Below are 56,815 nucleotides of genomic sequence, written 5' to 3'. Positions count from 1 at the left end.
ATACTTACCCTTGCAAAACTGGTAACCTGTTCTTGCTCAATTAGAAGAAGCTGCTGATAACGTGTTGTGGTAAAATTGTAGAGACAAATAATGACAAATGGCTGAATTTCATTGATCTCAAGGTTATATATATATATATATATATATATATATATATATATATATATATATATATATATATATATATATATATATATATATATATATATAGGGAGATTACAAGGTCACTAATTTCAGGAATTAGTGTAACCCATTCATGCACTGTGTAACAGCAGTAATTAAATTGATCTATGGTCATGAACCATGGCTGTTACTCTGGCCTTAATTCCATAGCTGTTGCAATTTGCCTTAACTCCATGGCTGCAGTATTCCATTGTCTCTACAATTTTACCACAACACGACTAAACGCTGCACTGCAGATATATCTGGGGTTGGCGGGGGAAGAGAGTTACGGCTGTTTCTTCAAAAAAAAAACCAGAGAGAGAGAGAGAGAGAGAGAGAGAGAGAGAGAGAGAGAGAGAGAGAGAGAGAGAGAGAGAGGAGAGAGAGAGAGAGAGAGAGAGAGAGAGAGAGAGAGAGAGAGAGAGAGAGAGAGAGAGAGTTACGGCTCTTTCTAATTTCTCCTGCGCCTTCACTAGAAGCTATTGGCTTTTGGCTGCCGGCACCAAAGCCACCGTCTTGCTTGCTCGAGGCCTGGAGCTCAGAATAATTGTTAGAACGTTGAAGGTGGTGTGGGATCAGACCCACATTGTCATCCATCAAGAGATGGGTGGCCTCAGCAGAAAACTACTTCAACCAGGATACAAAAACAATTGCAATCAGGATATGCTGAGAATATGTAAATCCATATCGCCGAACCAAACCGAGGCCTACGAGAGCCTCTGCTCCATTTATCCTATGGGGAAGTGACGCATGCAAGTGTGCGTTAGCAGTACGCCGTTCATTCATTGGTGCCCACGTGTCTTGCGCGCAGCAGGTCGCGTTTTTCCTACGCGGCAGGTCTGCACGTCGTCCTTGCCACGCGAACATTTCCGTGTCACATGTTGCGGCGGTGTTGGCTGCCCCTGCCCCTGCCCCTGCCTCACCGTCTCCCCATCGCTTCCCGTGTGCGCCGCCCTTCTCCCCATTCCCTTCCGCGCTGGTGCCGGCCTCCTCCAAGCTGCTGCTCCAGCTCAAACCCACACCCGTTGCGCTGCTCTAGCAGGCCAACCTGGGTGCCTAAGAGCCTCGGACCACCGCGTGCGAGGCTGCTCGTGCAGGCCTGGGCACTCGACCCTATGAAAGCCAATCTTGAGCAGAGCTGACGCATATCCTCTAATTGCTTAGGGACCCCGGTAGTTTCAACATCCAACACATAGGTACAAGTACACTCATATGATTGTCCTTCCTCAGGCTATCTCACTGATGTCTAAATTTCCTATTCCAATAGATCATATCACTAAATTAATCTCATTACTACTGCATATCAACATAGGAGAATTCCATCTATGTGCTCACGATTTGATTGCCAAGTTGCGCCCATCTTGAATGCATGTTTCTATTTTGAAAATTAAGATCTGTTGATTGTTTTCCTTTTAATCCATGTCCGCAGAAGGTAGGCATTTAAACGGAGATGAGATTATAATAAGTTGAAGTTGCTTTGTTGCAAATATGAGAGCATAATCTATTCTGAACTTCTCCCTCACTGGCTCATATATGTATTTTTCCACTCTCCTGTTTTATACATCTTAAAATAGTTGCTATAATTGCACATTTGAAATAGACTGGTACATGCACTTGCTTATCGCTTTATTATATACCCTGCTATCCTAAACCCAAGTGATCAACCAGGCAGTTGAATAACATGGTTCTACATCTCGGTCATTCAGTTGCAAACTTCACCTAGGGCACTGACATGGTGATCTTGACGTATTAGTATCCTAAAAAAATAATGTTGTACTCAGCAGGCGTGGCGTACCTTTGTTGGGAATTCCAAAAGACATTATTCAAGGTGCCTTTTCAAATCATGATTAATGTTGGTCAAATTATCCTTGATTGTACGGTGCAATTGAATTTCTTTATGTTATACCATTGTTTTCCCTACAACCTACTATGTCCTCTCAAGGCCCTCTATCCAATTCCAGTATCCCACCTATATCAATTTCTTTGTTTTCACCGAACTCTCTGGCTCTCTGCCATTCTTGCAAAGCACGCTGCCTCTAAAAATTTCTAAATGTCATTTTCAATCTGACAATATGGAAATGTCATTTCCAGATTGGTATTGTTTCCCATCTCACGTGCTACTTGAGCAAGGTCCATCTGCCTCCTTGCGCTCATTTCCAGCTTGTGATGGAATTCTTTTCTGCAAATGCTTTACAGTATGAGGAGCAATACACTCATAGAATTGATGACACACATTATGTTTCATTTTTTCCCCCTAGAATTATGTCTAGAAAACCATTTATTTTCCTCTCTAATTTTAGTTTCCAATTATCACTTTGATTCAGTGCCTGTAGTTGTGAACAAGTGCACAACCAAAAGGTGCAGAGTTATATTTGTGGTGCTAGCGGTAAAGCACTGAGAACAGTTTCCTTAGTAAACGGGATAATATAGATGCTTCATGTCATTTGCATCAGGATATCTGGCACTTCAAACTCCTGATTCCCATTCAAATTGTTCATACGGATCATCAAACACACATGCAATCTTACCACCCCTAGGCGCTAGCACTGTCGTTTGCCATGGCCCTAGAAATCCATCATCCATGCAACACCAACATGAACCAAATGACCATATCAATGCTAACCAAAAGCCCACCAAAGAAACCAGCAACACATCACGCATCCTCTACATGCGCAGCGTAGCGCGCCAATCTTTCTAGTATATATGTGTTCCATTCAAAAGCATTTCAGGAAAGTTATTTAATCACAAAAGGTTGCAGAGCTGAATGGAGTGCCGGTTGATTATTTTTTGAACGTAAAGTGCCGGTTGATTATCAGAGAATCAAAAGAAAAGAAACAGCAACAGTGTGTAGCCGAAATGATAAGCCACCATCCCTAGCCCTTCCCACTTCTGAATTCAAAGTCCAAAAGTAGCTAGGCCATTGTTCAAGTATCTTGGCTTCCACTGTTCCACAGGAATCTCATACTACCTCTGTCCCAAAATATAAGTATTTGTTGACTTCTCCTGATTATATTTGATCATTCGTCTTATTCAAAAAATTTGAGAAAAAATAAAAATAATTAAGATATACTTCAAGTATATACGATGATAAAATATGTCATAACAAAATAAATAATATTTTCATAAATTTTTTGAATAAGATGGAACAGAAGTCAACGAATATTTATATTTTAGAACGGAGGTAGTAGTTCCCAAGCAACCGCCATTGAAGCGCGTACGAGAGAACTAGCACAACGAGCCAGCGAGTCGATGACCACCCAGCCAGGAGCCCGTCTCCTCTCGTCTATAAATAAATCTGCACGTGCCTCTGATCGAGCAGCGGCAGCCCATCGACATCCATCATCTATTCATCTCGATCCATGACGAAGCTGAGCGTCGCCGCCCACTCCGGCGGCGGCCTTCCCGCAAGTGTCCGCCACGCGTTCCATGAGCCCCACAGCATGAAGCTCGTCCCCGGCGACGACGGCGTGCAATTTCGATGCGACGCCTGCAAGCAGCCTGGCTCCGGCGCGAGCGCGAGGTACGAGTGCGGGCGCGGAGGCGGCGTGGCCAGCTGCAACCTGGACCTCCACACCGGCTGCGCGCTGGCCCCTGACGCGCGGGAGATCGGGGGCTTCCGGTTCCTGCTCCGGTGCGAGCCCGAGGTCCCCCGGTCCTGCGACGCGTGCGGCGTCGGCGCGCGCGGGCTCGCCTACCACTGCCCCGAGCTCGACCACGACGTCGGTCCACCCCTGCTGCGCAGGCCTGCCGGAGAGCTTGAAGCTGGCCGGCCTCTCCTTCGAGCTGTGCATTGAGAACCGGAACCCCTGTAACACCCAAGAAAACTCCGGATGGTCCGCTCTGGAGCGACGGACGGTCTGCCCAGGTAACACCTAGATATTTCACCTGCTTATGGGACTCGGCTGTCATCTCCTCTTCTCCTCACATCGACCAATGACGAGCTCCGCTCGTCCGCTCGCTCCACTGTCGCCCCCTTCCTTTGATCTCCCTCCTCTAGCTACCATACCTCGATTCCTTGCGCGAGCATCTTCCCTAGCACCTCCTCCATCTTTCCCAACCCCCAGCCCAGGTTCTCCCCGCCGGAATCGCCCCGCCACCGCCGGTCAGCATTGGAGCCCGCTTGAAGCTTTGCTCCACCGTCGATCCGCTTCTCCGGTCATCCTCCGTCCGAACCGACCGCAAGAATGGATTCATGGTGAGTTATTTGTGCTCCCCGGCCTTTTTTCCCCTTCCGGTGTGCGCCGCCGGCGCCGGTGAACGGCCGCCACCGCCGCCGCCGCGCTTGCTGCCGCCTGTCGTGCGATGTTAAAAAGACGAACCGCGGACGGTCCGCTTAGGGGGCCGGACAGTCCGCAAGTTAAGTTAGAATTTGTCCAGAGGCGTTGGGTTTCTGGTGGTCTCACGTAAATGAACCGCAGACGGTCCGCCAAAAAGGGCCGGACGGTCCGCCGGTAAGATTAGAAGTTTGTCCAGAGACGTCGTTGTCTCTGGTGGGTTGGCAGAGTGAATTGCGGACGGTCCGCTAATGGGGAGCGGACAGTCCACCGTAGAGCTTGAATTTCGTCCAGAGATGTTGTTGGTTCTGGTGAGTTTGCAAGGATGTACTGCCGACAGCCCGCTACCGGATCGCGGACAGTCAGCGGTATAGTTGTAAGTTTATCCAGAGCCGTTGGTAGTTCTGGTAGGTCGGTAAGGTTGAGTTGCGGACAGTCCGCTGCCGCATAGCGTACAGTCCGCCAGCTAGTTCATTTTGAGTATGGTTCTTTTGTAAGTTGGGAATTTTAGCTACACTAGTTTATATCATATGCATGTGCATTAATTGGTATTTCATATATATATATATATATATATATATATATATATATATATATATATATTCATGCATATGCATTATTGCACCTCATTTAGGTACGCTAGATGTATGCGTGTGGACGTGAAGCACGCGGTGTTGGAGTCGACCCACAAGACGGTGTTCGACGGATATCGCCAGAAGATGGAAGTACCCGCTGAAGCAACCAAAGACCCGGCCCAAGGTCGGAAGGGCCCAAGGCCTTAATAGCATTAACACTGACTTAGTGTTACCCCCAGACAAGCCCCGGTGCATAACCTACTATTTTTACATTATGAATTATATATATATATATATATATATATATATATATATATATATATATATATATATATATTACTTGTGCATTACGTTTAAAGGAATTGTCTGGAACCTTAGTTGCATGATCCCTAGGTTCCCTTGGTCTTATACTAGTATGTGTAGGTCGATAGCACTGCTATGCTCAATAGATTGCGGTAGAAGTCGAGTGATTCCTTGTCACTCGCGAGCTATAGGATAGAAGTCGAGTAATCCCCTGTTACTCGTGAGATATAGGATATCTTTATATTTTGGTATATGAGCTATTGGAATAATAATTGAACGATGGAAAATTGAGACCGGATGGGGAGTGATGATGAGATGTAGGTATGGCAACAAGACAGAGTTCCTGGTTGTCCTAGCTCCTGTCTGTGTCGATTGAGGACCGTACCGTTGTTGGCCCTGGTGATCATGTTGAATTGTACTAACCGCATGCCGGGAGTATGAGGTAGTCGAAACCGGTAAGCCTAGTACTGCCTTGATTCGAAAGTACAGAACTTCTACCTACCCCTTAGAGCGAGTCGGGTAGTCGTGGAGAATTGGGATGCATGTATTTACTTTTGGTGTCTCTCGTTGAGCCCGGCTGACTATATGCAGGTGGGGCGGTTCTGTAGTTCGAACCGGGGAGGGGAATGGTTGGCTCGTATAGTCCGACGGGGCAAATGCGTGCCGTGTTGGTTAGGTCCACCTTGCAAGGTTAAATCGGATCGATTCGCCGTCAATCGCTCTCGGATATGAGCACCTTGATCAATTGCGTCACATCGTAGTAATATGATATGGAACATGGATTATATTATATATTTTGATATCTATTTTAAATTGTGATTAATATTCTACCATGTTTGCTTTAGTTGGTTTATGCAAATATTAGATCATGGTTAGTCTATATAGAACTTGGAGCTAAAATATTGAAAATAAAAATTCACTTTTTGACGCTTTTCTGTAAAATAAACCACCAGCCAGAAAGCTTTTCATGTCTAGATATGTGGGCTAAGTATACCCAATAGTCGGGTAAGTCTTGCTGAGTATTAGTATACTCAGGGTTTGTTGTTTACCCTATTTCAGGTATAGGAGCTAACCCGGATTCACATCGGTGGGTTCGATGTGACGTCCTCGCGTCTTCGTAGTTATCATTGTATTTTATTTCATTTCATTTGGTTTCTAATGAAAATTTTCCACAGGATAAACTCTCTTCCGCTGCTATCATTTATTATGTGAACTTTAGTTTGAAAAAGTCATTTTTGTAAATACCTTAATATTATTTACTATTTTTGTAAGATTATATCATGTTGGTACTTTCTGCGCTCGCCTTCGTGCGAGACTTTTGGTGTGTTTCGATTGGCATGTGGGTTGCAAACAGCCTGTCAAATTATATTTAATTAAACTAATGCGTCTGATATGTTCAAATGATGACGGTTATATTTAATTAAGCGTTTTAACCTGGCGGGTCTGTCACACCCCCGCAGCGATGCGTCCTCTGCTGCGCGGAGGAGAAGAAGAGGAAGCAGGGCCTTCCCAAGCTCTGGTCCTACCGCTGCGACGTCGGCGAGGGCGGCGAGGCGGTGTCCCTGCACGTGGCGTGCGCCAGGGGCCTGCTGGCTTCCGAGAGCTTCGTCAACGTAAAGGCCGCCTCAGCCTCCGACGATAGCATCACCGACGACGACTTGAAGCCAACCGCCTTCGTCCGCATCTACGACGGCGAGGAGCTCGAGGTTGTCCCGCTGAGCGCCTCGGCTCTGAGGGCGCTGCTGCTGCAGGGGAGGGGCGGCGCCGCCAGGAGCCGCGGCGGAGCGTTGCAGAGCTCCCTCAGGGTCCTCGGCTAGCTTCGTCGTGCGCGTCGTGATCGGCATCATCTTTGGGAACCCGACAGCCACGATCGTGGATGTCGCCGGGATTTTCTTTCCCCGGTCCAGCGGGTAGCACGTGCCGACCGACCGGGTTCATACAATGTACTTATTGGGAAATTAAGGGGAAAAAACTAGCAGTCCACTGCTGCGTCTTGCGTGGTCATCTCGTCGGTCAGAATGTATAGCATTGGCTTTAGCTTGGCACGATGCATGCCGTGTGTCATAACGGGGACTGCGTTTTTCAAAAAGAAAAGAAAAGAAAAGAAAAGGGAACATGAAGTATGACTCTGCATTAGCAGTTACATTATATTTAGTCGTAGTATGTGATAGAAAGTTCGTTGAGTTGGACCGTACGAAAATTCTAGCTAGGGATAAGACTCTGGATCGTTTCAGAGACATATAACAGTCATCAATTAGCTAATCTTAACAAATCAAAACAATCAGAGGTGTACACCAGTGATCGGAAGAACAAGGATGAGCTTGCATTGCATCGTGCCTAGCAGGCATGCAGTCAGGTGGAGCCAGGAATTTGCAGCTAGGTATGCCAAATTTTAAAAAAAATCGAATCTAATACACAATATAATGGACAATTAAGTTATCACGGCCATAACAAATCCATAATAATAACCAGGGGCGGATCCAAAGGGGGGGCTGGGGGGCTCCAGCCCCCCTACTGCGGATCCAAAGGGGGGGCTGGGGGGCTCCAGCCCCCCTACTGCTGGTGCATCAATGGAAATATGGGGAGGGTGAGGGAGAAGAAGAGGTGGAAGAAAGAAGAAAAAATGGAGAGATGGTGGAAGAAGAAGAGATCAGCCCCCCCTTCGATTCTATTCTGCATCCGCCACTGATAATAACCAATGGCAGCCTCCTTCGTGCTGGTGCTGGTGCTGGGGCGCTGGCACTGGGGCGGCGAGGCGCTTGCAGTCTGCCACTGCCGGAGTTGCTGTTGCTGAGATGGGGAGGTCGGGAGGAGGGAGCCAAACTGTCGAACGCAAGTTTGGGGTACAGGCGGAGGGCCGAGGGCCGGAGGCGCACTGGAGCGGACGCGGAGCCGAGGGATGGGGGCACAGGGCGACCCGCAAGCAAAGAGACGGAGAGAGCAATTCTTTTGCATTTTGGGCTCTCTTGCTGGACTTTGTTGAATTGGGACCATAAGTTGTATATGATACTCTCTCCGTCCCAAAATAAGTGTAGTTTTTGGCTTTCAAATTTTGTCCCACAAAGAGTATAATTTTAGCTGGTTATGAGATCCATCTAATTAAAGCAATACCAAGTACCAAGAAAGCATAGGAAAACATATAGAGCCAATCAAATATTCAGTAGATATTCATTTTCTAGTTCCAATATGTCTGCATTCATTGAGGATCTAGAAAACTAAATAAATAATACGATTTTCAATCACAATTGGTAGAAGTAATTAGGGGTAACAAAGTCATTTATTCGAATGGGTAATGTGTTTGAAATTTTCTAAAACTACACTCTTTGTAGGATGAAAAAAGTAGTAGTATACATCTATGAATATGTATTAGTATTTTTCCTCAAATCTTGGGTATGCCTAGGCATAAGGGGCATACCCCTGGCGCCACCAGTGACAGTCAGTCGAGCAGCAGGTAGATCATCATCAGATGGCTTTGCACCGACTTTCAGGTCAGTGCACGACTGATTGGCGTGCAGCTACGCATGCACTGATCGACGAGAGGACATAAGCATGGCCCGATGGCCGGCCGGCCTTCACGCACGCACGCACGCACGCACGACAGGCACTGGCTGCTGCAGCACGCGTCCAGCACTCCGGCCCGGCAGGCCTCTGTCTACCGGGGACCGGCCGGGGCCAGCTCCGCCCATCAGATCATCGATCGATCGGGGTCTGCTCTCTCTCACCTCGCGGCCGTCGCGTCTCGCATGAAGCGTCGTGTCGCTCATCATTTGCATTGGTTTGACATAAAGTTGTCGAGGGGCCTCCAACACACAACGTATCATCCATAGCAGCAGTGCAGTGCATAGCAGGTGCTAGTGTGCTTTGCTTGGAAGACGAAGCTCGCTGCTGCACATTCTGTGCTGCTACCGCGCGGATCTCCGATCAAAAAGAAAAATCCTACAGCAGTCAGTCCAAAAACACTCGCCGTTCGCCAAAACAGAATCACTCGGAAAATGTTGTAGCGCGTCTAGGTACGGAAGAGATGGAAACCAATCGTATCCCCCCGCTATATATATAAACGAAAAGTTCGAATTACACTCTCGAACTATCGCAGAAGTTCGATTTTCAACCTTCAACTACAAAACCGGATAACATAGGTCATCCAACTATCGAAACCGGACAAATTTGGATGTTGGGGTGGTTTCCAAGGTGGTTTTGTATTTTTTAAAAAAGTTTTAAAAAAAATCTAATTAGATCTAAAAAATAAAATCTAATTCATTTTAAATTAAAAAAATATGAAACTAGTACCAAATTTTTTCTAAAAATGTGACCCATCTATTATTGCTCTATTTGAAGCTTAGTTATTAAAAAATAATAGACATAACTACAAGCAGCTAAATATTATGAAAATAAAAAATTGATCTGAATTACTAAAATGTATCATGCCAATAGATAGGTTACATTTTTAGAAAATCTCTGATACCCCTTTTGTATTTTTTTATCTAAAATGAATTATTTATGAATTTTTTAGTTTAAATTTGAATATTGTTAATTCTCACAAAATACAAAACCACCTTGGAAACCACCCCAAGGTCCAAATTTGCACGGTTTTGACAGTTAGATGGTTTATGTTATCCGATTCTGTAGTTAAAGGTTGAAAATTAATTAGACTTATGCGATAGTTCGAAGGTATAAAGTGAACTTTTCTCTGTCGTCTTCCCTGGCGCCGGTAGCTATATGAATATGAATTGTCGGAGTCTATGGTGGAGCATGGGACAGGCTCCAAGATACATACACTGTAGTCAGTACACCTATAGTAGATTACATGATAGTGAAATCTGAGCAACTACAGTACACACAGAGCCAATGCATGGTGTTGGCGCCAATCTAGGGCCAACACACGAACGCGCTTGATCGCGCAGCAAGCGACGGCACAATTTGCAGCGCCGATGCTAGAACCGGTCAGACCGGTCGGGGTAACCGGTCAGACCGGTTCGCCGGTGCAGAACGGTGAGATCCGACGAACGCTCGCCCGGGAGGGATCCCGTCAGGGCAAGCGCGCGTAGGGTTGTTCTAGGATCGGCATGCTACCTAGAACGCCTTCAGACGTCGCGGAGACGAAGGAAGAACAGCAGAAAAGGGTTGGAAGGAGCTAGGGTTTAGAGACAAAGTAAAGGCAATAAACATAAAGAAAAGTAATGTATTGATGTATTTTGATCGATTGGATGTCTCAATCGGCCGTGGCCCTTTATATTTATAGGGTGGGTGGACTTGTCCCACAAGAAATCCTATTACAAGATCTAAATCTATGAAAATCTCTAGTTGTACTCGGACTCTGCTTGGACCGGTCAGACCGGTCAGACCTACCAGTCAGACCGGTCGGCTCCTGCCGAATCGGCTACATCGTCAAAGACCGGTCAGACCGGTTGGTCTAGTCTGCTGCCAATTTTGATCGTCAACATATGCCCCCCTGTTCTTTGGCAAAGCTTGCGTGCCAAAGAACATTCTTCTGGGCCAAAGAACATTCTTCTGGACCAAAATTATCTAAAGGCGATTATCAATGATACATCGGCCATTTTTTGTACTAAGGGCGATAAAAAATATCGGCCATGTCTTGCTTTCCTTCAAGTTGATGATGAATCAATTTGCTTCGGTCTCCAAACTTTCTTCATGACTATTGGCTTTGTTGGCTTGACCTCCACTTCTTGCCCCATCGTTTCTTGCTTGCGTAAACGTTGCAATCTTCGCTTTTGAGTGTGAGATAAACCAGAGGGACACCACCTCGGCTGTAAGTATTTTGAATCTTTCTTCACATCCTTCTCACGCTCTTTGCTGCAATTAAGCTCCTTTTCGACCAGATTATTGCTAATCGGTCTTTATGGAATACAATTTGGATATATAGAAGGATATTGAATATAATAGGGCTGCATATACATCCTACTATAATCCAAAGGTGTATAATAACAAGGATACGACCAGAACCATGGAGCGATCGGCTCAAAATTTGGCATAACAACACAATTACCTTGATGTATGCGAGAATCCGATTGCTCACTGGATGTTGACGTTAACTTGGTAACCTTGGCTTCATCTGGCCGTTTCTTGTGTCTCTGAACAATTCCATCCTTCTCATACTTGGCCAGGAGCTTTTTGAAGCTCGACCTTGTTCTAAATGTGGTCGAGGAGGAATTTCCAGAATCATTGGGAGTACCGGTCAGACCGGTCTGGGGACCGGTCAGACCGCCCTGTGGACCGGTCAGACCGTTCGACGCACCGGTCTGACCGGTTAGATTGCTGCCGGTCTTATTTTCTTTGCGTTGCCCCCCGAGTGTTGATGTCCTTGTTGAAGCTCGAGGAGTCTTGCTCTGCAGCACCCTTTTCTCATGCCTTTCCTCACCAACCACCACATTTTTCCCTTTAGTCGATTCGGCTTGATGCGGCCGAATCAATACTTTTGGATTTGACAACTCAAGTGTATGAACGGGAAAAGGATTTTGATCAATTTGCATCGCATAAATAACCAATTGTCCTTCATTTATAGCCGATTGTATTTGTCTACGAAGAACATTGCAATCATTAGTGGCATGAGAAAAAGTATTGTGTAACTTACAATATGCACGCCGCTTCAATTCCTCCGCTGATGGAATAGTGTGAGAGAACTTAATCTTCCCAAGCTTTGTCAATTCATCAAAAATTCTATCACACTTTGTCACATCAAAGGTGAATTTAATCTCATCTTGCCGATTTTTAGAAATCGGCTTTAAAGAAGTACAAGTGCTGGGCTTATCACTAGATGACCATACAAATTCAGCAGCATATACTTCATTACCCTCATCGTCTGAAGATTCTCCTTGTAGCATATGCATACTAAGACGATCGGGTTTAAACTTAGACTCTTTGCTTCGGCTTTCTTGAGCCAAAGCCCTCTGCAACACTTGATTAACAGTTAGAAACTCATATCCTTCTAATTTTTCTTTAATATGAGACCTCAAACCATTAAGAGCTAATTCGGCAAGATCCTTTTCAGAAATAACCAAACTATAACATCGGTTTTTTGTATCTCTAAATCTTCTAATAAATTCAGCAACAGACTCATCATGCTTTTGCTTAACCGATGTTAAATGACATAGCCTCAACTCATTTTCACCATTATAAAAATGATCATGAAATTTACGCTCTAATTGAGACCATGTTTGCACAGAATTAGGAGCTAATGCCGAAAACCATGAAAAAGCAGTGCCAGATAAAGACAAAGGGAACATTCTAATTTTCAAATGATCAAGACTCCCATAAATTCCCATTTGTGCATTAAACTGACTAACATGCTCCCATGTAGTTCTACTATCCTCCCCAGTAAATTTAATAAATTCTGGTACTCTAAAATTCTGAGGATAAGGAATAGAATCAAAACTCTCAGGATACGGCTTTTGACAGACTAGAGTTTTGTCCTTCAATTCTACGCCAAAAGTTTCTTTGAACATAACAGCCAAATCTTTCTTATGTTTCTCAAGTATTTGATTAAAATAAGAATTATTTGGCCTCTGAACATTGGCGCTAGAACTATTCGGCATTTGTGGTGCATGATTCGGCTGTGTATATGGTGTTTGCTGCGAATAACCATGGTTTGGCATTGCACCATATGAATAGCCCGAACTTTGGGGAGGCATAGTATACGGATTATAAGTCATAGTGGCGTATGGAGGAACACCATAACTAATATACCCATTTGTTCGGCTAAAATCAGCCTGAACATGAGGCATACTAGTAATAGGTTCAGGAGACGACTGATACGCCACCAGAGCACCAGGACCGGTCTGACCGGTCGGGAAACCGGTCTGACCGGTTGGGACCGGCCCACCGAGACCGGTCTGACCAGTTTGTGCAACCGGTCTGACCGTTCCATTCGCATTGCACTGCTCTGGAGGTTTCTGACCATCATAAAAATTCATCGGCATGCCGTACTGTGGTGCAGGTATTGCCGATGATTCAGGATGCATAATATTATGATAAAAAGTGCCATCCATATTAGGTCTAGGAGTACCACTATCATCAATCAAAGGTTGCTTGCCTAATGATTTATCAATCATATTTTGAACAGTAGCAAGAATCTTTTCTTGACCATTAATCACCAATTGAGTAATTTGCTCTAAAGTAGGTGGTGTTGTAGCACTTACAGTAGCACTTGATTTGGCTTGCTCATCTTCATCCGAAAGAACGACCACCTCCTTGTCCTTAGAGATATCACCCTTCCGATTCTTGGAGAAGTGAGACAAGAACCACCGACGCTTTTCTTCAAGTTCTTTTTCCTTGCGCCGCTTGTTCTCCTCTTCACACTCCTTTATGAATGCTTCATAAGCTTGACGATCCTCAGGCGGCAATTCATCAACAGACGGTCTGCTGATGTTATCGGGATCGATCTCACCAGGATTCGACAGCTTCACCATGGTAGTAGATGGAGTAGATTAGATCGGTTTTACAACCAAGATCTTTCTTCCCCAGCGGAGTCGCCAAAATATGTTGGCGCCAATCTAGGGCCAACACACGAACGCGCTTGATCGCGCAGCAAGCGACGGCACAATTTGCAGCGCCGATGCTCAGACCGGTCAGACCGGTCGGGGTAACCGGTCAGACCGGTTCGCCGGTGCAGAACGGTGAGATCCGACGAACGCTCGCCCGGGAGGGACCCCGTCAGGGCAAGCGCGCGTAGGGTTGTTCTAGGATCGGCAGGCCACCTAGAATGCCTTCAGACGTCGCGGAGACGAAGGAAGAATAGCAGAAAAGGGTTGGAAGGAGCTAGGGTTTAGAGACAAAAGTAAAGGCAATAAACATAAAGAAAAGTAATGTATTGATGTATGATCGATTGGATGTCTCAATCGGCCGTGGCCCTTTATATTTATAGGGTGGGTGGACTTGTCCCGCAAGAAATCATATTACAAGATCTAAATCTATGAAAATCTCTAGTTGTACTCGGACTCTGCTTGGACCGGTCAGACCTACCGGTCAGACCGGTCGGCTCCTGCCGAATCGGCTACATCGTCAAAGACCGGTCAGACCGCCTGGAGCGACCGGTCAGACCGGTTGGTCTAGTCTGCTGCCAATTTTGGTCGTCAACACATTGGCAACGTTCTTGAATGCACGCACGTGATACCGGTAGTACTACTACCGGCGAGAGGACCCTGCTCCGGAATTCGACAAATATACCGACGCAAATTCACGGCATGCGCTGCTGCTGCAACCCTGCAAGTCTGCAACGTCTGATACGGCATCTTCTTCAGAATTCAGAATTCAGAATTCAGAATTCAGGAGGTCGGCCAGCATTTGTCGTCGATCGTCGCCCGGGGGCCGCGCGCGGAAGCCGCCGTCGTTTTCCCGCAGGGGCCTCTGGCCGGTCGCCGGCCGGCCGAAGACGCCCCGGCGTTAATGCCATGTCGTCGGCTCGTCGCTCACCATGTGCTGTGCCGGGCCCTGGCCGGAATAATTAACCTCATCAGTGAGAGTTGGCCTGCCCATAATTTGTTTGTTGGTACAGTACTTCTGACAGAGTTGGGTTTTTATTTGCATGCATGCATGCCAATGGCGTCCGTCAGTGACTACTGGGCTAGCTAAAGTTACTGAATACTATTTGATCGCTAGCGGCTGCACCACTACTGCTTGCTCGATCGCACACTTAATTACCACTACTGGTATCACCTCCTCTTTCTATTTATGAATGAGCCAGCTAGCTAGGGATGCTTTACACTCATCGATGCTTTCTTGTTCATCATAATCCACCTGCTGGCTGCTGCATTGGCATGGGGGGTGGTGAATCTCTTATCTCCCCTAGCCGCTGATCGATCTTTACTTACTCTCCGGGAATTCTGAGAGCTGGCTTTTCAGTGATACATGCAGCAAATGCTACTGCACTGTACATCTGGGACCAACTGCAGCTTGTCATTCTGCTTGAAGTGATGAAATGGCATGGGAAACATGATGCACTGCTCATTCATATACAGGTTTGGTATATATAGTATAGCTTCTTTCATTCTTTCTGAAAAAATAATGTTTTGCTTCAAAACTATTAATTTCCATGATGAACAAACACAATTTTTTTCAATCAGTATTCGCTAACACAATATTGATTTTGATCAGTATTCGTTCGCAAATACAAGCTAGCTAGCTGACGGACGTGATGTTGACAGCCAATTCTGGCAGTTCAAAGGCCGACCGGTCAGACCGGTCGGGCCGACCGGTCTGACCAGTTGTAATCCGAGTAGGCTTCGTTTTATTTTGGAAATTCTTGTATAAACTGACTTGGAGAGGGGTACGACTTCCCCGGCCTATAAATATAAAGGCTAAGGCCGATTGAGGTATTCCCAATCGAATCAAATCAAAATATCGCATTACTTTTTGTCTCTCAAACCCTAGATTGCTTTCTTCTTTCATCTCGACGCCGTTTGAAGATGTTCTGAGTGGTCTGCCGACCTCAGAGCAACCCTAGCCGCGCAAGCTCCGACGGGGTCCCTCCAGAGCTCGCGTTTCTAGGTCTTCGCGGTTCTCTGCTCCACACCGGTCAGACCGGTCTGTGGAACCGGTTAGACCGGTCCGCCAGGGCATCGCTAGTTCAGATCGTTTTGACGATCTCCTGCGCATTCTAGCGCATTCGAGTGTGTTGGCGCGATTCTGTGTCAACACGTGAGAACAGCATTCCTTCCATGTTTGTTAACCATCAGGTTGCAGAAGCTCATCAATAGCTAGTAATCGTTGTTCATCGATCTGATGATGCAGTTCGATAAGTAAATATTACTGGACTTGAAGAAATGAAACGATAGATGTGGCTAGATGTGCGATAATTTGCTAATGCATGTGTGTCTGGTTTTTCTAATCAACCACCTACAAATTGGTGTGTATTATGTAAAATCTTTTTTTTTATCAAGAATCATGTAAATCTTTTCCATATATACATCTTTGATTTTCTTCTATAATAAATGACACGGCACTTGTGGGTTTGAAAAATTAAACAAGGCAACACAAAAAGGACTAAATTTTTAGTACGTAGTTATGCATATAGAACTAAAACCTAAAATATATAGGGCTACATTGAACAATTCGGTTCCTTTATTATGAGAATCTCAGAGATAGAGAGAGAGAGAGTTTCACACAATAATAATGCGGTCAAATGATTTATTAAGTCGTCTCAGTTCAACCAAGTGCCTAATAGCAATCCATGTGATTGTATGTTTCACCTCCCATCACTTATCACTCGTTAATAAGTAGTAGTAACTTATTTTCCCCTCTTCCTCTTAATTTTTTACTAACAGTATATTTTAATTTGTGGTTTTGATTCTTGCATCCAGATGATGAATAGACACACATATATATCAGTAGAGACTTTGGATCTTCTTAGGCGGCGGAGAGGCTGAGACATCCTCATCGACGAGCTTCTTGCCACCCTCCCGTCCGGGGCTTAGCCCGAAATGGATATTTGGATAATGTGCCCACTGCAACAATAATATGTAAAAGAATTTATGTTAATTATTATACTGTCCCACTTTTATTGAATTTTCTCAAGTGATACCAACAAATTAAGTAATTTACCGATGGTACACATGTAACTTTGCATGCTTGTAAAAGAATGGATGAAAATGAGGTGCTCAACTAAAAATAGATGAGGGTATGGATCGAGCATATAAGTTGGGATAAATAATTTTTTTCTCAACTAAAGACAGCACGTTCTAAACCTGCAGAGCAAGCCTAGATCCCATTAAATTACTCAACATATCACAGGTTCTTCAGTGACTACTAGAGGTAGTGAGATATGCTTAGAAAAAGAATATTCCGGAGCTATAGAATGACATGAGGAGTATTTAGGAACAGATAGATTACACAAATTATGCTTACGTTCTTGGCTGCTGTGCTAAAGGCTTCCCTGTGGCTAATGTCAGGGTTGTTTGCTTTTATCCTGCGGATCTCTTCCCTGCGAGATTATATAATTGTATATATTGAAAGTTTAATAAAATCAAACTTAAAGCTGTTATTGTGGTTTCTCTATAATTAAACAGATTTTAAAAAAATATACAATGCAATTTTCTTATATTTAACTTTTGCAAGATTGATGAATTGAAAGAAACTAAAGCTAAACTCACTTGATGAATCTGTTGTACGCCGATGGAATCCGTTGCCTCTTCTCTGGAGCTGTAGTTTCAAGCAATGATTTAAATAAGAAAAAGTCAAAATTGGTTGATCCATGATTGCATGCAACTCTAACTAAAATGGTCCGTAGAATTATAAACCTTGCCATTGTTTTACATACTCAGTCAAAATAAAGAAATGCAACTTACGATGAGCATTTAGCGTCTGTTCCTGCAGCAGGTGGTGTTGGTTTTGTGGCAAGTACATCATAGGCAGTCGGAACTTCGAGGACGAAGAACCAAACTCCAAATGACTGCCATTGATGCCATGGGCCTTGATGTTCTCATGGGAATCGAACAACTGAATTTAACACATGTTAACCGCAAAACAAAACAAAAAATACTTGGGGACAAAGTTTAAGAAATTCTATCTAATTAGGTTTTTATGGTGCCACGACAGTGAGGCCAACTTACATTAACTAGCTTAAGAAGTACGGTGCAGTTGTAACAGCATCTCATCAATTGGTGCTATGGCCATTGTGTTTTTTATCCAAGCATATGAATAGCGGTGTAAGCTACGGATTGATAGTCACTCGAGTATGCTTTATCTTCCCATGAATAAGGCTGTGTGTGTTTTGGAGAGGCTGGGAATTTTTCAAGTATGGTTGTATCATCTTAATGTAACATTACTCGAAATTAATAAAATTTCTCTTTTCCATAAAATTTCTCTTTTCCATAAAAAAAAACAAGTACGTTGTATCTAGCAAAACAGTACGTATAAAATTGGCAGACCCTGTTGCTGTAAACTTCTCTTCTCTAGACAAAATGTACCAAACGTAGCAGTGATCGTACGTGTAGCACTGTCCGAAATAGACATCGAAGTGACTTGTGCATGCGTGGCGTTTCTGCTAGCAGCCAGCAGCTATTGCAGGCCCGCCAATTAGAGAGTTTGTTTGGCCAGTATTGCCACGCTGTACGTACACCACAAGTGCAGACGGCATGCAACATGGATTAATGCAGGGCTAATCACTGTTTCTCTCAATTGCTAGTGTACGGCAGTCCACACTCGCATAGGATCCCACTGTATCAAGCCTGATCTTTCAGACACTGTCTGCTCATAAACATTGCAACTGTTCCTGTACTTCATTCATCACAACATGAGTTTATATATGTACTTATTCATGGATGATTTTGATTTTCAGTACGCATCTATATATGCTACTTAGTAAAAGGTCCATGAAACGAAATAGATTTGTGCAATGATGTTTTCACTACTATGTGTGTGGTTGTCCAACAGTTGTCCTAATAAAATGTGTGCATATATATTTACCTGTAGCTGATCCTGTTGCTCTGGGAGTGAGTGCATCAGTGCTCTCAGGTTCACTGACAATAGATTTGTGCAGTGTCCACACCGGACTGTCACGACGTTGAGCATGCTATTCCCAGGGACACTCACCTGCAGTCACGGCACATAAATATACCAGCATGAGAGAGAGAGAGAGAGAGAGAGAGAGAGAGAGAGAGAGAGAGAGAGAGAGAGAGAGAGAGAGAGAGAGAGAGAGAGAGCAGTAACAAGTTCCAGCATCCAGAGAAAGAGCATGTCCAAAGGAAAACAAACGAGCTAAGAAAAATCAAATATCAAGGTAGATCGAAAAGGACTGAAGTGAGATTCACACCAGGTAGCTTTTCTAGCCCTACTTTTGTTGTTGTCACTTTAACTAGCTGCATCATCATCAAGTTGCTGCTGGTCCAACACATGACTTTTATCAGAGCTTGTTGCTATTGCTCTGCCTGCTGATGGGTTCTCACTTTTATAACACCTGCATGCTGATCACTTTTGTTCTCTTGTTTCACATGCTTTTCTCTCTTGGGAGTGTCTCAAACACAATCTATCAGTCTAGGTTAAAATCATGGTGCAGTTTGATATTATCTATTCACCGTCTTTCCGGCACTCACTCCCAGAAGAATGAATAAACAAAGTCCATGGATGGCACCTACCAATGATTGTGCATGTAGGTGTGTTAGCCCATGCACATGTACACACACAAAAGGCCAAGATGGATAGATTATTGCTGCCATGCTGCTGTGTGTGCCTGATCTCAGAAACACAAGCTAGAGAGTGAGAGGGTGTGTGTATGTGTGATATGATGTAGTACTAGATAGCACTGAATAATGCAAGGATAGACATTTGAGTGTGCTCATTGGCCACAGAAAGTTAAAATAGCGAAGGCAATAGAGGAAAGAAGCAAAGATAGCGACGCTTCATGCAAAACCACTTCGCAAACTCACATGCAGATGCTCCTTGGATCAGTTGCACAGTACAAGGGTGCTGCTTGATCTAGTATTTAGAGTTTTATTACTTTTATTCTTGTTACAAAAGAACTTTAATAAGCTTGTAACTTGTATATATTTTCCGAGGAATAGCTAGCTTATTAGCTAGGTAGCTCATTAGGAAATCTTTGCAGAATTTCTGTTTGATAAATCTGTCCTCAAGCAAGCCGCACCCTAGTCCCTAGCACACTTAGCATTGGTTAAATTCTCAATCTAATACAGGCTAGCTGTTAGCTTTAGTTGCATCCAATTCACCTTAGCTACAAGATGTTAAGTCCAATTCAAACCCAACCTAGACACATTAAGGCATCAATAGACAGCGACCATCGCGCATATCTCTCAATGCTCCGAAAAGATATTGCCAATCTCTGTGTATTTATTTTGTGAAAATAAACCTTGGAATAATTATTGCATGCACTTTGTAAAGCTAACTGAAGCATGCAAAGGTGTATATATGTCTAGTAGTGGCACCTCATGTAGAAACTACTGATCATCATCTCGCATGATCATTTAGCTTACCAGTCGTCTGATTGTTCAGGGAACCACTACCCATAACCAGTACCACTGTAAGTGTCACAATATATATTGCTTTGCTCATATGGCAATAATTGAGCTTGATTACTCAATATAATGAAATGAAGAAATCAAAACATGTGCTATTTATGGTACATGCTTCTCTATACACTTACGTTGATGCATGCGAATTGAGCACAAAAAGGTTACTAGCAAGCTAGAAGCTATAAATTAAATGATGATTTGATCACATTATGAGCCTATCAAGAACTAATGCAAGGTACCATTGATCCAGATATATGACTATATATGAACACATCTCAAGATATATGTACATACATGGAAGTGAAACAGCAGCATCGATCTAAAGAAACATTTTTTTTCTCTCTATGTGGTACTCAATTTAGTTCCTCTTCGTTCTTTGTAGACGACTGAGGTACTACTATATATGCGCAATTCTTCATCTACGCTCTTAATAATGAACTCTGAGGTCATATTGCTTATTTCACTTAAATATCATGTATATAAAGCAGTGTAATCTTGCTTTGGTATATAAATCGAACGAAAATCTGCTTACAACAAATCCTAACTGAATATTTCAAGCATATCAAAAAAAATGAACTCGACCCCTTTTCTCCCTGAACTTCTGATCGATGGGTGAAAAAAAGTGAAGATAATAAGAAGAAATTAAAGCAAACAAAAGAAGAGATATATATTAGTTCAGGGAGAGAGAGAGAGAGAGAGGAAATAGAGGGATGACATATGGTGTATAAATTATATAGTTCTTGAAAATTGGGCCTATTGCTTCCCCCCATTTGTGCAATAGGAAGTATATAGACCAAAAGCAGCAGGGATATATATATAATTAACTTCAGAAGTAGCTTCATAACACTAAGATGATTGTTATCATTCCATGTCGCTAATTAAAGGGAAATCAAATTGTATACGTGTTCAATTAGACATAGGGATCATATACGGAAAAAATGGATATCAGCATAAATTTGAAGACTTCTTAGTAAAATTCAAGAACTTGAAAAAAGAAAGGAACGAAATAAATAACCAAACAAGAAACTAAACAATTTTTTTCTGAAACCTCTTTCTGGTAGCTACATATGGGTGCAAATATGAAATTATGCACAGGTTGCAGTGCATATACAATTCCTTCTGGAAAATTTTGCATATATGTATATGTATTTGTATGCAAGAAAATTCAACCTTGCACTGCCGTATGTTTATACAGTACTACAGTTTGCCTTTGTTCTGTATAGTGGAACACTGTTCACCACCAGTTTCAGGTTATTAAAATCAACGGATTCAAGAGGGCACAAGTACAACACAAGGAAAATGCAGAAAATTTGCTGTATCCCAGAAATATCCACCCCAAAGTAAATCTAGAAAACTTTTGGGAGTATTTGAATTAATTGAATGATTTCCAGCAAATTGATCACTGCGTTTAGGTGCGAGCCTGGCTTCAAACAAAGATACCACAAAAGAAGGAATTTCAAAGAGCCAGGAACGAAATTTGAAGGAATTGAAGAAGCAGACATAAGGCAGTAGGAGATCGAGCTATCTGAGATTCTGAGCGAGGTATGATTCTCTCTCCTTTATTTGTTCTTGTGGAGTCTCTTCTCCAACGAATGAATTAAACAAAAGAGTCACGGAAAATCCATCAACAAGTGAAGCAAATCAAGAAGAACCAGTCAATAATTGTGTGGCTGAGGCTTACTCTATCCGTGCAGTCACTTCATCAATTAGTTAATCTCTCTCTTGAAAGAAGATTTACATAGACAGAGAAGGGGAAAGAGAGAGCTAGAGCGAGAAAGAGTTAGATAGAGAGATCATGTGCAAGCAACATATAGACAGATAGATCTTACCGCGAGAACTGTGTTGCAGAAGTTGCAGTGAACGTAGCACACATGATCCACCGCTGCCGCGATCTGGGACGACATTCCTTCGATTCTGATCGGCTGTCACCGCCGCCGCCTCGCTTCGCCTTGTGAAGAACAGTATACTCTCCCAGCAAGCAGCAACGAGGAGGAAGAAGAGGATCGGAGGAAGACGAACGGGTAAAGTTTTCAGCTAGAAAGGCAGCAGACTAGGTTTGCACATCCTACTGATATATATATATATATATATATATATATATATATATGTGCAGAAAGGAGAGATTGAGCTATCCCGACCCGCTGCTTTCCTCTTTTCTTTTTGCGTAGAGAGAGAGAGAGAGAGAGAGAGAGAGAGAGAGAGAGAGAGAGAGAGGGCGCGTGTGGGGGCAAGCAAAGCAAAGCAATAGAGTTAGCAGAAGTGGTTTTTATTTGTTGTGGTGGCTCATGTGTGTGGAAGCAGCAATATGCAGCAGGGAGTGAGAGGGGATGAGCTGAGCTGAGAAATGCCATGATTGCAACAATTAGTGGGTGGGAGATACCCTCCTATCATGCCTATCTTACAAACATGTATACATATCATCTGTATCCCTGCACGCCCCCATAAATTGTCCACCTGCAAAAAATCTGCACGCATGCAGCAGCTACTAAATTGTTCTTGTATTCAGTCACTAAATTTTCACTGCTTCGCCCCAGTCTGCAGCACCGGTTTCTTGCAGGCTGCATTAACAAAGATTATATTGATAGAGAAAAAAAAAGATCTCCTAGCAGTTTCACAATGAAATGAAACTGTTCTATTTTTTTGATAGATACTTCATGCATATATGTATTGACAAATAAAGAGAACGGTGGCACTGGGTGACTGTAGTAGTGTTGGACACAGATGTAAATGTAAGGACAGATAAGACAGTTTGGGGGTAAAAGGGAAGGGCAAGTAGGTGACCTATCTAATGCAATGTGACTTGAGCTTGTTTGGCTATATAACAAACTGCTGCTGGTCTTACAATAATTGTGGCGGCAAGCAACATTTTTGTTTTATAGGACTTGGAACTACAGGAAAGGATTAATTATTTTTATTATGTTTAGTTGCTTGTCTAATTGTGATGTGTTCAGAAAGGTGGATCCACGCACACTGTAGGTACATATTGCACTACACTTCCCTTTTAATTCATGGATTCCACAAACGTGGCAAACATTTCTGATTGCTAGCTACATTATCTTTTGTGCTCCTCTTTTCTTGGCCTCTCTAGCTACATGGCTTTTTCTGTAGTGTATGTGCCCAACTGATGGTTGATCAGCTAGTAGGCTAAGATATGCACATGATCCGTATCCATTCATTGGATCACTGCCCATGCCGGTGGTACGTTGACGACTGCAGCACCACCACATGGTGTAGATTGAAGTCCCTTTCTGCCTCTCGCCCCCAGGTGGGCCCTCTCGCTCCCTTGCTGCACTTGGTCGATGCCATAACTTCATGGATCTGGTACTGCAAGTTGATAAATATTTTGCACAGCAGAAATTCAATTTTATTGAATTATTATATATCTAAGTTATAAACAAGTTAAGCACGTTGAAGTACTACAATATTTATTTCAAATATTTCCTTTCGTCGGATATTTACTTTCATATACCGGCAACGGTACGGTTGTAAGTACACTCTCCTAGTTGTTTTTTCATGTTGCGTCATCATCTTACCGGTACGATAACCCCCCAATTTATTGGCATTATTTTTCTTGATGATTTATTCTGACAATCTTGTGTGGTTGCGGTGTAAACGCGATATTGTGTGGATGGCAATCTTGATCAAGAATCTCTGAGAGCTACACAGATGCAATGTAACACAGTCATAATTAATCTCTTGTCCTTTTGGAGCTGGAACTGGAAAGTTTGTTGGCAGGAAGGAACACTCATGGAAGACTTTGATGACTCCCTCTCCCAAATATGGCAAGTGATCTTCACAAGACGTTCATGCAACCCTATCGAACCTCTTGTCATGTGTAAGACCTTTGGACCACGGCTCTTGTCCAATCCACCTCTTGAATTTGACAATTCAGAAGCAACAATCTGCTATATTGCTACCTAGCATATCCTACAGTACAACTGCCACGCCATTTTCTTGACAATTTTTCTACAACTATATGATAGTATATTCCTTCGATGTTTGAAGTTATTGTGCACTTTTGATGTGGGTGGTGCACTTCTTGTTTATGTATGTTCTTCTCCAAGACGGCATCTGTATTCACGGCAAACTAGTTTGCGTCGGTAACTTTGAAACATATTTCTCATATGCATTTTCACCACTTATAGAGATGCAAACGCACACACGCAGGCAGTTGTTAGTTGGATAAAAGTTAAAGTTGTAAATAAAGTCCACAACCCTAAATTACTTTTACATGAGTTGTCCCTCTAAATTTAATCGTGCAAGCTAGCCAACATTGCTCTCATCGTACAAAAAGATAGAAGTGGTTAATTTCACACTGCTGGGACTTCCTTGTCTGAATGCTCACTAACAAGGTGTTGTCTATTCACAATGCAGTTAAGTGATCTTGACGCCACGAGAGGTTACAAGATAACTCAATTTGAGGCATCTATTACATGTAATCAGCTGATTATATCTTGATTGCTTATGAATGGACTTGATCTCTTTCAGGCTTTCTGTCAATGCGAAACAAAATATATGATCCCTACTTACATTAAATATATTAACCGGGACAAGGACAAAGTTATATAATCTTTGTGCCTATGTCACACGTGAAAAATCCACATTTCTATATAATATAATAGCATATTATATTATAATATAATAAGTTGTTAAACAAAGAGACTAAAATATGGATATATTAAAAAATAGAACACTGATTTTTATAAAAAAATGGCCTACTAGCTGGAAAAAGAAAATCTTTTATTTGCTTATTATTGGCAACCAAAAAGAATGGTAAATGACTAAAAGTGATTAGTGACGTGTATAAGCTTAACTAACATCAAGGTGCACTTTCAGTCTATAGTATAGTATATGTGTGCTTAAACATTTGAGAGAAAGAAAAGAGAATAAGGGGGGACAAAAAGTGTGTTGGCTCGATTTGCTTTTCCGATCCTAATCCTACAGTAGCACGCACTATAGCAGCAGCAAGCTCCTTGCTGGGCAGGCTACACCCAGTACACACTAGCCGGGGATTCCTTTGGTGACGATGCACATGGAGCAGAGAGCGACACGACGGCCGGCCGGTCACAGGATACGATGAAATCGAATCTGAATATCACCTTTTACCACATTTTAATCTAAAATACGAATGCAAATGCGGATATCATCGGATACAAATACAAAACGGATAGTTCGAATCCGGATTCGAATCCGGATACCTTCTCGATTTGAAACATAGAGCTATCACGAGTATCAATTTATTTTGTCAAAAATTTTATAATAGATCAAAATTATTATACAAGTAAGGAGTAAATGATTAGAAGATAGCTAATAAAAAATAATATAATTATCTATGTATAGCTTTTATATTAAATATATAATACTAATTTTAAAGGTAAAATAAATAAATATTTAAATACTTAGTAATTAAGATATATAAAAAAAGATTTTATCATTAAATAAATAATTAATTTGACTCGTATAAAATAATTTTAATCATGAAATAAATATATTAAATAGTTAAAGTTAATTTTTATATCATTACTAATTTTAATAAATATATTATTAGTTATCTAGCTTTCTAAATAATTTAAATAGTGTACATCATTAAGTAATTAGGTACAAAGATAAGTTTAAAATTGTCTCACTAGTCATTTTTTCTTTGCGGATACAGACGGATACGGATGTGATCGGATATTCCTCAAATACGAATATGGAATCGGATAGAGAAAAGTTCTCAAAGTCGGATTCGGATGCATCCATATTTTTTTAGATAAAGGATAACAATCCGGCCTCTATGCGAGGCATACACAACCAAAGAAACAAAGTTTGCAAAAAACTGAAAAATGGCGCACCAGTCTCTAGAAAGACACAGAACTATTGGAAGCGATAGACATGCTTCCACCCTCATTTAACTAAATCAAGAGCAACTGTCTCAAGAAGTCTGCTCAAGCTGGAGAAAGTGTCCTTGGCGTGTTCCACATGCTGTAGCTGAGCCCAGAAACGAAACCAATATGTTCCCCTGAAGATGACCTGCAAAATCGAGGTAACTTTGATTTTGTTAAAAGTAATATCATTGCGACTTCTCCAAATCTCCCAACAAACAGCCGCAACCCCCACCCAGATGATATTCCTAATCTTTTTAGATTGATTAGAAAGCCAAGAATTAAACATATGACGAATTGATCTAGGTGGCGTTAAACCAGTAACATAAAAGATAATCCTCCAAATCATTCTTACATAAGGACAAAGCAGGAAAAGATGTTTTATAGTCTCATTACTATTACATCCACAGCATTTTTGGCTTCCTGCCCAGTTCTTCTTAGCAAGATTGTCTTTAGTTAATAAAATCCCCTTTTGAAGAAACCAGAGGAAAATCTTAATCTTTAGAGGAATCTTCAATTTCCAGATCAGCTTATGTCTAAAAGGCGGTTGTGTATCTAGACAGTGTAGATACAAAGATCGAACAGTAAAGGACCCTAAAATAGTCAAATTCCATTTAAACGTATCCGACCCACCCACCAGTTGAATATGCGCGATCTGAGCTAGATGGTTTTGCCATTCGACTAGCTTGTTACCCACCAACGCCATCCTAAAATATAAATTGAGTGGCCTTGTAGCCAAAACACTGGCCACTGTCGCATGAGGATGCCTCACAATCTTGTAAAGTGATGGGTAATTATCTTTGAATGGCATTTGACCTTCCCATACGTCATCCCAGAACCTAGTTTTGCTCCCGTCTTTAATCGTGAAGGAGCCTTTGGCAAGAACCTCATCTTTGATCTTCAAAATATCTCTCCAGAAATGAGAGTCATAAGGCTTTGCCTGCACCTGCGTGAGGGACTTGGATCCTAGATATTTGTTCGTTAGTATGGTTTGCCAAATACCATTAGTATTGAGAAAATTAACTAACCATTTTGCCAGCAAGCATTTATTCTGCAGCTGCAGATTTAAGATACCAAGTCCCCCTTGATCTTTAGGACGACATAAGATGTCCCATTTGGCAAGTCTATACTTGTGCTTATCGGAAGAACCTTGCCAAAAGAATCTCGATCTAAAATGGTCAAGATTTTTTAGTACACCTTTTGGGATTTCAAAAAAGGACATCATAAATATGGGAAGGCTACTAAGTACCAAATTTAACAAGACCAAACGGCCCCCATAAGACAAGTACTTAGCTTTCCAACAAGAGAGTTTTTTCTCAAAACGTTCTTCAACCTTTCGCCACTCAGAATTTAGTAGCTTTCTATGATGCATAAGAATTCCCAAATATCTAAAAGGGTATTCCCCATCATTACAACCAAATAGATCAGTATAGAAGTCCTGCATCTCTTTTGCTGCTCCGTAGTAGAAAATTTCACTCTTGTGGAAGTTGATCTTTAACCCGGATAACTGTTCAAAAGCACAAAGCAACAGTTTAAGATTCTTAGCTTGTTCCAAGTCATGATCAATAAAGATGATGGTGTCATCGGCATACTATAAGATAGACAAACCATCATCCAAAAGGTTAGGTATAACACCTCTTATTTGACCATCGTCCTTTGCCCTCTTAATGATGAGAACCAGCATATCCGCGACAATGTTAAATAAAATAGGTGACATAGGATCTCCTTGACGGAGCCCTCTCTTGGTTTGGAAGTATGGACCAATTTCATCATTGACTTTGATCCCCACACTTCCGCCAGAAATCATCCCTTCAATCCATCTACACCACTTAGGAGAAAATCCTTTCATGCGTAGCGTCTGTTGAAGGAAAGACCATTTTACTTTGTCATAGGCCTTTTCAAAGTCAATTTTGAAAATGACCCATTCTGTTTTTTTTATATGCATCTCATGGATAGTTTCATGTAAAATGACTACTCCTTCCATGATATTCCTGCCTAGTGAGAAGGCAGTCTACATAGGACCCACCACTGTTTGGGCAACATTATTCAATCTATTCGTAGCCACTTTAGTAAAAATTTTAAAGATAACATTAAGGACGCAAATGGGTCTATATTGTTGAATTTTCGTTGCCTCCTGAAATTTTGGAATTAGCATAATGATTTCAAAGTTCAGACTGAAGAGGTTCAAATCCTCGTTATGGAAATCCGCAAAAAGAGCCATAAGGTCGTCCTTAATTACTTCCCAGAAGACTTGATAGAATTCAGCGGGGAAGCCATCAGGACCAGGAGCCTTGTTGTGTTCCATTTGGAAAATAGCATTTCTCAATTCAGACATATTGAATTCACTAGTGAGCATCTCATTATCCTTTTGGGTCACTTGTGGAATATCCTGAATTCGATCTTCCTCAAGAGTAATGTCCGAAACATCCGGAGACCCGAACAGGTCCTTATAAAATTGAGTGATATAGCTCTTAAGCTGGGCATCACCAATAACAACTCCTTGATCATTTTCAAGTTTATAAATATATTGTTTTCGGTGTTTCCCGTTAGCTACTAGATGGAAGAATCTTGTATTATCATCTACCTGTAGAAGTGTTTTCACCTTTGCTCTCTCATACCACTTAATTTCTTCCTCCCTCAAAAGAAGAACTAGCCTCTCTTTCAGATAGTGCTTAAAATTGACCTTTTGATCCGAAAGAGAGGTAATCTCGGCCTTCTTATCTAGCTTCTCTAATAGAGCTAGAAGTTTCTTCTTTTCTTTTCTGTATGTTCCTGCTGTATGCTTGGCCCAGCCTCGAAGATGCTGTCTGAGCCTACGAATTTTATTCTACCACCTCTCCAGAGGAGTGCGTCCAGACGTTTCTGATTCCCAAATGCTTGCAACCATATTGTAGAACCCATCCCTAATCAACCATCCTCTCTCAAATTTAAAAGGGGATTGGTTAGAGTGGTGTGTGGACGCACCAGTATTAAGAATTAGAGGAGTATGGTCTGAAATATTTCGATCTCTTGGTTCTACCGTCTGTAAGGATCGATGGACCAAGAGGGGGGTGAATTGGGCCTTTTTCAAATTTCTAAAACAAAATAAAGCAACCTTAACCTATGCAATACTAGTAAGGCTCAATTCACCAACCGGCTAACTAAGCAACCTACACAAGCTATAAAGGATACAACAAAAATATACAGCTAAGCAAGGTAGAGCTAAGTTATGATCTCTAGGGTCAAGCACATGAATAAATTGCATGAAAGTAAGTGCTTGAATATAAAGTGTGGGCAAGAGACGACCAGATTTTTTTCCCGTGGTGTCGATGTGTTGGCACACACCCCTAATCCACGTTGTGACACTCACTAAGAGTCTTGTCACCTCCCAAGTCACCGAGACGAGGGTGCTCACTAAGAGTCTCTGTTCACCATCCCGGCGTGGTGGAGCTCAAGTCACGTACAATCTTTTTCGGGCTCCCACAATCAACTTGGCAAGCTCCACAAGAAACACCTCAATCACCAAGATCGCCTAGGTGATGCCAATCACCAAGAGTAACAAGTTAGGGCCTTCACTTGAGCAAGAACCGATCACCAAGAGCGGATGCACATAAGCTTCTCCCTACTCAAGTCCTTAGCCTTGCTTCTTGGATGATTGAATGATCAAATGAGTGGAATGTGAAGCTCAAGGTGGCTCTCAATAATAGAATGAGTGTATGAGTGTTGCCTAGTGTCAAGAGACTTCAAAATGACCCATTGGAAGGGGTATATATAGGCAGCTCACGCGGATAGACCCGTTGGAGAAAAGCTGCCAGAAAAAGTATGCAACGCCAGTTAATCCGACGGCCCTCCAAAAGTCATCGTCGGTTCAACTGATGAATGTAAACTACCCATTTGAAATACTAGTCGTTACAGCTCGGGCAATTTAACTGACGTATCATCGGTTTAACCGGTGAGTCTAGTTGTCCACTGATCAACTGAAAAACCAACTCTCTGGACAACTGTACCGACGCTAACTCAAATCCTTCGTCGGTTTAACCGGTGAGTGTAAGCCTGAAAACCCCTGAAAAACTGACTCTCTGGACAACTGAACCGACGTTAATTTCAAACATCGTCGGTTAATCCGGTGAACACTGTGTCCAGACTTCAGCAACTACGTTTAACCGACGTATAGAAAATTGATGTTGTCGGTTAAACCGGTGATAAGACTTTTTCTTGATTTTGCTTTTTCTAATATGAGTCTTGAATGAAATCCAAATATTCTTGAGATATGAGTTGAATAGCACTTGTTTGAGCTTCCAAGAACCTGAGTGACCAATGTGTGCATCCATTTTTTGATTGACCATGTCCATGCTCAAGTTACTTGGCCTTAACCCCTCTTAACAGTGCGACCTCTACAAAACTATAAAATATATACTAACCTAAGTGTCCTTCTCAACCTTGCGACACTTAGGACTAGAAAGATCCTTAGTCTTGTTATATATTTGAGATAAATACCGAGATCGCCTTTTTTAATAATAAAATTTAGGGGCCTCTTTAACATATGATCCAATGAGCGATAAGATTTCATTAAGCTGCACAAACTCATTAGTCACAATAATGGTTGTCATTAATCACCGAAACATACCTTGAGGGCCTAGATGCTTTCACTGTCGATAGCGGGAACTTATCTTCTCAATCTGTACTAACCAGAACTCTATCAAGCTTCTCAAAAGTCGAATTGTCACCAGGACCCGCCCATGTAAATTGGCGCCCAAACAAAATAATCTCTTTTAGATCAAGAGATTCGGTAACAGCATTGAACAAGTTTGGCCATTTGAAGTCAAACACCCCGGAGCTCTTATCTTTCGGCCTTCTCATAATATTGAAGTCCCCTCCAATTAAATACGGAAGGGTCTCCTTTGAGCATGTGTTTGCCAACTCGACCAAAAACTCCTGCTTGTTTTGATATTGTGTTGGGCCATACACTGTATATAGCACAAATTTGAAACCATCGCTTTTGCAATGTAAGGTAAATTTCACATAGAAATCTCCCTCTACAATGGTTCCAATATCAAAAACCTACAGATCCACACCTAGAAGAATACCTCCAGATCGACCATGAGGGGCCATACTATGCCAAAGGAAGTCCCGGTCTGCACATAGGTTCTTTAAAATATGATATGAAAAATCATCCCTACCAGTCTCGGAAAGAGCGATGAAACTGATTTGCTCGTCCTTAACCAAATCAGACAAAAATCTATGTTTAGCCAAGTTTCCTAGACCTCTGCTATTCCAAAAAACCCCTTTCATTTGATCACAAATTTGGAAGGGGTTTTTGGTTTTTTTGGGACTTTGCCATGTTTAAAATTTTTGGCAATGTTAGACCTTTTCTTCCGATGGACCGGAGACAGATCGATAATGTGATCCGACTCTAGGTCTTGCAAGTTCTCATTTAGATTACCACAAGCGTGGCTGAGAACTGCATCAAGTCTAGCATCCCTTTCATCATCACTCTCATCTAGTAATTCAGTCGATTTTACATTACATTTTTTCTTATTAGCAAGAACCACCATCATATCTATTTCTAGATTTTTAATTTTGACAGAAGAAGCTTTAACAATTTCATCAGTATGGCCTAACCTGAAGCCTACCCTACCAAGGTTTGAAATAACATACGAATCTGAAAAGCTGGTAAAAGATGTACCTGGTTCAAGGTTCTTTTTTGCAGCCACTCGCGAAGTCTTGTGTAGGGTGTGTTCATCCGCCTTGTCCTTATTCCTGACGCTCCTTCGGATTTTGGTGGTCTTGATCGGCTCCGCTACAGCTGGAGCTGAAGTGGGGATGACGTCAGGCGTCTGACCCCCACCCGTGAATGAAGAAGAGGCTGGGGTCGCCTGGCCCACCCCCGTGGTCGAAGAGGCGGTGACCTCGTGGTCCCCACCCGGCGCTGAAGAGTGGGCTGGGGGCCCATGGCTCCCACCCGCGGTCAAAGAGGAGGTAGGCGGCACTCCCTCTCCCGCCGAGAGCGGCACCAGCGAGTCGGCCCCAGGGGGGACCGCCGCCCCTGCCACAGTGTCTCCATCCTGGTCGCCGTCCGCACGCAACGGGACAGCAACCACGGAACCCTCCACCTCGCCAGGTACCTGCACCACAAAGCTAGAAGCAGCGACGGAAAGGCTCCCATCACTAGAGTGCACAACAGTATCAACACCTCGCTCCTGGGGCCTTGTACGCAGCTGCTGAGAAGATTCCAACAAAGCCTGGAACCTCGCGGATTCCTTCTCAGTTGGCGGGGAATAGGGTCTATCCTCACCATTTCCCTCCACCATGACCTTAACACTAATTTCCTCCAGCAAACTCTCACAAGCCATGTCCAGGACCTCATCAATTAAGGCGGCTTCTTGCTAAGAAAAACCTGTGTTCTTTTTACCAGTTTGTTGGTCACTAGGTGCCTCAGGCTGTGGGGCTGTATCCTGAGGGGCATCTGACATGTGTTGATCACCATTACCATCCAAGCCGCCTTGCGAACCATCATTCATTCCGGTGTCAGCATCATCACCCAATAAGTCATCATCCTCTGGGTTAAAAGGATCATCATCTACCACTTCCTCAACATTGAAGTAGACTCAATAGATGCTTCTATTGACGCAGATATCCGTGATTTTTGGAATCTCTTTGACGTCAAAAACAGCCACCAGAATACGAACCTCTCCAGTAAGACGAAGGTGATTCATATCCACCTTCTGAGTAGCACCGACCACTGACCCCATGGCCCAAAGGGGTAAAAAAGCACGGAGCGGAGTAGGAACATTAGTCACAGAAAGCCAAACTTGGTCCAGTACCTTGATGTGCTTGACCTCTGAATCGAATTCCTCGAAGATGAGAACTCCCTCCTTGTTCTGGGTAGTGACGGTGCGAATCGCAACCATACGATCCAGCTCAACCTTAGAAGGAAAGGGCACTAAGAAAGCCTTATCACCATGCTCCTGCACTGCCCAATCCTAGCAAACTGGAATAATCCTTGCCAACTCGGACTTAAGCAACTCAGCCGAGACTGCACCCTCCTCCACAGTGATCAGAGCAAAAACATTTGCACTTGCCACCGGAACAGTATAAAAAGGTCGAGCCGCCCGAATACAGAAGAAACCTAACCCATCGGAAGCGGCTCCGCAATATGAGACAGACGGCTTAGGCCCTCTGAGCTGCGGGCACTTGCTAGTATAGTGGTCCTCCGCACAAATCGTGCAATCCAGCTTGAAATTTGCTTCGTCCTTGCGCTTCCGCTTCTGCTTGGCCTGCTGTGTGCGATCCGCCGGCTCAGCAGCATCACCGGCGGGATCGACCAACGCAGCACCACTTGTCTGGTCTTCGTCGACAACCGGAGCACCCCGACCCCTGCCCCGACCCCCTGGCCACGTCCCCCACGACGCGGATTAGGGTTGCCAGGATGGATGGTCGCAGGTTGAGGTGCCCCACGCCCGCTGCCTCTGTTGCCTCGGGGAGCGCCTGGACCTCTGTTGTGCGCGGTCTGGTTGCCTCCAGCGCCTCCCCCCGCCGTGTGTCCCGCGCCCACACCCCCAGCAGGCGGAGGTGCATGACCGCAGCCAGGGATGCCACGTCCTTGTGGATTGCATCCATGGGCACCAAATCTCCCTCGCGCACGACGGCCTTGTGCACCTTGCCCGCCGGCCATGACGATGGCGGCGTAGGTCTTCCGCGGGTGTGTATCAGGGACAAGAATCGGTCTGACCAGGGTACGTGAAGGCCGAACGATCGCAGGCTCTTTCCTCGGCCCAGACCCAGAGAGAAGCCTAGGCCCAGTCCGTTTAGCCTCCGAACCCGATCTGTTGTCTCGCTTGGAGATGGGCGGCGAGTTTGAAAATTGTATCGACGGAATTAGCGGATCACTGCCAGTCCTTGCTCCCCTCCTGCCGTTGGCCGCCGCTAATGCCGGAAGGATGACGTCGCCCAAGGTCTTCGCCGGCGAGACCCTCCTAGGCGGCAGAGCGCCTTTCCACACCTTCTTCCACGGCGGCATCGCCGGATGAAGTGCCGCCGACTGAGAACCCGGCCTGGATCGTTGGGAGGAAGGCGTCACCGTCGGAATTGAGGCCTCTTTGTGAACGTTGGAGCGCCCCGAAGAAGGAACACCACCCGCTGCAGACTCGCAATGGCCCAAAGCCAGCACCTCAGCATCTCCAAGATCTTCACACTCAGAGTCTGAATCTGATGCCCAAAATTTCCCCATGCCAGCCTTGAGATTAGCGCAGGAGAGAAGCGCAATCTCCTCTCTGGCGCGCTGGAGCAAGTAACGATCTTTTGCCGGGTTGGAAGTCGCATCTCCATCCTTGGCCTTGCACTGTCGCAGCGCAAGACGAATTGACGGAGCGAGCTTGACCTGAGGAGGCATGGGAGTGGGCCGCCGACTCGCCCGAGCCGGCGGCCGGGAGGCCACCGTCGAAGGCTAGTTCGCCGGGGAGGGGGCTAGGTCGCCGGGAGGCCACCGTATGAATGAACATACGGTGCGCACCATATGAATCGGTGGCAGGTAGTCACCGATGACTAATATGCGACTGGAACACGATGAACTCATTTCCAATCACGCGCTCTGTTCCGCCCTTCGGATGCATCCATATGATATCCATATTAAAATCGAATACGAATACGGATATACATATTTACATTTTAAACGGATATGAATACGGATAATTCGTATGTTCGGCCATAGGCCCAGGCACGGACACAAGCTGGTGGTGAACGGTGATGCGCGTGGGACAAGTACGAAACCAACCCACGATGCGTCACCTCGACACGACAGTTCCGTCCGAACCCTTTTTCGTATTTCGCCGATCTCTGCTCCTCCTCTAGTGATTGATCTCTGCTCTCTCACTCTGCTCGCGCAATGATATGCTGCTGCACTGAACAGTGAACACTGCTGTGTTGATGTGATCATTATTAAAGCCAGCTGGCTGATTTAACTGTATTCACTCTGTTTACTCGGCTGTGGCTGTTGGCTGTTGGCTGATGTTGATTTTTGTTATGAGATAAAAGTACTGTTGGTTGGCTGGTGGTGCTAATTTGGTGTGAGAGAAAAATAATGGTGGTTGATTGACTAATAGCCAAGCGAACAGAGTGATTATGTGAGATAATAAGACAGAATAAGTTGAAAGTAAACTAGCCGAACAGGGTAAAACTCTCTCATTGAATAGTTATAAAAATAAACATATATAAATACAAGTCATATATGTTGATGTGCATTACTTATGAGCCCCTTAATTTTTGTTAGCTTATTAATTAGCCTTGTTTGCAACAATAATGCAGTGTGTGATTATATTCGTTCTCGTGGGAACATATCACGCCCAGTGCTGAATATGGTGTCCATGTCATGTTCTCGCACTAGTTGCATATGCCGACGTGGATGCATCTGAACACTGTAGCTGTAGGCCCTTCTTCATTAACTTGCATAGGACCTGATGGCCGGACTGGTCTATCTTTTCCGTGGCATTAAAAATGGGATCACACAATGAAAATTGGTCCACGAATGAAGAATGTCCTCCACATAATGCTGCAAGTAGCGCATCAGCATGAGTTTTGTTGAGGGTGATTATCATACATAATGTATGAAAATAACTTCTCCCTCTCCAGTCCATGTATATATATCTAGCTATAAAGTATCATGCATGCATGCATGTGATTCAAAGAAACAGAAATGGTTATATATATATATATATATATATATATATATATATATATATATATATATATATATATATATATATATATATATATATATATATATATATATATATATATATATACAAGGAACAAATGATTATCACTATTATTATATGGTAATCAAAGAAGTTAAAGGATTGCATACAGTAATTAAGGAAAATAAGAGTGCAAATAAAACAAAAGCAAAAGTGATTAAAATTGACTGCAGTAAGCATCTAGTGATACTGCTGTGATATCATGAACTTTGTTTTCCTGTTTAGAGCGAGGTGAACCATGCAATCAGTGCGTGTGTGACGGAACCGCCAAATTAAAACTCTAATTAAGCGTAATGGCCGTCATTTGAACACATCGGGCTCATTAGCTTAACGGCTTAATTTGGCGATCCTTTCTCAACCCACGTCCCGATCGAAACATCACCGATAGTCCCACGCGAAGGTGGGTGCAGATGGTACAAGTACGACACATAATTGAAAATACAACAAATATACATACCATTCCACCTTAAGTTTTACAAACCCCATTTGAATACATCCATAGTTTGTAAACTTTACAATACCGAAATTTGAGTTCGAATAGAGAAAAGGGCTTACAACTACCAAAAGTGTAACCTCGGAAGGTCCCTAACTAAACGTCTGGCTCCACAATCTCTCATCCCTCTGCGTCCCGACGGATGAACTTGACGCAGCAGGGACAGAAGTCTACATCTGCGTGTACTGAAATAATTGTGGCAACAAACCCTGAGTATACTAATACTCAGCAAGGCTTACCCGACCAATGGGTATAACTTAGCCCACATATCTAGACATGCAAGGCTTTTGGCTGTTGGTTATCTTGCAGAAAACAGCGACTAAAGTAATTCCTCACTTTCCTTATTTTAGCCCAAGATCTAGGTAAATTAACATAGTCTAATATTTGCATAACCAAATCTAGAGCAAACATAGTGGAACAATAAATAATAACTCATATGTTCATCAACCTAGGTATAACCATTATTCCATCACCACACTACGCTGCGACGCAGTGACCAAGGTGCTCATATCTAAGAGCGACTGACGGCGAATCGATTCGTTTTAACCTTGCAAGGTGGACCTAACCAACACGGCACGCATTAGCCCCGTCGGACCACGCGCACCAACTTTTCCCCTCCCTGTCTCGAACTACAGAACCACCCCACCTGCATATAGTCAGCCGAGCCCTACGAGAGACCACCAAAAGTAAACTCATGCATCCCGATTCTCCGCGGCCACTCGACTCGCCCTAAGGGGTGGGTAGAAGTTCTGTACTTCCGAAGCAAGGCAGTACTCGGCTTACCGGTTTCGACTACCTCCTACTCCCGGCATGCGGTTAGTACAGTTCAAACATGATCAGTAGGGCCAACAACGGCTTGGTTCTTAACCGACACAGGCGGAACTACACTTCTCCCGCCCGGTCTCAGATTCTATTCTTTCTTTCTTTCATTCCAAGACTTTCATCCAAAAAAAATTAGTAACTCATATCTGAAAACATAAAACTATCATATATCTCGCGAGTAACCAAGAATTACTCGACTTCTACCGAACCCTATCTAGCATAGCATTTCTATCGTCCTATACCTACTAGTACAACTCAAGGACACCTAGGGTTCATGCAACTAGGGTTTCAAGCAACTCCTAAACGTAATGCATAAGTAATAAATACATATATAGGTGTCATAATTTAAAATTAATAGGATGTGCACCGGGGCTTGCCTTCGGGCTGCTGCTCAGAGCTGGGGTCAGACGGGCCTTGGGCCGGGTTCTCACACCTCTCCTCCTGGGCTTGCGCCGGCTGCTCCTGTGGTGCCGCAATCACCTCAAATATGGCGCCCTCAGCTGCGGATGCTACACGTATGCATATCAATTAAATGAGTGCAGCTCAATGATGTAACTACTTTACTTCAGCTGGAATGCCCTGCGGACTGTCCGCGCCCAAGTGGCGGACCGTCCGCTGTACCATTCTACCGACCCACCAGAACCAAGTACCTCTCTGGACAAACTTCATTCTATACGGCGGACTGTCCGCTCACCCTTAGCGGACTGTCCGCAATACACCTACGCCAACCCACTAGAGACAACAACGTCTCTGGACTAATTTCTAATCCTACCGACGGACTGTCCGGCCCCCCTTGGCGGACCGTCCGCAGTTCATGTATCCAATCCACCAGAGACGGCAACGTCTCTGGACAAAATCCTAAACTCTACTGCGGACTGTCCGCTCTCCAATAGCGGACCGTCCGCAGTTCAATCCTGCGAACCCCACCAGAGACATCGTCTCTGGACAAATTTCAATTTTCAACGGCGGACGGTCCGCTCTCCAATAGCGGACCGTCCGCAGTTCAGTTCTGCTAAACCTCCAGAGACAACATCGTCTCTGGACGAAATCTAATCTGACTGGCGGACTGTCCGCACCTCCCAGGCGGACCGTCCGCGGTACCTAACTTTTGACACCGCGCCACAGGCGGCAGCAAGTGCGGAGGCGACGGCGGCGGCCGTTTACCGGCGCCGGCGACACACCACGGAAAGGAAAAAAGACCGGGGAGCACAAGGAACTCACCACGAATCAATTCCCGCGGTCGGTTCGGGCGGAGGACGACCGGAGAGGCGGATCGATGGTGGAGCAAAGCTTCAAGCACCTCCAATGGTGACCGGCGGTGGTTGGGCGATTCTGGCCGGGGAGAAGCCGGACTGGGGGTTTGGGAAGGTGGAAGAGGTGTCGGGGAAGGTTCCCGTGCGAAGAATCGAGGTTTGGTGGCCGGAGGAGGGAGATCGACGGAAGGGGGCGACGACGGCGCGAGCGCTCGAGCTCCGCTCGGCTCTGGACGAAGTGAGGAGGAAGAGGAGGAATGACAGGCGGGTCCCATGTCCATACAGATAAATATCTGGGCCTAGGCGGACCGTCCGCCGGCCCCGAGCGGACCGTCCGCGAGGCAGGTGTTACAGTGTGCTAAAAGATGGAGCATTTCATGAGTAAGTTGACAAGGCACTAATGCACATGGGCCATGGCCAAGGCAGGACCATCAAATGATCACTAAATCAGATATAGTGAGGATCGGAATTATTGGGCGAGCAGGTGCCGCAGCCTTAAGTGAGTTGTCCACTGGCCTGGGCCACTTGATAAGACCTTAATGAGCTAGCTCTCGCTCCAGGTACGACTCAGTTCGTTCATGGCCGGCGACGACGACGGCGATGGCAGCTGCGCGCCCTCCGCCTACAGGTGTCGCCGTTCTGGGCACCGCCCGGCACCGCCGCGGAATGCAACTTGCATGCTGCATTGGCCTGGACCATGGCCAGCAGTGCATGCCACTCTCGCTTAACTTAGCTTGGTTCCGTCGTCAGATTATTCTTACACTAACCTTGGCCAGCTGCAAAACACGCAATTCGATCTCAAGGAGCTAGCTACTTGGCAAACGGCAAGTGAAAAGTGAAAAGGATCAAAATCACGCGTGTAGTACGTCTTTTTTTTTGAAATAAGAGTTGAAATAAGGGTGCACGTCTCCATCGTTACTGTCCCTCTCCCTCTGAAGAAAACAGAGAGACATGGAGGGAGGGAAAAGGAGCGAAGCGTGCACTGTTGGCGATTTACCGGTGCTAGTGCAGTGTACTGTTTCTGATTCCACTGTAGCAGCTGATGGAGGCACAGAGGATCCGAGCCGACTAGAAAGGAGACTCCCGCCATAGATCCTCTCTCCTGTGGCTGCAGAATGCAGATGGCGGCCGGCCGGCCGGCCTCATGGACGCGACAGGGGACGCGTGCGTGCGTGACAGCACAGACGACGAGTAGAGGACGGAGGAAGACGAAGGCGGCTTTAGCTTTTTGCCGTTGTTGCGAGGGGTCACGTCACGATTATATTGACGCCTCCACTGTACGGTGCTGCTGCTGAGCTTCTGTTCGGCTAGCTGGACGGACCCGTACAGGGAGAGAGAGCCTGCAGCAGCGCGCTCCCGCCCATCTCCACCGGCCACGGCTCTCACAAGGCAGGCAGGCTCCCCGCGCGACACGGGCAGGGTCGGCCGCGACCTGGCCCTGGCCTTGCCGATGCCTCCGCCTGGCTTTGGCTGGGCTCCCTTCCCTTCCTCTCTCCATGGTGTCATGTCATTTTGCAAGCCGTGCGTGGCGTGGCAGCACATGGATCGCAAGTCACATGTCAACAAATACTTGGCGAGCCAACCGTACCTGCAGGCTGTATTAGGATGTAGTGTCCCGTACTGGCCTCCCGTTGTCACATGCTCGACACTTTTAACTACTTTCTCCAACCCATAATATATTTGACATTGGTTAGTTCAATCTTGAATTAACCAACGTCAAATAAAATGGAACGGAGTTGGTGCTTTATTTGTTTCCTAGAGTCTAATTGGTTGAGTACTAAAATTTTCCTACCTAAAATTTGGCAAGCCTATAAATTTTAGCACTCGTTTGGTTGGAATCCAAAAAATAGACCACATGCTAAGTGTGTTATTCTAAAATCAAGATTTTGGTTAAAAAAAGATTAGCATGCCTACATTTTGACGGACATGCCTATATTTTGGTAGCCAACCAAGCAGGTTCCTATGTGTGCACTTCACATCTCCCAAAACATAACTTCCTATTTTGCGCCGAAACAACATACTATGTAGATGTTCTAGAAATACTTCGACGGACAATACTTGCTTAAACCTAGCACCCAACAGATTCACAAACACATTTAGTCATTTCAACTTGGAAAAGTTATCGCCTTAATTAGTAACCATTCATCTGTCAAGCCATGAACGAGAGAGTTGCCTCGTACATTCACAATCTCATGTACTCACCGGGGCAACCAGGCCTGCTAGCAAGCAGGGAGCCAGTCCCCACGAAACAGGGCCGCCCTACTCAACCGCAACATAAAAAATTCGCAAGAATTTCACAGGGATACAACCAATCGTCCTTCAATCACGCTGGATCGCACGTTCTTCAGATTGGCCCATGGCGACCTGCTCAAGACGAAAGCCCGAAACATCCCATCAAGTTCCGCAGACACAACGCACTAGTCTAAAGTCTTTAAAACTTCCAAGTTCCAACAATGCTGGTTCACTACCACAACTGTTGACTATCTGGGCTGATTTTTTCCCCCTCATGTCAAAGAGCCAAAATTTACCACCATCAATTACAGATGTTAAAAGGAAAAAAGATAAACTGGGATTTGTATGTGAACTACAAGGATAAGTTATCTCTCCCTCTCAACCCTACAACATCTAGGGTCAGAAACATGTATGATATCAGCCTACAACAGCCTTCCTGCGGTGCATTTCCACATTCGGGAAGCTGGAAACAGTAGACCCCAAACTCTGGCCCCCTTCACTGTCTGGAACCAATACTACTCTCTTCCGCCTCTATTTCTATCTCCTCTTCCTTTGCACCAGAACTGTCCCCCAACCAATGAACTATACACTGTCCGGGGGGACTGGGCTCAAAAATCGCCACCACCGCCGCCTCAAGTTGGAATATCAGAATCTATGTCTGTACCTGTATCTAAGCTATCCTCATGTATCCTCCTGTAAAAAAGGACATAAGCTGCCGATGTCTTTATGCTGTCCTCGGTTATAGGACCCACATGACGATCATCAAAGTCATACCACCCTTTTTTCCTTTCGTCCTGCACCAAAGAAGAAAGCACTACATAAGCACCACTACCTTGCAACAACAACAATAACAACATAGACTTTTTTCCCAAGCAAGTTGGGGTATGCTAGAGATGAAACCCGAAAGAAATAAGTTCAAGGTTCAGGCACATTGATAGCTAGTCTCCAAGCGCTCCTATCCAAAGCTATCTTTTTAGAGATATTCCAATCCTTAAGGTCTCTCTTAACCGACTGATCCCACGTCAGTTTAGGTCTTACCTCTACCCCTCTTTACATTATCGACCCGCTCAAGAACCCCATTACGCACCGGCGCCTCAGGAGGCCTTCGTTGGACATGTCCAAACCATCTCAGCCTATGCTGGGTAAGTTTCTCCTCAATTGGTGCCACACCGACCCTATCCCGAATAACTTCGTTCCGGACTCTATCCCTCCTTGTGTGCCCGCAAAACCACCGCAACATAAGCACCACTACCTTACAGCTCAAAATTTTAAACAAACGCATTCGCAAATGAGGGATCACAGTACATAGGCTTTTGCCAATGGTGTAAACGGATGGATCCTAAATCACTTTGGCACAAGCAGGAAGAGTACTTACATAAACATAAGCTGTATAGTGACCACCTCCCATGCTTCCATAGTGATTGCTGATAGCATATAGTCGGTAATTGTGGGGAATCTGTTGGCATCTGTGACCAATATACTTTGACAGGTCAAGATCATGAATCGGGAAGTCGACAAACGTCTCCAGCTTGTTTTTGGTGTAGCGGCTGTACGAAAACCTTTTAAGGTGTATTATAAGGATCTCAGGTAACCTCCAAAGGTCTAGCTTCTTACTAGCCTGCCGATGCTCTTTACAACCTGGGCAATACCTGTAAAATAGAAGGAAAAAATCAACAGACAAGAATAACATTGCAGTTGTATTTCTGTAAGCTTAAGCAGCATTGCAACAACATTTTTTCTTTCTTTTTTGTTAAATTACAAGTATTCCGAACAATGAATCATTCTACTTCAAACAGACCTTTGGGAGCTGATGTTACAAAAGAGAATGAGAAAAAAGTGATGAAAGAAAATTACCACATGTCTTCTGGGCCTAATGGTTCTTCCTTGATAAAAGCTTCCAGGCATGCATATAGAGAACATGTGTCCTGCGGTCTCCTTGAAAATAACACGGCTTTGTAAATCTCTGGAAGAGAATCCAAAGAACCAAGATTGTATTGCTCCAGTCCATCGTCCAGCCAACACACAACCACATGCAGACGCCTCAGCGGACCTTTCACTGTAATGGGTTGATCCATTTCTATCTTCATGCGTTGGTCTGGGAACCTCTCGTTAGTCAGGAAAAACTGCATTGCATCTTCAGTTCCGGTTTCATCCTCAAGAGTATTGTTGTTTAAGCTAGTTTGCTCTGAGGTATCAGTGCTCATATCGGTATCTGCAGTTTCATTAGCCAGACTGCTCTCGCCAATTCTTTCATCTCCAACTGAAACATCATCCTTTGATACTCTGAATGGAGTCATAACCTTCAGGAAAAGGTTGCAGATAGTACTTCCAGTTACTGTATTGTCAGGAAGGTTTGACACGAGTGGGGCGCCAAAAGTCTTCCATGACTTCCTGCCAAAACTGGAGAGGGACGACCTGTGTATCAAAGACGTTGATTTTGTTATAAGATCTTTTCACATATTTCCTAACCAAAAAATTGGTAAATAATGATGAACATATTTTGGTGCGGATTCATTAAACTTTCAACCATTCTATATTTGATTTATATGCACATCATAGAAATTGCAAAGATTTTACTTACTCCATACGCTGGCTTCTGAAGACCACAATAGGAGCATCTTCACTGTCTTTTCGAAGTCTATATGCAACCAAACGATCTCCATCTCTAATCAAGGAGATGACTTCAGAAGGTTCATCCAAGTACCGGATAATGGAATTATTGTAGACCTACACGTTGATCATTGAACAGTAAGGAAATGTGCTGGGCATGTTTAGCAGCTTTCGCAATGACAATAATACTGAATGAGTAATGAATACCTCAGCAACCAGGAGGCGCTCATCATCTTGCAACGAACAAGCGTTGCTTAATGCATTGATAAGGGTCCTCGTATCTCCAGATTTTGGCACACTGACAGTGTAAGGAGATGGCCCAGTAGTCCCGTCAGTGCTGAAGACAGTTATTGTCATTGTTCTCATTGTTGTTGAAGGTAGGGGCAAAGATAAATACATAAACGGGTCAAATGTTACAGAAACTTTCTTGCATATTGGGCAGACTAACGTTGACTTGTATTGACCCTGTCATTGAAGCACCAAACTCAATCAATAAAAGCTCAAAGAACATACATACATAGGAAAAAGCAACCATCACCCTTTGCACATTTTTTTAACACTACATAAATAATGGGCATGATATATCTCAGACCCTGCACAGAAATTACACGTGATGAGAAGGGGTTATGCTTTTGTCCAGCCTATATCATGTTTGCCCACCAGAATAACAGCTATTGATGTACAAGTGTCATCAACTAATTAAATGTATCAGGAGAAGTTCTTGCAAACAACAAGAAGTCTACAAAGGGTAGACCAAAGGACTCATAATCTCCATGTATGCTCAAGGCCAAAGGTAAATAAATTGAGAGAACGGCATGCTTTGCATTGGAATGTCCAGTAAGAGGCACTTGGCATAGTTTGAAGATAAGGTATATCAAGAAGCCAATGTGGTGGGACTTTTGGTGAGTTGGTCTAACATAACATTGAATCTCCTTTTTTTCTTTTACAAATTACAAATTTAGTAACATCTAAGTTTAGAGTGAAAATATAAAACTTATTCAACTGCACGCATACAGATCGACAGCAATAAAATGTTAGCCCATGCTTCTTCTGTTTCTGATCGTGCACTTCATTGTCTTGAAACTTGAAAAAATATTTTATTACAGGCTCCTTGCCTAGATCATATACACATCTAATCTGCATGCTGGTATAATAGATACGAATGATTCAATGTTATTGTTACAGCTGTATACCCATAAGCCCCAACTAATATAACATAATTTCCCTCTGGTGCCCCTGATGCAAACACCAGGATTTGTAAAGCTGCTGGCACCATTTGGAAGCATAGGAATGCATGTGTTTTCGAGGGAGCATCTCCAAACCTACAGGTTGCGGTGCAAGCCTTCAAGGAGGAATCACACCTTTGGCAATTCTCAGGGGCTAAGAGGCTCGCTGCCCTAAGCCTTGAGTTGGGGGAAAGGCATGCCCATTAGCTGGTTTGGATGCGTGCAGTTGAATAAGTTTTTTTTTGTAATAGTCTTTTTTTAGATCTGCACGCTCCTCACTCTGGTCCAAGGTGTGGAGTGTTCTATGTATTTGGACCACTCTTATTCTCTCTTAATACAAAGATACGCAGCTCTCCTGCGTGTTCGAGAAAGAAAGAAAAAAGCTGCTGGCACGAACATAGAAGGAATATACCAAGATATAGAAAGTACCAGCAATCTTTATTGTAGAAGAATGTGCATGTCTTGAAAATAGGGACACTGCACAGTAATAACTAACCTGGCAGATATCAACTATGATAGAATCATTTCGGGCTAAATGGTTGCCCCAGTACTCATCTGCAACCTCTTCATCCGGACGACCATCTGAATCTTTTGCTTCGGAATATGGTTTACATTTAACACGATTCAAATCTTCATGAAGTCCATCCAATAGGAAAGCAAGAAGCTCCTACATACAGCACATAAAGCTAATCTGAGACGCTCCATTGGAATTACAAATCATTTTAGGAAAGTCAACAAGTATTATACAAGTTATTGCTAAAAAGTCAAGTAACTAAAAACAAGTTCCCAAGAAATAAAAAACACCCTTTATAAACACCATAAGTGTTGGATATTGTAAGCCATCAACACAATGGACGCATTAGCCACATCTTGGGGTTTAGGCTACTTAATCTTGAAGCCAATATTGGCAGGATCAAGTGGCTATAGCCAGCTATGGCATAGCGATAAGTTTAGGAAATATTTTGGGAGTGTGTGTTTTAGAGTCGAGATATCAATGCCTTTTCAAAAGTGAAAATGCCAACTAACCTGTGAATCATGTTGGTTAAAGCCACTGAATTGGGGAGCAAAGCGTGCAAGTTTGGCCTTGAATTGGCGTGGCGCGACCGGGGTTCTATCAATAGCCCATAGCTTCCTCAACAAATCGCCAAATGCATATGCGAGCTCCCCCTATTTGAGAAACATTTTCCAATTGAGTTAAAGAGAAAAAAATAATATCAAAATCCAAGTATAAATAAACCATATTAACTGAAAAGAGAACTTTGGCGTACCTTCATCCCCAGTGGATTATGCGTGTTTATTTCTTTACAGAAATCGCCAAGGAAATAGTCGACTAGTTTTGAAGTATGAGCCAAGCATTGGACTGCACTGTTCATAAAACATGTGTTTCCAAGATTATCTAATCCTGTTAAACCAGAGCCAACTTGCTTAGAGCTTCCACTTGATGAATCCAGATCCATGTCCGTGATACTGCCATTGCTAAAAACCGAACCACCCAATGTCAATGCTAACCCATCTCTCTTCCCATCAGCACCATTGGCCACAGGTTTTGACAAATCATAGATCTGTATTTCTAGAGGCATCTGAAAATATTAAGTAAAGTATAAGCAACATATACTACAAAAGCGCACACTATGTGAAAGATACAATCACAAGTGAAGCTGTACAAAAGCTAAGTTCAAATAAATACAAGCTGGATAATTTCATAAAACAAAAGGGAGAACAAGGACAATCTGATTAAGATGGCAAAAACCGATGACAATGGGTCAAAACCCCTAATAAAAATGTATGTGGTTGACAGCTAACATATATGCACCAAATAAGAAAATAATGCATATTTCCAAAATATAACTCATGCACTAGTCATACAATCTTCCTAGTTTACAATGGAATCATACAACTCTATATTTTCTTATATAATTTACAACTTCTAAAATGATGTTATGAAGCCAAAAGAAGAAGTGGACAACATCAAGAATGTGGAAGAAAATTTGTACAGACAAACTAAAGGTCAAGTAGCTGGACATAGATACCACAAAAAGTACATAATGAAATGAGTGCACCTTTCCTTTAACTAAGAGACAAAATGAAGGGACCATCCATGCTCAGTAAATGGCACAATTAACTCAATGGAAATGGGTTCAATAAGCAAAAGGAGATTTTGATAATATTAATTATAGATGCACTAATTTAACTGATTATGTCTACTTCAGAAGATTCATTGACACTTGACAGGATAAATGTTCAGCAGCAAGTGGTAAGCAGAACTAACATAGCCTTTTGTCCCGAGTAAGTTGGGGTAGGCTTGTCCCGAGTAAGTTGGGGTAGGCTAGTAAGCAGAACTAAATTAATTTGGGAGGGGGGTCATCATTGACATTTTATGCGAGAAAAGCTCAAATACCTATTAGAACAATACAATCCCATAAAATTTGTAGCAGTATGCAATAACTGAATCGAAGAAGATACCTCATGATCTGCAGATTTTGAGTCATGGGGCATTCGGTTCCATGCATTCATCAATATGTATGTTGTTCGCCCAGAGAAATCCCATATGTGAACCTAATACAAATGAACATGCAATTAGAGGGAAAACCTCAGGAATCTACCATAACTAAGTGTGTAAAAGGATTGTCAGAAAAGTACCGGTTCAGAGTCTGCAGTCAGAATCTTGTTTGCCCTTCTAAAGTTCTCTGACGAGTTGTCCTGATATGTCAAAGTTAATATACATTATAGAAGTAAACATCATCCTTAAAAAAAGAACAGTTGGTAAACGAGCTTCTTAAGAAACCCCTCTTCTGAACTGAAAGACTAGAGCAGAATGTAAGCAGCATACCTTTTTGCCAATCTTCACTGTAAGTGCATTATCTTGGGTGACTGAGACTCTTAGCATTATAGGGTAAATATTCACTGAGCCATCTTCAGTAAGGGAAGAATATTTGCCCGCGGACTTGACAGAATCAATATGCCTATGTGAAAAAATTAAGGTAAGCTGTGCTGAAGGAAAGAAAATAGAGAACCATCATGTAAACAAAATAAATGAGAACTATACCCAGGCAGCTGAGCATATAATTCAAAGACTGCTAGCCTTAACTATCAAATACAGCACTGCATAACATGAAAAGGGTTTCTCCCATTCAGAAATATATGTTTCAATGGTTTGAAAATTTAAGAAAAAAAATGTTCCCAAAGTTAGCACTAGATTTCTTTCTCTAAACCATCCATCTTGATGAAAGCCTCAAAGTAAGACCAGATTTATTGCTCTGTGTTGCTTGAGGCTTTAATGCATTCAAAGCAACCGTAGGCTATTAATTCCACATAAAGCTTCAAAGAGATTCTCCATAAGAAGTTGTGTTTAAATTGATCGCATCAATGTTCTAAGTTCTAACACGTGTGGATGAACCTAGGCTTTATAGCACAGTTCAGCAAAGAGAAAAAGTCCAGGGCTTTGTAGCACAGTTCAGCAAAAGGGGCAAAAATGGACTCTAGAATTGCAGTATGGTCTCCTTATGGAAGCTAAAATTGGATCTGTGGAAGCACCATCAGTACGAACACCGGGCATTCAATAACCCATCATAGGCCATTATAGTTTCCACAGACTTTCCAAGGAAGACAAGGAGTATCATCTCCAGTGCTCGGTGCTCACCATGTTTGCATGCAGTCCATGAATATATGTACAAAACTAAACGACTGCACGCAGGGGCCATTACTACAAAGTCGGTGAATGGAATCCATCCATGTAGGGCCATACGTTATGTACTACCAGAAAACAGCTCCCTGGCGCCTGAACGGATTGTTGGCATGCACCGCAACCAATCATCAGTGTCACTTACACAATAAGGCAATAAACAGTTATACTAAATTATCCACATAAAAAGAAAAATTTATCCACACTCATTTTCAGCAGCAAGTGTAACACTTCAAAACGATTCCAACACAGGATCGCCATATTCGATGCACCAAATTGCACAGCGGCATGACTGTTACAATGCAGAATCGCAGACATCTACTACCAACTAGTCTCTGGCCACACATCTGCATCAGATACAAGCCGATCACCCTACGCATCGTTGTCTATTCGACACTTCAAAGTTATCAACATAGGATCGCCATATCCGATGCACCGAATCACACAGCGGGGTTACTGTTGCAATGCAGAATCGCAAACGGCTACTACCTACAGTACCTAGGCCCTGGCCAGACAAGTGCATCAGAAACAAGCTGATCACCCTACGTATTGCTGTCCTCTACTACCACACAAGCAGCTCACCCGAAATAATAATAAATCTCGCGGGGCATCCTACCGTACGACCATCCAAGAAACAGAAGAAGAATAAGGAGAACGGAGCAGGGGGGCTGGCAGTCTCACCAGTCCCGGGCCTTGGTGAAGAGGTCGGCGGCGAGGAGCGCGTAGCTCCTCCCCTGCGCGTGCGAGGCGTCGGGGGCCGGCTGGTGGAGGAGGTCGTCCGCGCGGCGGAGGGTGTAGGCCTGGTCGTAGATGAACATGCTGAGCACCCTCATGCCGTAGGAGGTCGGCCCCACCGGCGCGGCCGCGTAGGGCAGCCCGGTCGCCTCGATCGCGGCGCCCTCCTGCGCCTCCTTCCACCACCTGCGCGCGCCCGCATCGGCATCGCATCTCGTCAGCCAGTGAGGTGGGGGGCGGCGTTCGCCCGATCGGGGATCGGGCTAGGGTTGGGGGTGCGCTCACCTAAGGGGCACGAGGAAGACGCGGTCGTCCTCCTCATCGGCGGGCGCGGGCGCGGGCGGGGGCGGGGGCGGGGGCGGGGGAGCAGGATCCAGGTCCGGGGCGGGGGCGGGGGCGTCGGCGTCCCCGGCGGCGGCGGGGGGCGGCGGGTCCGGGGGCGCGGGCATTGCGGCCCGAGGCGCGCGGCGTGCGGGATGGGGATCGTCGTCGGGGCGGGGAGGCTGGAAACGGAAGTGGGGAGAGCCGAACAGGAAGGGAAGCCTCTGAGGATGATGAGTGAGATCGATCTGCGCTGCGGTCTGGTCCGGTCGGGTCGGATCGGATCGGTGTCGAGCTTGATCCGGCGGCCGCGAATCCACGATAGCCAACCAAGACGAGTTGGGCCCGCGTGTCAGTGTCACTTGCAGGTTGCAGCGCGTCCTGCGGTCATCCTCGTTTCATCTGTTCCTGGCGCACTGGGTTTTGCTGGATTCCAAATTTTATTTTAAAATCAGTCGCTAGCTTGATTTCGACCCAATAGTTGTTCGAAAGAATTTTTCAGTAGTAAAGCACTGTTTTCACGCAATCGTGTGTAAGCATTCATTCTACTATATGTATATCATCAAATAAGTGCAAGAAGTTGGTTCGAAATAACCAAGCTTACAGTACGTGGAAACTTCATATCAGATGGATATGTTCCCAAGTACATTGCTACACATCAGCGTCTCGAAAATCTTCCCATGCAATGATAGGATTTGCGGTGATGTGGAGGAGAAAGAGCAAAATGATAGAAAGAGGTGGTTGACTCACGAAACAATCATCTCATAGGCTAAAATTTAGGTGTACGAGACTACTTCCCACCAATGTACAAGTTGTTTGCCATTCAATTCAAAATATTTTTTTATTTCATCCAGAACTCAAGAGGCGTGATATAACTTTAAGACAACTAAAAAGATAAGTCATTGTATAAGTTATCTAGTAGGTCATCTCAAAGAGTATGTGCCATTGCATGAGATCGTCTTTAAGACAACATCAATGTACGTACTTGCTCTAAGGCGGCGCACCACGCTAAAAACAAAACACTTTTGCTGGCGTCGAACGTTTGTATAGCTCGCTTTCCTTACGAGAACAACTTCGATGGTATAGCGTGGGAGCTCCCGAGGTAATCTATTGAAATTGTACTTTCATGTACCAAAAAGAGAGGTCTTTGCACGAGTGAAGGTATCTACAAACATTCGCATTGAAACAATATAATTGCGATGAGACAGATCAATCTTAACTTAGCCCTAATAAGCCACCATATTAATTATTGCTGCCATGTTAGATGGATGAGAACAATCCAGCAAAACCAAGCTCTGGTGGCAAGGCCAACTCTACACTTAAGATTACCTTAGTTTGCAAGGCCAAACCCTGTCTTAACTTTTGCTTCTTCTTCTTCTAGCTCTTGTTGTAACAGCCCAAAATCTCACACAAATAAAAATCATATAAATTCAAAATTCATTTTCAAAAATATAATTTTAAGACTGTTGAGCTCATCTTCTTTTGCATAAAGAAAATTTTCTCCCAAACTTAAATTGTCTAATTTCTTTCTAACAACCATCATCAAATCATTTTTCCTCTCTCCCTGACCACCGGGCTCCGCCTGTCATCCTCCTCACTGTCCCCCTCCAGAAACCTTCTCGTACCTGGCCAGCTCGTCCCCTCGCGCCACGCTGCTGATCGCTCTGTCGTGCTCATCCCGGTGCATTGCTCCGTTCCGCACGGCCTAATCCTCTACTGAGGCGCCAGCAGCAGCAGCAATAAACTTCTCACTCTCCCTCTCTTACCCTTTTTCTGTTTATGGGTGGACAAAAATATCGAAGCAACACCAACACATAGGCCCCGTGGTTTGCAAAATCGGCCACGCCGCACCGTCCAACCGCGCTGCCCGGAGCAAGGACATGCGCTGGACGTGAATGCATTCAAAGCCAGGGGAGCTCCAACGCGCGCACGCGGAGCACACCACCGTCTTCGTGTCCCTACTCACCGTCCTCGCGGCACTAGTCACGACGACCACCGCGAGCTGGAGGATGCCCACGCCGCCGACGCCGAGTCACCGATGACCACGATGAGCCGTACCGCGAGCCGTAGACCCGACCTCGCCGATGGCTCGGCCCAAGCTGCCGCCGCCGAGCCGAGTGTCGTCGAACCGCGAGTCCACACCACGCCGGCCACGCCTACACAGTCGACCCACGGTGAGCACTGGCCGAGTCTCATCCCTGCCCAGTTACCATGTGCTGCCGGCGTGAACTACGGCCGCCGATGACCCCTCCGTAGAGCCTAGGACCTCCGTCCTGTGTTCTTGTACAGGAGCCGAACGCCGTCGCCATCCGTTCCCGTTGCCGCCTGACGCCATAGCGGCCCGGCTAAGCCGGAGCCTCGCGAGCGTCGCGGCGATGCCGTGGCCTGGGCCGGGCTATGTCGAGTGCCCGTGCACGCACATGCTCGGCGCAGCAGTGCCGCCTCCTTTTTCTTTCTTGGCCACCACCGAGCACACGTGGCCGCCGTGGCCTCGGGTTGCCGAGCACCCGCGCACGTACAAACCGAGCACTACCCGAGCCGGGGACCAAAGGGCGCTGCCTTTGCCTCGCCGTCGCCCGTGTCCACCACCGCAGTCGCTGGCCGCCGCGAACCGGGATCCCGGAGCTCTCGTGTCGGAACTGATCAAAATGACCGGCTCCCCTCGCGCACTCTCTGATGTTTACACAGAGGCAAGTAAAAGCACCTTGCTAGTTTTTTCGGTGGATAGAAACACGCACACACACTTGAGGAAGACAAATACATACAAGCTGATTGCACTGTTTAAATAAACACACTCCACCCCACGTCCGACCCCACCACATGGCCGAGCACTGGCCTGACCATGCCTCCCTACATGCAAGCCACACTTATCTGCATGCAGATCACTACTAACTAACTTGTGCTAACAACTTGTACACATCAAACAACAAGTTTCAGTCCACTGATGATGCATGCACCCATGCAAACAAGCTAACCTCTCCCTGCTCCAGAAGGCATAGCGTAAACCAATATATATTGCGTGGTAAATTAGTGAGTGTATTGAGAGAGTGTTTTGTACCAGGTCGAAAGGAGGAAGAAGGTCTGGCGCCCGCATCGGGGTAGAATCCTACGCATAAAATGCAGATGTTAGCGTACGCTCGTGTTCTTCGTCATGACATGTAGAAACCGAAATACGAAACATAAACTAACCTGTGTAGGCCGGTATCTGTGGCCCCGGTACCATCCCTGGATACAGTCCGCCAACTAGTGGTGCCCCTCTAAACATTCCAGTATGGCCGAACGCAGTAGTTGGATCGTATCCTGTTTGTGATATTAGTAAATAGGTAGCAACACTTGATCTAATTTTAAAGAGATATCTATGTTACCTGCAGTTGTGTAGTACTGAGACGTCGGCCGGTGCACGGTCGCCGGACACGGGAACGACGACGAGACCTGGAACGACCCGTGGCTGTCTTCATACTACACACGGCTTCCCAAGTTGTGCAGTACTGAACGCAACTGGTCACGCTGCCTCGACCATGCCTCTGTCTGCTCAAACTGGGTCATTGGGGATTCGGCACGTACCCTCGTCAGGTAAGTCGAGCAGTCCGTCTCCATCATATTGCAAAGGCGAAACTGCATCCATTGAGTAAAGAAAAAGTTAGTAACACATGAATTATCTTTTATATATATATATGCAAATATGATCTAGAGACTCACCGCACCAGCTAGTGCCTCCACGTGGTGCCGGCATAGCCACCCTGAGGCCTCGCCTAGTGTGCCTGCGGGTGAGTGTCAACATAAACCAGACGAACTCGAGTCCGGGGTAAGTACCAGGTGAGGTAAGCCCTAAAGGAGCTGTCTGTGTGTGGTCCTGTTGGATGGACCAAGTGCTCGTCTGTCTGTTCACATTGGTCCACCCACGGCTACATCTTGGAGAGCCAATCAGCAGAGCACGGCAAGCCACTCCTTGACAACCTACAAAAGTGGACCACGAAGAATCGTTAGATTCACACGAATGTATGAGCCAAGTTCATTCATAATTATATGTGGTCCTGGCGACTGACACGCTCCAACGCGGTGGGCACCGGAAACTCCTGGCGCTGTCCAAACTGTCTCCTGACTCTCCAGGGGCAATATGCCTCAACCGCGATGTCGTAAACCAGGACGACTGTAGTAAGCCACAGGCTCGCATTCGTGGAGCAGTGCGAAGACAGGCCTGCTAGTGCACGGGTAGTCACAGCCTCTGGGCTGTAAGGCTCCCAGACAACGTCCTCGGGCGTCAGCATGTCAAGCTCCGAAACAAACTCAGGATATGCGTGTCTAACCTGCGCATGCACCCGGGACCTCTGCATTCCGAATAAGTAAAATTAAAAGTGCGCTAATGCATCGTGTAACAATGAATAACAAAATTAGATTTGTTGCGAACGTACCTGACGCCAGATCCAGAGAGTTCCCATAGTGGGCCTGTCGTTCTCCTCGTCGCTGTACATGGCCTCGTGGTAAGGCTCGTGGCTGACGATGGGCCGACCAACGGCTAGCCTCTCGTACGACCAAAGTTGCAGCAGTAGTGGGCACCCCGCCAGGATAGCGTTCCATGTGTCTTTCTGCAGCCGTCGCAGAGTCCACGGTAAGTGGCTGCAAGTACCGTCTCACCCTAGTTGTAGGGCGGTACGTCCTCGTCCCCATCCGCAATCTCCTGTGCATACGGAAGGAGAATCGTATCGACCGAGTTGCCATGAGTATTGTTGAACATGATGTAACCAAACAATCAAAGTAGGTACGCCTCCAGCGATATGCTCACACTATACTCGTCGGCATCCGCAGCCAACAGGGTAGGCTGCATAAACAATTAAGATTAATGGTTTCAACTGACAATGCAACATGTGAATTGTAACAATTAAACTTAAATATGCAATGAATACGTAGTTTACACTATAGGAACCAGGTCTTCGAATGACCTGCTGCTCGCGGTTGCGGGTTGATCGGACCTGCTTCTTCCACGCGGTCAACCAGGGCAAAACGAGCCTCCAGGTCATCCTTCCACGAGACCGCCACGACACGCGGACCTACAGCCTTCCCGACGATAGGGAGGCCGAGGAGGTAGGCCACGTCCTGCAGCGTAGGAGTCATCTCCCCACACAGGAGGTGGAATGTGTGTCTCCGGCCTCCATCTATCAACGAGCGCCGTCAGGAGGGATCGGTCGAGCTGAACAAGCCCACCCTCGACAAGACGGCCCAGAGTCAGTAGACCGGACTCACGTAACCTGCAATAAACAAAATTGTCGAAACAAAGGAATACCGACGAATACATAAGTGATAAACAATAATATTTCATTACATACCTGTCAACCCAATCGTGGTGTATAGAGATCGCCTCCCCAGGTGGACGAGGACGTAGCACCTCTAGGGCTCGGTGCTCAACTGCTGCAAAGAAAGACCTGTGGCTCGAGTCGATAACTAGGTCTAGCAAGGAGTCCATCTTCATACCTACACTCAAAAATATATGAGAACACATAGGTACATATATGTTCCATACAAACTGGACGCACGATATTTATACATTACAGATAGGTTCGATACAAACTGGACGCACGATTACTACATATTACAGATAGGTTCGATACAAACTGGATGTACGATATTTATACATTACAGATATGTTCCATACAAATTGGACGCACGATTACTACATATTACAGATATGTTCGATACAAACTCCATGTACGATTAGCATATAGGTACAAACTGCACACTGGTGGATCATGGCACCGAGTGACTTCCACGAGCAATTCTCACCGATGGTCGTCTGAACGTATGAGGTGCTCCATCTCTGGGATTTCCGGAAGGACCGACGTCAGCAGCATCGTGAAGTGCATTCTGAGGACACTTCTTGTAGTTGTGACCCAATGCTCCACATTGGCTGTAACGCTTTTGTGCCTTGCTTACTTCGGACTCGTCCATACCATTCTGAATACGACGTGTCTGACGGCGGCCTTTGCCTTTCTTAGTGGTTGGATCAGGAATAAACATCTTATCCTCATTATCCTGAATGAAAGATCCCACTATTCCAATCCCATAAACCTCATGTCCCCATGTGGATACAGCTGCTTCCTTGCTGAAGTATGGTGAAACAAATACTCATGGCTGCAACCCAGACTCTGCACATGCCGCAATGAGATGCGAGCATGGAAAATGCAATAACTTAGGCTTCATGCAGGAGCAGAAGGCTTTGCCATCTACTATAATCAAACTCTCCTGTACCACCCTATCTCTACAGATACCACGACCAGTTCTATCCTTGCATAGAACCTCAAATCTATGCTTCATTGTACCTGTCGATATGACACGGTGCAGTTTGACCTTTTCAATCTTCTGCTGCATATATTGTGTCACTCTTGTGCAAAACTGAATTTGGGGGTTGCTGATGTTTATGCTTGCAGCCATGTAACGCTCTCTGAAATACTTCATGCACCCATACATGATGAACTCAACAATTCCCACAAGAGAAAAGGCACGACAAGAACGCATAACCATATTGAAACACTTTGCATGGTTCGTTGTCTGAATACCATACCGTATTCCATTTGTATCATAAAGGAATGACCATTTCTCCTTAGGTGCACCTCGAATCCAGTGTGAAAATGGCTTCTCAATTGAATTCCTAGCCTCTGCAGCCTGACTCGTGCTTGTTCCTGATGCCCTTACCTTCACTTGCTTTGCAGTCAACTGATCAAGCATCTGCCATAATGCATTGAATTTTCTCTGTTGATTTTGGGTGCACAACCTCTTAAACATGTTCTTAAGATCCTTGTTCTTGAAGTGGTCATAGAAGTTTGCACCCATATGCCTAATGCACCACCTGTTTTGGACATCGGTCCACAATGGAGGCGTTGTCGCAGTTCCACATTGCAATTTCAGTATTGATTGTAGCAGACCTGCATACCTATCACTAATAAAGCACACATCTGGACGTGCAGTAATAACATGAATCTTCACTCATTCAAGGAACCAATACCAACTGTATAAGTTCTCATTCTCAACAAATGCAAATGCGAGCGGAACTATTTAGTTGTTGCAATCTAATCCGATTGCGGTGAGTATTTGACATTTATACCTTCCAGTCAGAAATGTGCCATCAATGCAGATCACCGGAAGATAACACTGAAATGCCCTAACACAGGCAGCTAGGCAAAAGAAGGCTCGTTGCAGAATGTTTTGTCCCCTAGTCACGGCTGGTACGAGGTATGTGTCACAAAAGCTTCCAGGATTTCTAGCAGCAACCTGGAATAACATACGAGGTAGGTTATCATATGATGCCTCGTATGTGCCGAACCGCATCTCGAACACCCTTTGTTTAGCCCGTCATGCCTTCAAATAACTAATGGTGTACTGGTAAGTCTGCTCAATGTGTCGAATAATCATTTTTGCCTCATAATTTAGGTTGTCCATAATCAACCCATATATTTACTTTACAATAAAGTCGCATGATATATTGCGATGCGAGGGAAGAACTTCTGACAGCAAACAAGTGTGCTCTGTCACAATGGAACATTTCCAGTTTGACTTCCATTTTCC

The 56,815-nt window shown here is 44.6% G+C and overlaps 3 protein-coding genes and 1 pseudogene across 4 annotated transcripts; 1 reads left to right on the top strand and 3 right to left on the bottom strand.

The window, feature by feature from the left end:
* The first annotated feature begins 3,521 nt into the window (after window positions 1–3,521).
* Window positions 3,522–3,956, top strand: LOC120668067. The gene has a single exon (XM_039948018.1). The coding sequence runs from the start codon at window positions 3,522–3,524 to the stop codon at window positions 3,954–3,956; it is 435 nt and encodes a 144-aa protein (XP_039803952.1).
* Window positions 3,957–16,369: 12,413 nt separating this feature from the next.
* LOC120666994 (protein YABBY 6-like) lies at window positions 16,370–22,377 on the bottom strand. 2 transcript variants are annotated; one of them, XM_039947002.1, is made up of 6 exons: window positions 22,119–22,377; window positions 18,731–18,856; window positions 17,611–17,761; window positions 17,416–17,464; window positions 17,171–17,246; window positions 16,370–16,770 (listed from the first exon to the last, which is right to left on the bottom strand). In XM_039947002.1, the coding sequence occupies exons 1-6, from the start codon at window positions 22,191–22,193 to the stop codon at window positions 16,651–16,653; spliced, it is 597 nt and encodes a 198-aa protein (XP_039802936.1). In that variant the 5' UTR covers window positions 22,194–22,377; the 3' UTR covers window positions 16,370–16,650. The 2 variants fall into 2 exon arrangements, with proteins under 2 accessions (XP_039802936.1, XP_039802937.1); XM_039947003.1 differs by having other exon boundaries at window positions 17,611–17,734.
* A 3,768-nt stretch (window positions 22,378–26,145) lies between these two features.
* On the bottom strand, window positions 26,146–34,524 carry LOC120668066 (annotated as a pseudogene).
* Window positions 34,525–40,904: 6,380 nt separating this feature from the next.
* On the bottom strand, window positions 40,905–49,338 carry LOC120668065 (ubiquitin carboxyl-terminal hydrolase 8-like; the record flags this gene model as incomplete). Its single annotated transcript, XM_039948017.1, has 13 exons — window positions 40,905–41,478; window positions 42,060–42,333; window positions 42,539–43,099; window positions 43,266–43,411; window positions 43,502–43,759; window positions 45,017–45,187; window positions 45,547–45,687; window positions 45,789–46,100; window positions 46,984–47,076; window positions 47,161–47,220; window positions 47,351–47,483; window positions 48,884–49,123; window positions 49,223–49,338. Coding segments are annotated over 13 exons (2,667 nt in total), but the record flags the coding sequence as incomplete, so codon positions are not given.
* Between the last annotated feature and the right edge of the window lie 7,477 nt (window positions 49,339–56,815).

The sequence above is a fragment of the Panicum virgatum genome, chromosome 3N, assembly GCF_016808335.1.
Source record: "Panicum virgatum strain AP13 chromosome 3N, P.virgatum_v5, whole genome shotgun sequence".
Taxonomy (NCBI): domain Eukaryota; kingdom Viridiplantae; phylum Streptophyta; class Magnoliopsida; order Poales; family Poaceae; genus Panicum; species Panicum virgatum.
The sequence above is the reverse complement of the archived record's forward strand: the minus strand, read 5'-3'. Positions and strand labels throughout refer to the sequence as shown.

Excerpts from the sequence above, each read along its gene's own strand:
- LOC120668067 (XM_039948018.1), top strand. The coding sequence starts at position 3,522 with ATGACGAAGCTGAGCGTCGCCGCCCACTCCGGCGGCGGCCTTCCCGCA.
- LOC120666994 (XM_039947002.1), bottom strand. The coding sequence starts at position 22,193 with ATGTCGTCCCAGATCGCGGCAGCGGTGGATCATGTGTGCTACGTTCAC. Across the intron at positions 18,857-22,118 it reads TCTGCAACACAGTTCTCGCG|GTGAGTGTCCCTGGGAATAG; the intron begins GTAAGATCTATC and ends CCGTGACTGCAG. Across the intron at positions 17,762-18,730 it reads AGCAACAGGATCAGCTACAG|TTGTTCGATTCCCATGAGAA; the intron begins GTAAATATATAT and ends TGTTAAATTCAG.